Raw genomic sequence first — 72,089 nt, forward strand, 5'->3', positions numbered from 1 at the left:
CCGATTATTTGAGCTTTGCTCACTCTGAACCTTTGTCTGGTTTTGGATGGGGCACAAACACTGCAGAGACAAAGCTTTTCAATGACATAAAAATAACCTCGGCATCTTCTTTGAAACACTGCTAGGTAGAGTCTATCAGAGGCCCACTGTTGTAGGCTCCTGTCCTGTTTCTTGTTTTCTTCTACTTCCAATGTCCTTCCCATTTGTCTTTCTAAGTGAGGATTGATCCTCTTACCCTGGGTCCTCTTTCTTGTTTATCTTCTTTAGGTGTACATATTTTAATATGTTTATCCTATCTTATAGGTCTAGTACCCACATATAACTGAGTATATACCATGTGTGTCTTTCTGCTTCTGGGATACCTCACTCAGGACGATCTTTTCTAGATCCCACCATTTGCCTGCAAATTTCATGATTTCCTTGTTTTTAATTGCTGAGTAGTATTCCATTGTATAAATGTATCACAATTTCTGTATCTATTCCTCTGTTGAGGGACATCTGGGTTGTTTCTAGGTTCTGGTAAAAAGTTTAATTTAGCCTGGGTATAGTTAGCCTGAGTATAAATCCATTTTAAAATAAAGAGCCATCTTGACTGGGAGCTGAATTCAGGTACCAGGAAATATCACAGAATGTACACCTGGCAGAGAACAAGGTTAACTCTCCTAGCAACAGCATCCAGGAAATAATACAGAATAAATGCTTCATAGAAAATAGAGACAAACTCCCTGGCAATAATCAATGGGAATCAGTTGGAAAAATTCTCACCAATGTTTCAGATATAGTTTAGAAAAATAACCATTGTGATTAAATGCCTTAGCCATTGTTATTGTGTGCCTCAGAAAAGGTCACCCCACCCTGCTAAACTTCACCCAATTCTGTACCGCCAAGGCTTGTGCCCCCCTGCTTGCTGCCATGGAAACCCCCCACTCACAGATTTTCCCTTTAAAAATCTCGTACACTCAGAGCTCCGGGTCCCCCTTCTCTACTGCTGTGTCAGTGAGACTTGGGTCCCGAGTTTGATCGCTCTCGTAATAAAGCTCTCTTGCTATTGCATCCAGTCATCTCCTGGTGGTCTCTGAGGGTCCTGTGAACCTGGCATTACACTGGCTACTACGAATAAAGGTGCTACAAACATGGTTGATCAAATGTCCTCTAGTAAGGGGAACAGGAACTGTCTCTGACATGAACTCAATGGCTGGGTCTTTGACACCCCCACCCCCCACCCCAAGGGAGGAGGAGCCTTGCTAGGCCACAGAGGAGGACATTGCAGCCAGTCCTGAAGAAACCTGATAAGCTAGGGTCAAATGGAAGGGGAGAAGACCTCCCCTATCTGTGGACTTGGAAAAGGGCAGAGAGGAGATGAGAGAGGGAGGGTAGGATTGGGAGGGAATGAGGGAGCAGGCTACAGCAGGGATACAAAGTTAATAAACTGTAACTAATATTTAAAAAATAAAATAAAATAACCTCTAAGGAGGTTTCCACCAGAAACTGCTTCACCCAGAAGGCAGATAAACCACAAGAGAGAAGGGCCCACTGCTTCTGAGCACTGCCTTGGAGGACTTCAACCTCAGTCTAAATCCAGGTCCTGCAGCCAGGAGCTGAATGAACTCAGCTTGGCTCCCCGTACAGCTCAGGCGTGCCTCAAACTCCTGATGTGCCTGTCTCTGATGTGCCTCTCCCGGGTGCTTGGGACTACATGAGTGCTTCAGCATGCTCGGATGGACTCACAAGTTTACTACCATAAACAGACATGACTGAGCTAGGCATGGTGACTACCCGTAATTCTAGTGTTCAGGAGGCAGAGATAGGAGGATCAGAGCTCAAGGTTAGCCCCATCTTAGTGAATCAGGCATGCATGCACCTAACAGCCCACAGCCCTTTGTAAGTCCTGTTTCAGGGGACCCCACATCCTCCTGTGGTCTCTCCACAGGCACCATGAACATGTACATACACACATACATGCAGACATACAAAACACACATACATATAGGATTAGAAAGTTTTGTTCTCACAGTCAATACTTTGAAGAATACTTTTGTGCAGAATTGTTGTTTTTAATAAAAGCTCAAACGTTTCATTTTATCAATGAAGCCTCGGGGGACCAGAGGCTGGGGTGAAAGCCTTCTAGCTCAGAGAGGCAGAGAAAGCACCCAGCTGCCCTTCCTCCTCAGCCAACATCCCCTCAAACTGAATGTTACTCCCTTCTACTTCCTATGCACCTCTCTATCTGTCCTCCTGACTTCCTCTTACTCTCTGTAATTTTTGCCTAAGTTCACTCCCTGACCACTGGATTCCTCTTGACCTAGGGTTGGCTTTAATTAATCCTGATTGCAATACTACAGCAGAAGCTGTCGGATTAAAGGGAAGGTGTGACCTAGGGCTGAACCACACCACAATGCAACTAGAAATTGGAAATTGCTTTTTTTTTTTCAGTAAACAACACAATCTTGGGGTTCACTGTGTGGTCCAATATCCTGCAACACAGAATCATCTACCTTGGGAAAGCTTTCTGGCTGTGCATTTGAAGGACTTGAGATTGCCGATTGCCTTTCCAAGTCTCTGCCAACTATCCCCATTTTCCCTTCACTTCACAATTGCCAGTTTAGAGTATTTGAACTATGTGTGGGGGGGGGGGGTGGCACAATTAATTTTCTAGTCTTAATATCTACTTGAGAATATTCACCGTACATTTTTGTTATTTGCACGTGAATTGCATTTTGAGGACAAGTGCTATAGTTTATTCATAAATACTAGGAAACACATGACAGATTCGAGTAAGTTTAACATTTTAAAACAGATTTTCAAGAAAGAACACTATCACTTTCTACTCCCCCTCCTCCTCAGGGTGGCTTTTTATCAGTCTGTAGTATGGAGACATTCTGATCATGCAGTAGCTTTTTACAGATGGCTATTTATTTGTCGCAGGGACTGGATCTGCTACCCAGGCAGGCCCTGATGGCTCATTCTTGCTGCAGGCTGGGATGACAATGCGTATGACCAGGCCCTCCAATGCCTTTTTTCTTTTTTCCTTTTTATGGTTTCTTTTAATGTTTTTGTTTGTTTTGAGACAGGGTTTCTTTGTGTAGTTTTTGGCTGTCCTGGAACTAGCTCTATAAACCAGGCTGGCCTCAAACCTCAGAGATTCGCCGGCCTCTGCCTCCAGAGTGCCAGGAGGAGAGGGTCACGGACCGCTACTGACTAGGCAATGTTATTAGCTTTTTAAGTTAGCGCCCTGTAACGGTCTGGCGTTTCCGTGCACATGTGTTACTCCACTTGGCTTTACTTAACTCACTCCTCTGTCACCACCTTAGGCTGGCTGGTGCCCTTCTATCCCCTGGACAGCCAGTCCCCCCTTCTGCTTTCACATCCCTGCATCCTGTTACCCTGCTTTAATGCTGGTGTTCTAATCCCGGTCGGTAAAGGTGGCAGGTTTTAGTATTCGTCTTGCGTATACCAGTACCATATGCTGAATCATTAAGAGAAAAAAGAGCTATGTACCATCTACAGGTTTTGATATACGCCTCACATCTGTAAGTTTATTTTCCAAAGGATATTTCTGCTTCTATGAGGCATCTTCTCACACTGTTGCTATGTGGTGGCATCAGGGAGCGGCATGGTGCGTATTCGCATGTTTTGTTTTGTTTCAAAAATCAGGTCTTTTTGTTCAGGTGTGCCAGTGCATTCAACCCCAGCACCTGGGCAGCTGAACAGGTGGGGATCTGTGAGTTTGAGGCCAGCCTGGTAGAGTGAGTGCTGAGACAGCCAGGGCTAACCAATCAAATCAATACCTCCAGAAGAACTTTTAATATTTAGGCTTGGCTGCCTCAAAAAACAGTGACGTGGCACTATCAAGAGTAAACAAAGCCTAGTGGTCCAGGCCTATCTATATCCTTGAACTCTGGAGGCTCAGTCAGGAGGCCCCCAAGTTCAAGACCTCGCCGGGGGACAGAGTGAATTTAAAGCTAGACTGGGTAATTTAGCAAGATATCATCTCAAATCAAAAAGCTGGATGCAATTCAGTGGTAGAGCATTTGCCTAGCATCCAGAGGCCAGTACCTCAGCATGGTGCCTGTCTTTTTTTATGCCTTCTTTTTTAACGGGGAGATTTGCTTATTTTATTTTCTGCATAGGAATGTTTTGATATATAGTGCATTCCAGAGCTGGAGTTATAGGTGGTTGTGAACTACCATGTGGGCACTGGGAATCAAACCCTGGTCGTCTGCAAGAAGCTAGGTGCTCCTAACCACTGACCCATCTCTCCGGCAGTGGAGCATGCCTTTAACCTGAGGATTTGGGGTGCTGAGACAGGCCTGATATGGTAGATGTAGTATGAGTCTGAGGCAGGCTAGAGAGTTCCAGGCTAGCCAGACCTACAGAATATCCTGTCTCAAAAGAAAAATAAAATCAAAATCTAGTATATTATTTCTAAAAAACTGTTCCTAACGTTATTGTATTTTTCTCACCAACCCTTAACTGCTACCAATCAGCACTTACAACCCTGGCCTCATCTTATAGCTTGTAACCCTGGCCTCATCTTTCCTGTTTACACTTGTGGAAATCATGGAGAGCCTGTCTCTGCATTGGACTTTCTATCTCCATGTGGGCTTCCAGTCCCATTAAAACTGTGATTGAAAGAATGGCTCTGGTCTGTCTTCCACAGTGAGCTAAGAACTCGGCAGTCCTGTTTTCTCCTACGTGACAGGAGGCTCAGAGCTTACCTTCCCAGCAAGAACAGCACTACCCAAGGGCTGTAGCAGGAGGTGACTCTCCAAGCTGTCTTGAAGACCAACACAGCTTGGAGCACTGTCCAAGGGTCATTGCATTCATCACTATGATTCATTCCATTAGCGCTGGCCAGCCATTTCTAATTTTACAAAAAAAACTGGAAAGAAAATGCATCAGAAATAGCTCTTAGGAAGAAGCTTTTTATTCACACAGAGAACATTTTAGGCCACATTCCATCATTTTTATGAACAAGAACTTAAAGGATTCCATGGCAACGGTCATGTGAGGTAATGCATACAATGGTGAGCGCTGGAGAAGAAAGGACCGCCACCATTCAAGGAAACCTAGAGTTTAACCTGCTTTTAACAACAAAAATGACACAAAATATTTTTAAAAATATTCAAAGTGATAAACTACTTGCTAGTTTAATTAGATTAGATTGGAAAAATTGGGTGGAACTGATGGGCAATTTCATAGCAAGTCCCTAAGTACAGCCTTGGGCCTCTCTGAGTGTCTGGACCAGTAACTACCCTGAGTCATGTAAAGCCTGTCACCTAACAGGAAAAGCCTCAGTTGGACCCAGCTTTCCCAGGAAGAGCGCGCGTAGCCCGGGAACTGCTGCCAAGCACTGTTGATATCAACTGGGGCTTGGGTGTGATCCTTTTCAAAATGTTTGGGCATTTACCCCACCCCATGGCTGTGCCATTCTCTGGCACAGAATCCTGGTTGTAGAAATTATAAAGGTCAGTCTAACCAGTGAGGTCTGGATCACGGCATCTGGCTGGCTCATCAAAGGGAGAGGTCTCTGTCTTTTCCTCCATGCCCTCCCACCTCCCCACCATGTCTGAAATGTTAGGTCTCAGCGTATATATATATCACTTCAAGTCTTTGTTCCACCAGAAACAAACAAGCTTACAAAACAACTATTCTCCTGACACTGTGAGGTATTTTCAGCTATCAGTATACAAATATTTATGTTACAAATATAGAAATACAAAAATAAAACTCCTGCTTGTCAGAATGGTGATACAATTAGGGAGTTTTATTTTATGGACCACAAATAGCACTATCAGGAAAAAAAAAACTACACGGAGGATTTCGGTGTGGCTTTGGCAACACTTTGGAAAACAGGTGACACTTTTTGATGCGGCACACAGGACCACAGGTGTCTCACGGCAGAGTCTGAGACACTGAGCATGCGCTCCCCAGCACCCTGTTCTAGCTCCTCTGCCGTGCCAGACGGGCAGGCAAGCTATGGCGGTTCTGTTCACTGGCCTGGCCTCAGCTGAGGGATGCACCTGGCTCTCCTGGCTTCCCTTGGATTCTGTTTGGCACTCACAAACTCAAATGCCAAACCTCATGTGCAAGCTATTGGTTTTAAGACTAACGTTGGTGATCATTTGCAAAACAGCCGTAGAAGAAATACTTAATCTTACTGAGTCTTTTAAGAATTAAAATTCAGCTGGGCTGTGGTGGCTCAGGCTTTTAATCCCAGCAACATGGGAGGCAGAGGCAGGCGGAGCTGTGTGAGTTTGAGGCCAGCCTGGTTTAAAGTGAGTTCCAGGAATACCTGGGCTACACAGAGAAACCCTATCTCGGGGGGGTGGGGGAGTTCAAAACTATGGAATGTAGAAGCTGGCGCACAAAACCTACAAGGCCACTACAATATTACTCCTATTAACATATTACACACCAGTGCTCTTAGTGACTTTGATTTTTGAGTTATAGAGGTCAGCATGGCCTCGAACTCACAGGTGCCAGGTGCGGAGATTACAGATGCCTAGTTTTAAAGGAAAAAAAAAAAAAAAAGGAAGCACTAAAGTCTGAAAGCATATGGAGATAAAAGCTGAGGCTCGGCTGAAACCCAGGCCCCACACCCAGCTAGGCCAGAGAGATCTTCAAAGAACCATTTCCCTCAGAGCAGCTTGAAAATCTCCGTGGAAGGTTATTTAGAGTAGAAAGAATGCTTGCTCTTCATTTTAGCTTTGCTGTGCATTTGTTAGCCAGTTTCACTTAAATGAGAAGGTCAGGGACAGGGCAAGCCAGCCAAGGGTAAGGCTGAGAAAATGTGCTACAAAGAGGCTCTTTCTGGAAGATCAGCTAATTCATGGCAAACACTAGAATAAAAGGTAAACATCCAGGTAAGTTTGGTCCAGTAAGTTTGAATTAAAGTTCACTTTAGGTTCGCTTGTGAATCTGGGAGATCCTTAACTATGCTTTTAGAGCCAAGCCTGGAGAGATGTACTAAAACGAAATAAAAACTAGGATGGCTGAGAGGCAGAGGCAGGTGGGTCTCTGAGAGTTCCAGGGCATCTTGGTTTACAAAGTCAATGTAAACCAGGGCTACACAGTAAGAAACCGTCTCTCTCAAATAACTAAATAAACAACAAACAAGTAACTACCAAGGATCAATTCCAAGAGTTAGCCCGAGAGCTAAAGTAGGAAAGTGAAAACAGAAAAGGTGTGGAATATAAGTCATGTTTGAATACAAAGATTCAGGTGTGGCGGCACTAGATCCCAGCACTTGGGAGCTAGTAGGAGGATCAAGGTCAGGCTAGTTTGAAGCCTGATATATATATATATGACCCAGTCTTAAAATGTGACCCTATCTTAAAAAAAGGAAGGAAGGAAGGAAAGAAGGAAGAAAGGAGGAAAAAAAGGAAATAAAGAAAAAGAAAAAACAAGAACAAACCAAACCAAAACATTCCCTCCCCAAACTAAAACCTCCAAAGCCCCAGGCTTGATATCTCTTGCTGCAAATGCCTGCACCATGGGGACAAGAGGACTGCCTGTTCCCAGCCAGTCATTGCTACATAGTGAGACCCTGTTCAGACAAGAATCACTATAAATGCCTTCTGTAGAAATACCTTACTTATAGAAACTGGATTGACACCATAAAAAACAATGTACGTACATATAAATTTAGATCAATATTTACTGATGAAAAAGAAGATGTTTCTATTAGGGCTAAAGAAACACAGTTGTTAGCAATAGTATTCCCATTGTCTACCAAATGGTCTGGACAATGAAAACATTCAATTAGCCACCAAATAGACCTGCTCTGCACAAGTAAAGCCAGCTCAGATTTGACTATGGCTTATTTTGAAACCTTGCAGAACACATTCACAAGTCAGAAACTTTGTCTCTGAATCTTCTTTTCATAGTTGCCTCAATAGATTTTCAAATATTCTCTTCCAGTGAATAAGCCACATTCATGAAAATATTACTTCTTAGAAATCTTCTGATAGTCTTCATCCCTGAACTAAAAAGGCTGTAAGCATATGCTACACTCTGATTATTAACCTCAGGATGATACCTTAAAATTACTAATGAGGCTGGCTCAGTTAGTTTTTAATTTCAATTGCTTCAAATTTTTCTTTGAAGAGCAATTAAAGCTTTTGTTCTTTGTGCTGGGTTTCAGACTGAAGTGGACAAGTGGTTGAGGCACCTGTTTAACATGTCAAAGCAGACCTGGCCTCCAGGTTCTCCCAGCATCCCTCAAGGCGTGGCTGGCATGCCCCAACCCTTCTCTGTCTCAGGGTCTGCCTGGTGGCCTCCCTGGCCCTGTTCTTTTGACAGTGAGCCCACCCCAGAGCTGCCTCCAAATAAACCTACCTTTGTACTTTAATTTGGCTTGAACAGGCTCATTTTGTCAGTAGAGAATACTTTTCACTCTGTGCTTGTGGTTTTGTTCAGACATCTAAAATGCCAGATGCTGGGGCTGGAGAGGGCTCAGCAGGCAAGGGCACTGGCTGTTCTAGGGGTCCTGGGTTTGGTTCCCAGCACCCATATGGCATCTCACAACTGTAATTCCAGTTCCAGGGTAACCAACTCACTCCATTGATCTCTGTGAGCAAGCACTGACAGTAAATACAGACATAAACACTGACAAACCCCCATAAAAGAAAAATAGACAAAATCTCAGAAAAAGATTCGTGAATGCTAGATACTGTTATTATGATGTTCCACTATTAATCATCTCCCAAAATGAACATCAATAAAGACAGTAAGAAACATATATATTAAAAAATGGTGATATCAAAAAGAACAGGAGTGGGATGTGGTGGCGCATGCCTTTAATCTCAGAACTTGGGAGGCAGAGGCAGAAAGATCTGAGTTGAAGGCCAGCCTGGTCTACAGAACAAGAATAGCCTGGACTACAGAGAAACACTCAAAAAAACCAATATCAAACCAAACTAAACCAAACGACATCAACAAAAACCAGGGTTTGGGGTATAACTCAGTGGTAAAGTATCCAGTGTAATTGAGGCTCTGGGCTCAATTCTCAGCAAGGGGAGACTCAAGGACATTGCCCAGGGATTCACGACTGATTTCAGAAACCATGACAAACGGGGTGACCCTAGAAAACTCCCCAGCTAAAGCCTTCTATCAACGTGCATGCTTCCAGCATGGATAATGTAACACAGGATCAAGCTGGTCTCAAACCCTTGAGACCGAGACCCTTGCCCCGTGACTTCGCAGCCACGCCCTGTAGCCCACCCTGGTGATGCCAGCATGTATAGGGCACCTCAGAACCGAGATGATTCAAGTCAGTGCATGCCACCTTCTCCATGTCTCCCACCTGTCCCTCTCCTGGAAGCTCTTAGCTCTTACCCTCAAAAGAGATATCTCAGCAGGTAAAGCATCCCCTCCACAAGCTGGTCAACCTGAGCTTTGGTCCCTGAAACCCACATGAAGGTGGAAGGAGAACTGACTCCAAAGCTGGCCAGCTGACCTCCACACAGCTACCGTGGCACATGAGGATCAACCAGACTCCGAAAGCAATGAGTAAGTTTTACAGAGGGTTGGTTAACAAAAAAGTAAACTGTTATTGTTGTAGTAGACAGACGGAGCAGAAGAAATCAGGGCATTGAGAGCTCTCCTAGCCTGCACAAGGCTTTAGGTTTGATCCCCAGAACTGCCCCCCTGCTTCCTGTTGCCCCAAATCAGGACAGCAATTGGGTGCTGGGTCTGAAACTTATTAATCACACACTCAGGAGGCTTTGGTAGGACTTCCCTGAGTCTGAGTACATTCTGGGCTACTACTGACTTCCATGGCAGCTTACAAAGGCTTTCTTAGAAGGCAAGAAGATATCGATGCATGACTACATATATGAATATGATATAATTGAAATAGCAAATCTGATTTTTTTTCAAGTTAATTTCAGTATTATGTAGGCAGCAGCCTTGTTCAGTGATAAATCAGATTAATGCATATTCATTCATTTTCTGCTTACCTACATAATTTGTGGTCATTTTCCACCAATAGCCATTTTGAGGTCTGCTGTCATGATGCTAATAGAAGGCTCTGTCTACACTGCCTGCCCTCATGATGCTAATAAAAGGCTCTGTCTACACTGCCTGCCCAGCAGCTGAAGCCTAGACTGAATCCTTCTCATAGTCATAAAAGCAAAGGGCAACCACATTCTGAAGAAATGGCTCACACAGAACTTAAAACAAGAAGTGCCAGGAACACACACACGCACACACACAGAAATCTTAAACCTAGCTGCTGTCCCAGTGAGAAGCAAGAGATTAATCTGGTTTCTCCTAGTACAGCAAATTAAGATACACAGTTTTACAAGTGATCATTCTAGATGCTCTTCCATCAGTTCTCTTGAGCTCACCAGTTTTTATATTAACTGTTCAATTCTTAGGCTCAAAGTGAAGCTTAAATAATTACAAGGACAGGCAAGCATGGGGGTCTCAAACAGAAAGAGGACGCTTCTTTCCTGAGCAAGGTGAATTGCTAATGCCTGAAGCATGCCTCAAATACACTGCACCCCCCTCCCTCCTTCCCGATTCTGTTAGTGGGAAAACATTACCTCCAATGCAGACTTCTGGGAAAGGATCCCTGGGTGGGCGTTCTAAGGCAGACCAGTACTTGACTTAGTTCAAGGGAGAACTACTGCAGACTCTCGGCTAATACCATGGTGTGAGGCACACACGAATTAACAGAGACTGGCTGTTGGCCCATGGGAGCAGTTTCCAATGTCCTTTCCATCACAGCTGCAGAGACACGGGTGCTGATTCAGCTACGCACATCAGAGTGGCTTCGAATTTGCCACACAGCCCCTGGAACGCTTTGGGCCCTCCTGCCTCCAGGAGTGCTGTACAGCTGTGCACAACCATGCCTGGTTTTGCGGTGTTGGAAATCAAACCCAGCGCTTTGTGCGTGCTAGGCCAAGCACTCAGCAACTGAGATATACCCCTCAGCCAAGAGTGGTTACTTTTTCTAAAACTGACTCTGCCGTGCAATTATCAGTCTGCTGTAATGAAGTATAATTCTAGAGACCTCTGACAACATCCGACAGAAACTATTACCTAAATGAGAGTCACGCCTCATGAGAGAGTCTTGTACCAAATGACTACACACGGAGTCATCTTAAGTATTTGTGAGCACTTAGGAGCTAGATAAGGGAGAAGTCAGAGATTAACCATTGTAGTCAGTGAAACTGAGAAAGACCACAGGAAGGCGCATGTTTTGCATTGGGTCTCACCATGTAGCTCAGGCCTCAAAATCAAGCTAGATCATCCCGAGTCAGCATCTGAAGTGCCTGGGACACAAAGGTGTGTGCCACTGAACCAAGCTGGGACTGCCAATTCTACAAGGTCACATAAAAGAGTGGTAACAGATGTAGTCATCAGTGATGCTTTTTCAAGGATAATTTCACCTAAGCATTGCCACCAGAATCTAGGTTATGACGCTCTGAGCAATGTAATACCCAGACAGCAGCCTCCATCACTCCTCAGTGGTTATGGTCACAGGAGAGCTTTTCTGATTACATTTGACACTCCTGGTAGAAGTCTCATTAGATGGAAGAGCATCAGAACTTTTCTTTAAGGCACATTCGTGTTTCGTCTGCATGTATGTCTGTGTGTATCAGGTCCCCAGGCACAGGAGTTAACAATTCTAACAACTGTAACCAAAGAGAAACCAGAGTGTAGTTCTTAATATTAAGATGAAGGGAAATATGTGGAACAATTCTCACAGTTGTAACCAATGCTGAGCCAAGTGCTTCTGTTTGTTTAGTCTTTAGTGTTTTTCAAACAGGGACTCCTGGAACTCAGGCTGGTCCCGAACTCAGTATGTAGATGACTTGGAACTTCTGATCCTTCTCCCTCTTATGCTGACTTACCGGCACGCATACCCCACAGTTTTAAAATGTATTTTAAATGAAAAATGTGAAGTAATATCCTGTCTCAAAGAATTTGAAAAAATTAGCATGTATTTATTGACACCACCAAATATGAGTGCCCTCAGTGTGGCCTTGCAGTGGGAGGCCAGAACATCTGAAAGCAAAGGTTTCTAAATCAATTTGGTAATTTCTAGTGTTGAGAAATTATTCACTCGGCAGCTCATGCATCTTGACTCACAATCTTACCCTCTCAAGCTGCATTAGGATACCAAGTCTAATTTAGTGCTAACATTTTTAAATGGATAGTAATGAAAGCCCTATATGGAAAGTCAGCAGTGAAGTATTCGATTACAGCTCAGTTGGTAGAGCATTTGCCACACGAGCACAAGTTCAGATCCCTACCTCCCATATAAAACAGCAGGTATACAGGCATCCCCAGCACTGAGGAGGTGAAGAGAAACTTCTGGAGCTTTTGCTGGCCAGCAGCACAGCCAAGGTCAGCAAGACAGCCGGTCTCAAGGCCTGAAGAAACTGCTGAGCTGGCTGTATTTGTGAGTTCTCTCTTGGGAAGCAGGGTGTCAAGACAGGGAAACACAGTGGACCTCAGGCTGAGACCACCGGATTCCTACTGAGGTCAATGCTGTGATAGTAGTAAAGTCTTATACCTGTCAGCTCAGACAGTGACACCCTTCGCCACTGCGGACTTCTAATTTTAGGAAGGAAGGAATTAATCATTCTTAAGAAGGTAGGACATTTTTCAATGTACAAAGACTTACCTGAGGCAAATAACCAAGGGCTGGTCAGTCTTAGAACATATCTAAGCTGCTCACTTGTCATCTAAGGCTGTGTTACACTGCTAGTTGGAGTGCTCTCATGGCCAGATTTACTGTTTCTTTAAAATGAATCTGCTAACTCCTACGATGATCAGAACCTTGACTAAACAGCGATATACCTATTTCTATGCATGCACATACACACTGATGATGGTCACCATGAATTCCAGGCCAGCCTACGCACACCCAAGACCAGCAGCAGCTACAAAAAGACTCTATCTCAAAAACAGTGTTGGGAGTTGACTCAAGGGCAAACGTCTTTTTTAACCCCTGTAACCCACACAAAAGCAGAAAGAGAACTGACTCCACTCTCACACGAACCACAGCTTTCATGCCCATATATACACAATTAAAAACAACACTGGAACAAATTGGCAGGTTAACTTTCACTCTCATATGACCAAACATAGATAAAAGACCCAATAAGCCTCTTCACAAATACAAAATACACTGGCAAACTGAATACTGGTCAAATGGTTTCATAGCAAACGGCTAATCCTTTCATGCTAATCTCTAAATGTTGGAGATTAATATAAATAACAAATGCTGTCCACTAAGGGTTGTTCAGTCCTTCCATCTTGAAGCAGTTATGCAAGACCTATACTTGTTAGGAAAAGGGACCCCTAAGGCTCAAGTGATCACCGTATTTCACAACCGGCAACGCCTCCAAACTAAACATGATTGGCACAAACTGAAATGAAGTTTCAGGAGTCCTGGGCCATAAAGTTATCTGTGATGTCACTGCAATAAGCTCTCTGGTCCCTTTCAACTCGATTTTCCATTCGTCTTGAACCGTTCATATTGACTGCTGCTGTGTCAAGCAATCGGTCTTCTGCCCCTTGCTGAGATAGAACAGACACCTAATTACACTTTGCTAATAAGACCAACCGTACTGTGAAGAAACCGAAAGATGCAGGCTACAGGAAGACACCAGGCTGCTAGCAGGCAGTGTTCTCTCAGATAGGCTTTGCCACGTAGCACAGGCCATGCCTCGTCACCTGAGTTCCAGCATTGGAGATGTATATGCTCTACCACAAACAGTTCTGAGCCTATTTTTTGTGCTTTCGGTTTCCTCCAGCTTATTTTAGCAACTCTAGGATTTATTAACTTTAGAATGGTAAATATTTCAAAGACTAAACTCTAAATAAAAGTAAAGAATTGTCAGGCATGGTGGCCAGTCTGTGATCCCAGCACTCCTGGAGGAAGAGTCAGGCAGACCTCTGAGTGAAGTCAAGAAGTGAGTCCAAGGCTACACAGAGAAACTCTATCTTGAAAAACAGAAAACAAAATAAACAACAACAACAACAAAAAAAAAAAAAAAAACAAAAAAAAAAACCCCAAAAAACTAGATTTCTTTGTTTTTTTTTTTTGAGACAGGCTGTCTGTGGGTCTTGGCTATCTTGAAACCCAGTATTTAGACCAGGCTGGTCTCAACCTCACAGAGATCTTCCTGTTCTCCCAGATAGCTAGATTAAGTGAGACACCATTCCAGGGTGAATTCTAAGATCATTTAGTCATAAGTCCAATACTGCTCTTTGCCAGCTCCCAAACGCTGGTGTATGACAATGATTTGTATTGAAAAGCTTAGACAGCATTTATTTTTCATAAGGCTAAACATGACTTCTAAATTGCCTGTTAATGTCAAAACAATCTTCTCTAAATGTTTGCACATACACAGTACAGAATTTTATCAATTTTACTTCATGAACTAAGCAGGAAGATAAAAAGTTGGCAACTATGATGGTCCCAATTCTTTAAAAAGTAACAAGGCTCACTGAAACAAAAATATTTGGCTACTACTGCTTCAGCCAAGACAACTGTCAACTAATCACACATCTAAAACACGCAGTGGCAGAATCTCCCACTCGCAAGCAGCCCTATCTTATTAAGTGTCCCTAATACTGTCTCTTGAAACCACATAGAACACATCTTTCTCCTGTACCTGCCAGTTCAATGACATGTGCTATGTGACCCCATCACCGCCAATCGCCAATCTCCCCTTCCTCTGCCCAGCACCAATCTAAAAACTCATTTCTCTAAGAAAGTGGACTTATCTGGCTATTGAGCTCCTCTCTTCTATTACTAACACAAAAAGTTGGGTGTAGCAGATGACATCAGTAATCCTGGAGTTCAGAGGTTGGGACACAGAGATCTTGAGGGTTTGAGATTGGCCTCTGCTATACAGCAAGGTCCGTCCAGCAAGAAGGAAAGGAGGGAACTTAAAATTCCAAAAAATTGAAATTTGTAATCTTACCCATTTACTTATAACCTATTTTTCTAATATACAATATACAATGGGACACTGTTTCACCTTTTATTTTCAACCCCATTTCCTCAAGAGAATTCACAAATGTGAATTACAGAGTATTTTTTAATGTCTTCTAAATCCTATAAAACTTCTAAAAAAAAGATAAACACCAATGAATACACATCCCTGCTCTCTATTAAAGAAAGAAGCCCTGTAGGGAGGGGGCAGGCATTCTTATTTATGTACTTCCTTAAAAGAAACAGACAAAAACCTCATCAGATTCTACAATTCAAACCTGTACATTTCAAGTACAAAGGTAGCTGAATGTCCAAGTTTAAAAAGGTGTTTCCCTTACCCGGAGTCTAAACTAGCACACCTGCAAATAAATCAGAATTAAGCAGCAATAAAATTCACAAAGCCAGAAGCAGTTTAGTGCTCACAAGTTTATATTTAAGTTTGATAAAGATTCTTGTGTATTTTCTAAATACACAGACAAACAGGTTTTGGAGGTTTACATACATGTCTCAGGACACTTATATTAGGTAGGTAAATTACATTTAAAAAAAAAATTGGTCTTTGTAAAAGGTCTTCCAGGGAGCTTTTACAAACAGCAGGCAGAAGAAAGTATTCTGTTTACAGTGTTTAAGATGCTGATTCTCCCATACCAGAATGGCCTCAATCATCTCTTTCTTAAACCCCAAATTTTGTTCTCAATACTTGGCGTATTCCAAATTTAGTGCCCAATGTCCTAAAATTCAGGGCTAGAAAACATCTTTCAAAGTGTGCTTATCCCTAACATGTTTTAAACTACTTTGTTCAACTTCACTTGAAGACTGGGACACAGCAGGGAAAGAAGGAACAAAATAAATAACCCTATTTTAAATCCTAAATTAACTAAGAGAACACCTGTTAGTTCTAACTGTGTAGATTAGGTACCATAGTTAAGCTTAAGGATCCGGGTGACTCAACGGCACAAAACTGGGGCTTGTATCTAGTTCTTCATATCAAAAACCCATCCTTTTTAAAAGTGAAAATGTCACAGCCCACTAATAATATCGACTACAATGAGGTGTGTTTAAGTCAGTGACAAAAACAACTCTACCAGAAGAAAAGTGTGGTAAGGATATTTACTGGGGGCAGTAAGGATACAAAATTCCTAACTTAGCTGTTTTATAGGGAGAATATAAATTTACAAAACATGTTGTTTTGTGAGGCACCAATAGAGCCTCCTAAACAGAGTAGGGGCTTCAGAATCAGACCTGATCAAACCCAGCTCTAGAAAGCTGTGGTAGTTAGGCAAGTGTCTGAGTTTCTCTGAGCCGTTCCTTATTTGTAAAATAGAATAGCACCTACCTTATAGAGGTTAGAAAAAAATAAGGCAGACAACACAAGTGTGGGCATACCAAAAAGTGGGAGCTTCTGAGTCATAAACCAGAGGAACGAATCTACATCTCTTATGCTATGTTCAGAGAACGCTCAAGCCACAGAGCTCGTGGTTCTCGGCTCTCAGAGCTTCCTGTCATGACTTTCCCACATTTCACACTACATCATCCTCGGAGCCCTTTGCGGATTTCTCCCTTGTAGCAGCTTTTCCTCCGTTTTCCTCCTGGCTCACATGCACTGTGTACCTGGCATGCTTGAGTACTCTGTACGTAACTCACTCTTCATTAGGACGGCCTTGAGCCAGAGAGTGTTTTTTCGCCCTAAAATTCAAAGCTCCTGGTTATTGTCCAGTTTCCTCTTCCAATACTGCACACCCCTCCCCACCCCCAAGCTCTTGATCATGAGGGTGCGAAAATTTAGCAACTTGTCTAATTAATTTTAAAAAAACTGAGAGTCAAGAATTGTGACAAATGAGGGACCATATGAAAGTAACTGTCTGGGAGAAATAAGACATGATCTGAATTTATGACATAGTATTACCACTGTGGAATATGAAAGTGTATGTTCTTCCCCTTCATTAAAATTAAAAACTCTAAAAATATTTTATTTAAAATATAAATTACAAGAAAAACTTCACCAAATGTACAACATAACTCTGCCAGAATTCCAGACAAAATTATGAGTATTCAATTACCTTTCTGAGACCAATCAAAAGTTCTTAGAGATTTATCAACTTCCTGAAGTTGTATTGTCAAAAAGGAATATACTTAAAAAAATAGAAATGTCCAGTAGTATACCTTAGTACTAAAACTATTTAAAAAAAGGATCTAGAAGGGAAAAGGCAATCCCTCAAGACACAAAATAACTTAGGCAGTCAGCAAGGAGAAAACCTGTCAATTCTGTTTCTGGTAAAGTGTTTACTTCAAAGAAACTTTTATATAGGCTGAGGCAAATATATATTCAAGCGTATAAACATTTTTTCCTTTGGATTACCTAAAAACAAGCTTTTTAAAGTATATTTCAGATGACTAAAAATATAGCCAAATCTGTCACAACACGACATAAAAGGCAATGGACAATTATAAAATGTTTTAAATTAACAGTAACAAGTCACCATCTACATCAAACCTGTTTCCAACTAAACCAAACAAAAGCACAACACTCCCGTAGTGTACCAAATGTGTATTTCAATTTACTGTATGCATCTAACAAAAATTTGGTCATAATTTACCAGATATACATAAATGATTTAAGTAATAAAAGAAATTCTGTTTCAAGATAAGGTCTTATCTTGAGTAAAATAAAGTACTTTAAGAATGTAAAGCCAAGTCCAGTTTCTATGCAATAAGTGAACTACTGTCTAATAAAGCAGATTTAGGTGATTTTCTTTAAATATATATATTTGCTCTTTAATATATATTTATATATAGACAGATCTACCAATTGTAAACTATGGTTTATTTTAAAGGAAGGGGATAAATGGGATGAAAGAAATCTTTATACTATACTTACATATTCACAAAGCAGAACATTTTACGTTTAAAATACTTTTTCATTCATAATATCTCTGCCCAACTATGTCTACTTTGGACTTTACTAGTATTACATTTTACTCATTTGTTTCAAACACAGAATAAGTTGTACTCTTCATTTCAAACAAAAATCAAAGCAAAATTCCTCTTCTGCCAGCCTCCCAGGTACTCAGAGACTATCACACTGTTCAGAGGGCAATGAATGCATCTCACCAGGCAGCACGAATATTTCATCTCTGATTAATCCACGCAGAGAGTCACTGTCCAATATCTAACCATTATTCTACTGAAATCAGAGGCAATGATGAAGTTTGTCTCTTTAAAAAGAAAATCAACTATTCAATTTTGACCAGATGGAGCACCAAAAAGATTGTATCTGTCAAAGCAGCTCTGTGGTTTCTTCCACACAACTGGCATAATTTAGTTACTTGATATAAAATAGGAAAATATACTCAATTTGTATTTAAAAGAAAGCTGAAAATATGATGTCTCTCAATCTTATATAATATAGAATATGCTCCTGATATATGTCAGCATGTTAGCATGTAAAAAGCTGCTGAGAGTTCCACTATCAGCTAATTCATCTGTCACCAGGCTAAGTAAATCTAGTAGTTTCAACTACATGAATCACTCTGACTCCTGAAGAATTTAGATAATGGAACAATAAAGGCTCAACATTTTATTTGTAATATTTTTTGCAGATTGTTGAATCATGGTGACTATAAAGATTTCATCAAGGCGTGGTGACTTTAAGCAATGGAAAAAGTAAATTATCAGCCACAATTTAAAAACATTCAATATCCCGGTAAGTATGAAACAAAAGAGAATGCACATTTTGTGTTAATTTTAATGATAAAAAAGGGCATAGGAGAAAAAAACCTGATATTTCACTTATATTGCATAACATGCTAACCAAACTGGACATGGAGGATAAATTATAAAACAAATCATTTTACGTATTTATCTATGTCTTTTCTTCAATTAGACTTCTATATTTCAAATAAGGCTGAGGTATAGTACACTGGCAAAAATATAAGAGGCAAACAAGAATTGTGCCAAAGTAACAGATACCCAAAACCAAAAACCATGTCAGAAAACATCATATAGTAACCATTTATCAGATTAGAGCAGCAGGAGAAAGTTACTTCTATGTCATAATCATTTTAGTGGTATTTGTCAGCTTCACCATGGTAACTTCGCAACATCATTCTTCATTTGTGAAGTAGTAAAATTCATGTCAAAAAAGGAAGGGAGGACAGGGGAGTCAGTTAGTTCATTCCAATAAATTACCTCTCCAGTTCTTATAAACATGCCTATCAGCACAAAATTAAGAAATAATATCTAAGACTAGAAGAGACTTGGTTTAAGTTATGAAGCAAATAAAATGAAAAAAATACAAGAAAATAGAACCAACGGGGTTGAAAAAGCCCCTCACTGAAAATCTGTATTAAAAAAAATAAAATTAATAAAATAAAAATAGAAACAAAACTCTACTAGTAAAAACTAGCCTGAGTGGTTTGATTGACAGAGTGATTGGGTCAACTGTCACTGCACTTCCATAAATGGACTTTGTTCATTCATGTTAAAGTGGCACATGAATGTGAGCTCTATAAAGGACAAGTAGTATATTTTCATAGAACCCAATAGTTAACTGTATATCCTATAAATAAAAAATAGTTTACTTTGATAACTGACTGAATATGTGGGGACTCCATGTATCCAACCACACGGTTGTTTGCTGTACAGTCCTGTGCAAATATAAAAAAAATTTTTTGCTATAAGGCTTTAACCCTACAGTTTTTCACAGCAACATAACTACCATCCAGCATGTACCATATTTTGCAAGCCTTCAAGTTCAACAATCCAAATTGTCGATTCATAGTATGTCCAAATGCAGCATTCTTGAGGATCATAGTAGGTCAGTTAATCATCCAGAGACATACAGACATCTGCCGGCTCATCCCATCGGGATGCATCATTCTGGTCTTCCCCATTCTCAGCCAGCTCTTCGTCAGGCTCTCCTCCTTCATTCTCCTCGTACTCTTCATCCCGAGGGAACTCTGTGTCCTGTCCCTGGTCTACACTTTCTTGCCCTCCTGGCTGAGATTTATCTGCACAGTCCATACACACTCCGTAGCGCCGAGACCCGTGTCTTATTCCGACACTGGCTGCTAGCATGAAGATCTTCTTACACACCATGCACTTGTATTTCTTATCCTTTTTATGCACCTAAGCGAAGGGGGAATTCAATAAGGAAAGTACAGATAAAGAACGCATTTGACTCATTAAAATTAAGTCGTGCATTTAATAATGAATGAACAGCTAATTAATGTCACTAGATGAAGTATAATACATCAGCTCAAAAATAATTGTTTAAAGCAACTGACCATTGTTCCTTTAATTGCAGGTAAAATGCTTTAAACATCACTGACATAGAAACACTTAGCTCCACAGTCAGCTGGGTTTAAAAGTCACTTACCAGGGAATGTCTTTTAACATGTTCTCTTCTAGTAAACAGCTTTCCACAAATGTCACAGCTAAATGATCTTACTCCAGTATGAATGAGCAAGTGCCTTTTTAGTGTTCGTCTGTATTTGGCTACATAGCTACAATGAGGGCATTTTAGCTTGTTCATGATTAGAGATGAGTCACCTTGAAGAGGAAAAATAGTACTGATTAATATATATTAAACAAAAGCCTTCTATCAATTCTATGTCATAAGAATAGCAATTGTTAACAAAACTACTTATTTTTAAAAACTCAGAATATGGAGGTTTTTAAAACATTAAAATTTTAGAATTTTTTATTTGTATAGTTGACCAATACTTGCCATTTTCCCACGTTTCTTGTTTGGGCCAAGATTCTGGCAATAATCCAAACTTGAAATCATTTGAAGCACCCGGTAGCAATCCGAATTTGAAGTCATTTGAAGTACTTGGTAGCAATCCATACTTGAAATCACTTGAAGTGCCAGGCATCAAACTATACTTGAAATCATGTGACGCTCCTAGTACAATTGAAATGTGATTTTGAGGTAATGGTTGGGCAAAAGTCTGTTATCTCTTAATTAGATCCAAAGAAAATAAAATACAATATAAGAGCAATGATGGATCCAGGCACAGTGGCACACACCTGTAATCCTAGCACTCAGGGAAGCAGAGGCAGGCGGAGTTCAAGGCCAGCCTGGTCTACTAAGTGAGCCCAGGACAGCGTCCAGGACAACCAAGGCTACACAGAGAAACCCTGTCACAGAAAAACAAAAAAGAACAATGATGGTTGCTTAATATAAACTAAGTAAAGTGGCATGTACTGGTCACACCTGCACTCCTAGCACTTGGAAGGGAGACAAGCAGAGGAATTCAGGCCCAACCAAGGACAGATGCATTGTGAATTAGGAGTCAGCTATAGCCACCAAAAAGACCTTGTCTCAAAAATGAAAACAAAACAAAACAAAACAAAACAAAAATACCCAATTCCCTCCTACCTTGTCTTTCCTCCAAAACCTAAACAAAAGACAAGGTCCTGGATTCCCATACAGCAAGGATATAAAACTCTTGAGCCTCCATAGTGTGCGCTTAATAGATAAAAACACAGAAAACAAAAACCTAGTTTATAGTAACATAAAAGGAATTATCTCTTTTTTATTTAATTCCATTCTAAATAAATTTATTGGGTCAAGGAATCTTTAGTTTTCCACTCAATCCATTCAGCCATCAATTCTAGCATGTGGGTTCTTTTTCAGTGGCTGTCAACTTGTTTCCCAGTTCCCACTCAGCTACAGCAATTGTATTTTTCCCTCTTTGAAACTCTTATTCCGTCCAGACCGGCCTTGAGCTTGTTATGTGGCTGAGAATGACCATCAACTTGGGACCCTCCTGCCCTTTCCTCCCAACTGTACCACCACACCTGCCAAAGATTCTTTTTCTCAGACAATAAAATCACAATACTGTGGAGGCAACATGATACAAAGCCAGACTAAGACTCTGCCTCAAAAAAACATGACCAAACCCAAAACAAACTAATTCAGAGCCTGTCAGGCTGCAAGAATCAAGGACTGACTACTCACCTAACATACTCTGAAATGCCTACACTTCCAATAACTGAATGAAAAAATTAAACTGATAAAACCCTTCTTTACAAATGCAGCTTTGGGCTGCTCCATTCAAACAATAATAACCTCTGTGTGGTTTTTCCATGGTAAATAGGCTCCCACTGCAACATTCCATTCCAACAGGAAGAGCTCATTCATGCAGTAATAAAGGTAGACTATCTCTAATCTAAAAATCCATCATCTCAAATGTTCACAAATCTACAATTCTTTTAAGATATTATACTGGTGCTCAAAACTTTCAGATTTTGGGCTCTTAATATTTTAAGTTCTTAGATGACAGATGACAATCTCTACTGTTCCGTATTGCTACTTGTATCAGTAAAGGATATGTACAATATTCCAAAATCTAAAAGACTTCAACCTTTCAAACACATCTGGTCCTAAGAACTTCTGAGAAAGGGTACTATCTGTAATAATTTTTTTTTCCCCATAAACTTCTGGATTTCATAAAAAAAAAAAAAAAGTCCTCACTTGTCAGATTTATATTGTCCCCTTAAAAATAGTTAAGATTTTCTTTGGTAAAAGAATATACAAGGAAGGGGCTGGAGAGAGAGCTCAGAGGTTAAGAGCACTGAATGCTCTTCCAGAGGACCCGGGTTGAACTCCCAGCACCCACATGGCAGCTCACAACTATCTGTAATTCCAAGAGCTGACATTCTCACACAGATACACATGCTGGCTAAACACCAATCAATGAACATAAAATAAAAATAAATAAATTATTAAAAAAAAAAGAATATACAAGGAAGGCAAAAAAGATTCCTGGGATTTTTTTTAAATACACTGCATTATTATTATATAAATTGCCTTAAATTTGGAATATTTAATTTTGTTTTGTTCTTTTTTAATTCAAGAAAACCCTCTCAGGCTATAATTATAGGAACAATGTTGTTAGCAGAAAAGTTTTCAAAATTAGAAAGTGAGAACATTCCCAAACAGGGGACAAGGACAAGAATGGGGGTGGCATCCTGGGACAGTCAACCTATCAATTTCCACTTTCACCTTTCTAAATTGAGTTGGGCTTTATGGTCCATATTCCTTAAGTTACTGTGTACAAAACAAATGTTACTCTCTAGAACATTAAGACCTGTGCTTCTAATGTCCAAAACACACATGCCCTTTACTTATTTATTGAATAAATGTACCTGGTATTTTTTGACTTGTTACAAATACTTCAAAAACTGAACTCAGAAATCATATTAAATCTGTTAATATATTCAAATAAATAGTACTCACTATATACATGTAGACCGAATATAAATGATTAATAAACCACCAGTGCAAGATTCAGAATTACATTTGGGGGGGAAAAAAAGCAGTCTTCAAACTCAATGTCTCTCTGCTGGGTAAGAAACACAAGTAGCCAGTGAGAAGGCTCAGTGGTTAAACGTGCTTCCTTGCCATGCCCGATTATCTGATGGTGATCTCTGGGACTCACAGGGAGAAGGCAACTTCCAGATGCTGTATTCTGATCTCAGTGCCAGAGCATGTACACATCAAATAAATAAAAGGATTTTTTTTTTACACTTAAAACCCTCACCCCAAATTTCATGGAGGACCTCTACTAGCAGTGATACGAGGAGTTGAATTAAGCACTGTAATTCAACATGCTGAAGGGGCTTTAGGATGTACTTCAAAAGTGCTCAATGTTCAATAACATCTGTGCTACATAGTGCCATAAAGTAAGAATAAAGCAGTTTTGAGCTGTAACTCATAAAACAAAGACTGGTCATGGGTAGAAACAACTAAACTGAGCCAGCACTTTGATTAGCGTATGCCAGACCTTGGAGGAAGGAAGGGAAACACTATGGATGAAAATGTCCTCTTAAGGGAAATGTCTCTAAATTCAACGACAGATTCTTAAAAATTAAATAAATAGTAGGCTCCATCCTGTTCCCTCTCTTTACCACTCCTGGTCATCTATCCCGTTTGCCATTCTGAACGAGATTTAAGCATCCCGCCTAGGGTCCTCCTTAGTGTTTAGCTTCTTTAGGTCAGTAGATGGCTATCCTATATTTTACGGCTAATAAATCCACTTATTAGTCAACGTATACTATGCCTGTCTTTATGTTTCTAGGTTAGCTCACTCAGGATGTTCTCTTCCAATTCCATCCATTTGCCTGCAAATTTCATGATTTCCTCATTTTTAATAGCAGGGTAGTATTCCATTGTGTAGATGTACCACAATTTCTCTATCATGGGAATCTACTCTAGAGAGTCCTCTGAAAGGAGTCACCCAACAGGGTATTGAAGCAGATGCTAAGACTCAGGGCCAAACTTTGGGCAAAGTGCAGGGAGTCTTATGGAGGAAGAAAGGGGTGGGATTAGAGGGACATGGAGGGGACAGGAGCCCCACAAGGAGACCAACAAAACTAAAAGATCTGAGCCCAAGGGTCCTACAGAGACTGTTGCACCAACGGACAACCATGCATGGAGAGGACCTAGACCCCCTGCTCAGATGTGGCCAATCAGCAGCTCAGTCTCCATGTGGACCTCTAAGGGAGGGCAGCAGGGGCTTGCCTCTACCAGGAACTCAGTTGACTGCTTTTTGATCACTCTCCCCTGGTGATGCAGCCTTACCAGGCCACAGAGGAAGAGGATCCAAGCAGTCCTGATGAGACTTACTATGGGGAGATGGCAATAGTGGAGAACTCCCCCTTTTCAGTGGACTAGGGAAAGGGGATAGAGGGAAGAGTGGGACTGAGGGGGTTCAACAGGGATATATAATGAGTAAATTGTTAAGAAAATAAAAAATTTTTAAAATTCCAAAAAGTATTTACTACAAAAAATAAATAACATGGCTCATTCTCCACTGAAAAATGTTTATGTATATTATTTTACAGTTTTACATTCTCAGATCAAATAATTGGTTCTATTAAATACTCTTAAAACAGTAGTAATTTGGAGGCTGGGGAGATGGCTCAGAGGTTAAGAGCACTGGCTGCTCCTCCAGAGGACCTGGGTTCAATTCCCAGCACCCACATGGTGGCTCCCAACCATCTATAGTGAGATCTGCTGCCCTCTCCTGCTGTGCAGATGTACATGCAGGAAAAACACTGTATACATAATAAACGAATCTTTAAAAAAAAAAAACAGTAGTAATTCTCTGTACAAGCAAAAAAAAAAAAAAAGGGGAGAGATTTTTTTTTTTTTTTTTTTAAATCTTCAAAATTCTATCTATCTCTCAAGAAAAGAAAATCCATAGGCATGCTGGGCATTGTAGTATGTGCCTTTAGTCCCAGCACCTGGGAGGTAGAGACAGGCAGATCCCTGGGAGTTCCAGGCCAGCCAGGGCTACAGAGTAGGACTCTGGGCTGTACCTGAGAAGCACAGGACACACCCCAGGCCCTACTTTTGATTTCTAGCACCCAAAACGGAGTAGCAAGAAACAGTGACAGCGTTTTACAAGAAGTGCTGCCTGTTCTTCCACCATTAATTTAAAACAGGATATCAAACTTACATAAAGTTGAATTGCACAGCTACATCCTCTCACCTGCAAATGTTAATTTTGCCACAATTTTCCTTCGTATTTATAATTTTATATACCACTGTAACCTGTACTTTTTGCTTTATGCCTGAATTCAACATGCGTGCGCGTACACAATTCTAGAACATTCTCCTACAAAACCATGGCACACACAAGTTTGAAACTGAATATTGCTAACACATAATATATATTCCACATTTCCAACTGTTCACAAAATGCCCCTAAAAGGGCAAAAAGTCCCTGAGCTAAAACCCATAGTGCATAGTACATAGTGTCTTTCCAGACATTAGGGCTTAGATAGCCTGCTGTGTTTTTGAACTTTCTTCTCACAGATAAGATTCAAAAAACAAGGCAAAACACTACCTAGTCTAGTGTTTACAAGTATAGCACAAAAATGTACTCACTTTATTTCATTAAGTTGTTATTAATGACAGTAATTCTAAATAGTTGGTTATATTAATGTTCCTCAGATGTATAGATAATCCTCCTTCTTGGTAAGGCAGGCATGCACACACACAAATGTGGTACTAAAAAAGCTTTATGGAGCATTATTATTTATAAGAGTTAATAAATAGGTTTCTGAGCCCAGTGTGGTGGCACACGCCTGTAATCGTAGCCCTCAGGGAAGGAAGGGAAGGCTGATTTCTGTGAGTTCCAGGCCAGCCTGGTCTACAAAAAGCCCAGGACAGCCAAGGCTACACAGAGAAACCTGTCTCAAAAACAAAACAAAACAAAAAAACCCCAAATAACAAAAAAATAGGTTTCTGTCCAAATCTACCAACCTATTTTGATACTTTAGTAAAGGAATCTTTTTCTTTTATTCTATTTTATATAAAGAGCCAGATAATTTTTGCCTTAACCAGTTTTCCCGAAGTATAACCGATTTAAACATTACTATTTAAAATGTCTTAACAATTCTCCTACATATTTTTGTTAACATTTAATTGTGTATGTATGCGTGTATGTGTGACTTGAATGCGGTGCCTCTAAAGGCCAACTATTATCAACTACTGTGATAATTACCCTTTTTAGTCCATCAATATGCTGGCAGGAATGTGTAAGTGCCAAAATACCCAAGCTTTAAAATAAAAGTGTAAAATGTTGACTTTAAGTCCCCTTAAACAAAACCAAAAATATCAATTTATATGTATTTACCAAGCTCCTAAAGACAGCACTATTTTAACCTCAGAGTGGTCGGTAATTGGAAGCATTTAGACACAACTAGCCAAGAATTTACAACAGACTTAGGTAAACATACATACTAGCACTCCACAATCTTCACAACTTCTCAGATGCATTCTTGAAAAAAAAAAAAAAAAAAAAAAAAAATCCGTGCTGTACCTACCAGCATCTCCTGCATCTTGACCACTGCAGGCCTCAGCCAATAAACTTGCATTCACAGTCCTATCACCATCGGGCCCTGAGAGTAATGGACCATCCAAATCTGAAAATGACATGACAAGTTTATTTGCAAACCACAGCATAACCATCCATCCAAGAACAGCACTTTCTTTCTTCCTAGTTGATCTTTATTTACAATGCATGCCAAATGCAAGCATTAGGTACCCACTACTGTCAAAGTGCAGCAAGGCCCTTTATCTTTTTTGTCTAAAATGGACGCCCCAACTATCTGTTAAATAAAGGCACAGCTTCCTACATCCGACACGTGAAGAGCATGAGCTTGCATAGCCAGTTCCCTCCGTCCAGGAGTTCTAGGACTTAAACAGGGTGCAGATTCATATTTTACAAGTCATCTCACCAGCCCTGGTATTTCCGAGTTGGTGTTGTGAAAATGGTGCTAATGTGAAAATACCTGGGATTAATTGTTTTTAAGTGTTTGGTGTGAAGCTAAAGACTGTGCCCAGGGCTCTCAACATCCTAAATATACCAGGAAAGCACTCTAAAAAAACAGCATCATCTGAGGTAGACAAATACACCTAAAACAATGAAGATTTTACCTTTGTGTATGAATGTTTTGCCAGAATGCATCTGTGTGGACATGTGTATGTCTGTTTGATCTCTAACTGGGGTTGTGAAGAGTTAGTTGTGAGCCACTCACTTTGTGGGTGCTGGGAATCAAACCTGGGAACTCTGTAGGAGCAGCCAGAGCTCTTAAATCACTGAGCCATCTTTTTGGCACAATTTATGAATGTCTAACCCATAATGAAAAATTAGTTTTCAACCAAAAAAACATGTGCAACTGACTAGGAATGGGCTTCAAAGAACCAAGGTGCCAGAGTGGGAGTGGTGGCACCTACCTTTAATGTCACCTGGTGTGTCTCAGGTGCTAACCTGGTGCTGTTAACTGGCTATGTGAACACATGCTTTGAGTCCTCATTCACATACTTCATATCAAAGGTTCGATACAGGACTTTGGCTTAATAACGCAAGCCAAATGTTACAGTCCCATGCCTGCCTGACACCCAACTGCTGCTGTTGGAGCATGAGCTACATGTGCTAACAGCAGCTTGGACCTGTGTTCTTACTGGCAGAAACAGAAACAGTTAAAATACCAGGGGCAGATTTCATAAAGTGGTTATTATTGTTGTTGACTAAGAGCTCATCTGACCTACTGGAAAGACAAGAGGCAATATTTCTATTAAAGCCATGATGGTGAGGTGTACTTTTCACTGTAATCTGTAATTGACTGTAAATCTGTTAATTTGACTTCATTCATTCCTCTCATGCTAGCTAAAGCAATGAAAGCTTCTCTCCTTGCTTGCCAAAATAAAGATCTTTCTGAAACAAATCTTTTTCAGTGGTTTATTATAGCTGTTACAATGATTTAAGCTTTTTCGATCAGCCTTGTCTTTCTGGTTAGGTTCCTGCTTCTAGGATCTAGGATGGTGCCCAGTGTATTAAACCCTCTTCTACTCAACTGAGTTAAGCATATGAAAACATTTAAAATCCTTCCTTTGTGAACTATTTCCTTGCCTTAAGACATCTTTGGTATGATCATCCTTGACTGCTCAGGATCCCTCAAAGCAAACAAAAAATACAAACAAAAACCTCTGTGTAAAGAAGCAGATATTTAACTGAAAAATACTTACAGTGGGTGGGTAAGCCGCTATCTACTCATTCATACACTCGAATGTGACACAGCGTGTGAGTAAGTGTACGATTAGTAAGGCCAGATCACTTCAATGCTAAGAAACTAATATTATCACTCGGCTGTGCTCTAAAGTAATGGCTGGGTATAGGTCAGGATAAGGATTGTGTACTTTATTTTAAAGGGTGGAAACAGTTTAAGGAACAGCTCTCATTTGCATTGTAAGAAGGTACTCATGTTGTCATGAATGAATAAACGGAATGTAAAAAGAGATGCAGAGACCAATTACAAAGCAATCCTAGGCTGCAGGCACTTGTTGCCCAGTGCCTGTGCCCTGTGCAGAGTGTGAGGTGCAGAAAAGAAAAGAAAGAGTGAGAGAGAAGACAGCACAGGCAGAAAGAAAATAGTTGTTAGTAACCCAAGCTGAAGGCTGAGTGTGATAAGAAAAAAAAAAAAAAAAGGAAAGTAAATTTTAACACAAGACTTGGTGACAGAATTCGTATTGTAGGATGAAGTTAGGTTACCTTCTAATGGCAGCAAAGGAATCACAGGAGGTGGGACAGAGGGTACAGACATTTTTTCTTGAGCACTGAGTCTAACACATCTGAGAAGTATAATGTTCTGCATCAGATGGTTGGTTAAAAGGGAAGGCTTGCTTCTACCTGGTATTGAATCCCAGCCCTTCCACTTCCCTTAACAGATCATTTTGCTCTCTTAATGTACTGGTCCTTAAAGACCATATACTAGTACCAACAAGGACCATTGCAAAAAAAAAAAAAAAAATTCTCAGGTTGGCCATTTGGAGAGCAGCAATAACCTGTATTGTAATAAGAATTGTAAATAATTCTAAATAGAAGTTGAGAACAGATTTTCCATGAGAACTTTTTTTTTTAATGAGCTTAACTTTTAACTATAATTATTATTATTCCACTTGTTTCCAAGTATAGAAACTTAGCAATGAATACTATAGATCTGGTGCTTAGGTTGGAAACAAAAATGGTCTGAGTTTAATGGTAAGCAATACCAGGGGAGCAAAGAGTAAGACACCATGAGAAAAGGCCAGGTACATGAAAGGACCCCAGACTTATTTCATCCTATTTACAAAGTATCTAGAGGCTCTTAGGGTAATACTTGGAAGGTTGACAGGGTAAGTGGAAAGAAGAATGGCCTGTGTTGGGGATAAAAGAATGACTAAAAGATTAAAGAGTGAGAAACAGAAGAATTATTTTAAGGGGGTAAAAGTAAACATTTTAAACTGCTGCCAAAAGTCAGTAAAATATACAGTTAAGGATCCTGAACATGTGAACAGAGAGAAAGATCCTAACATTTGAGAAATGGGAGACAGGAGGACTGATCTGAGTCTGTGAAAATTGAAGACATAAGTTTGAAATCCCAGCACCTACATGAAATGTAGAAGTGTGTCCATGATCCTGTAACCCAGGTACTGCTTGGGCACAGAGAGATCACCTGGGATTTCTCGCTAGCTAAGTTCAGTGTATTTAAGGGAATAAAGTGGCACACAATATCCTATTCAGGCATGTGTACATGTTGCATGCACGCACAATCACAGGCAGACAATATACCGAGATCTGAAGCCAGAGCCTAGACATAGTTCAACAATGTTAGCATCTGTTCTCATTAGGATGCAACAGTGGAACATGAGATTATTAGCTAAAGTAACTGAGAAATGCAAGTAGCACTTGTAATGCTCATGACAAACTTCTTGAGAGCAGGTCTGTAATGTTTTCCCAGAATCATACAATGCATGACAAATAAAAATGCTCTTAAAATATTATTGAACATCAGACAGAATAGTCTGACCTTTGCAACCTATTGGTAGCATTTCTAATAATTACATTAAAACTTCCACAAACTGAAAATACCCAGAATTTAGTGGTTTTGTTTTCCTAATAAGTATATTTAAACATTAAAAATATTTTTAAATGTTTTCCAAACTATATTATTCTCAATGTCTAGGGAACTACTATTTTTCTCAATGTCTTGTGTTATGTTTTTGAGACATAGTCTCACTATATAGCCTGGCTGGCCTCAAACCCATAGAGCTTCTGCATCTCAATTGCTAGGATTAAAGGCTATGCCACCATGCCCTACTGAAGTCAATAAATTATTCTTAAAGGTTCAGACAACCTCTTACAGTTCTGTCAACGTGGTTTGTAATACAAGGTTGCTCTGTTCCTGAATTATGCTGCTATAGTGATTTGCTACTGGAATTCCTCAACCAGCTGGCTTTTGGGTCTTTTTGGAAGTCACTGACCAGGGCAGGCACATCCCTGATCTCAGGTTATCAACTAGTTCTTTAAATAAGATACTTTCTATCTCCTAAAGTATTAAATTTTGTGATGTTGGGGGTCAATGGAGAACACCTGCCTAGCATGCATGAGCCCCTGGGCAAAATGCCCAGAATTGAAAAAAAAAAAAAAAATTAAGCAGTGATCTTAATCCTACATAGATATAGGTACAGAATTCCTCATCCAAAAACAAATATACTGTTTTCCTTTAAAATCAAAAGCACAGTGTGCTATAGTTATTAAATCTCTTGAAGGAACCAACTACCTGGTTCTTGATATCAAAGCAAATCTCACTAGATGAGTTTTCTAGCTGATAATAAGCTTTCACAATAGGGTGCTTTGCTTAGGAAGCAGTCTTCTACTGCCTTCCTTCTTCACTATTATTAGTGGCAAAATAGTAACTCTTGGGCTAGAGGTGGCTAAACAGTTAAATACTGATTGTTCTTCCAAAGGACCTGTGTTTGATTCCCAACACACATGGTGGCTCAAAACTGTCTGTTAACTACAATTCCAGGGGATCTGACACCCAAGCTTCCATTCGCACCAGGCAAAACAAGTGGTACCCAGACACACATGCAGACAAAAATATCCATGCACATTAAAACAACAACAACAACAACAACCACACCACAAAAAGTAACTCTAGGTCATAATATTTTTCTCTAAAATTGAGATTAGAAAAGAAATTCAGAACATACTTGATTTTCAGGATAGGCAACATAACTCCTACAAATCCTCTATCCCTGGTAATTAAAATTTTCATGTTATTTCAAGTTAGGCCCCTCACTCACCAAGGGGTGAGTTATCAAAAGATAAATAGATATATATCAAAAGATAAATAACTCACCAAGACTTTTTTTGAAGACCTATTAATATTCTTTTCAACAGGAATGGTGGCACACACCTGCAATTCAAGTGATTTCAGGGCTGGGGCATAAGAACCAAATTGTGGGCAACTAAGCTACGTAAGCAAGTGACTATCTCTTCCTCACCAGGCCCCAAAAAAGGTGGGAAAGGGGGTTATCCTGTGAGATGGCTTAGCAGGTAAGGGAACCAGTCCCCAAGCCTGAGGACCCCAAATCTACCTCTCAGGAGTTAACTCCAATACGTTATCCTCTTATCCCTAAATGACCCTGACATACACACACACACACACACAAAACATGCCACAACTTCACAAGCCCAGCTAACCAATTAAATTAGGTGAGGATGGCCAAGCCCAAGGCCAGACTGGACAATTTAGATAGTCACCACAGAACTGCAGTGTAAACCATATTAAGTGACTGTATCAGGTGACCCTTAGCACACAGTCCCAGCAGGCATGCCCTGGACAGAGAATCAGCTTGCAATCTCACTGAAGCTGAAGGGCAAGCAGAGCTCTTGCTCACGCACACGACACTACATCTGGGTAGAGGGTCTCCCTGACATTTGCTTGTGCTTCCCAGCACTCAGTATTCTGAGTGCAGTACAGGTTAATCCAGTTTCTCCGTGTAGCCTTTGTAGACCAGGCTGGCCTCGAACTCCCTGCCTCTGCCTCCCTGAGTGCTGGGATTAAAGGCCTGGGACACTATAACCAGCTTAATCCAGGTTTTTATGATCCTGATACTCTTGAAAAGAAAGAGGTATGAGCTGACAGCAGAGAAATTTTAAAAATTCTACTTAGAGACTAATGATCTACAGAAGTTTCATTTTCCTACAAATACATCATTCATAATTTATTAGCACGGCAATAAAAATTTCTACAGATAGTTGCGAAACTAAAAGCAAGCTCCCTTTTATAAACAGGCACTGGTATTTTTTCTCTTTACTCTTTCCTATTCATTAATTTCATTTAGAACACAAATGTCAATGCTTGCTCCTACTGAGCCCTAGAAATTTGTTTTCCTTCACTCAATTTTCCTTGTTCAGGTGACTGGACTCCACAGTTTCTTCTCCTGGTTATTCCAAGACATATTTCTGCCAACAAATAGTCCTTATCCAGTTCCCTGGGTACACTCAATTCTAATTAAACAGATCAAATCTCTACCTGAAAATCCTCTGTCGCCCAAGTCATAAAACAACATCTACAATTTATACTATGGCATAAAGACAATCATAAATGACCCCCGCCACACACACACTAACCCTAAGCACTCGTCAGTTTTCTCTCCTTCTCTTATTTCTCTCATCTTTTGTCCATTCATTGCAGTTTCTTGCTACCTTGCCATGAACGTCTTTCTTCCTCTTCTGACAACTCCTACACAACAGCACATCAACTCTCACTGCCTTCTCTCCCAAGCTCTCTCTACCTCTTCTGAGCAGTTAGCCCATCTCCCACACTGTAACCTTTCCCATAATTCCTATGTACTTAATTTATCAGGAAGCACTACTTATGAATTAATTTCAGACAATAGATCCTTAATCTTAACATTTACCATGTGCTTGCTATCTTGAGATTTAAATTTTTGTTTCCAAATTTCTTATGATGTGGAAAGGAATTTCCCAGGAAAAATATCATGTTTTTTTATTTGTTTGTTTTTTATATGTACAATTCATTTTAATTATATATTTTAATTTATTTTTTAAGTAATTACAATTTATTCACTTTATATCCCAGCTGTAGCCCCCTTCTCATCTCCTCCCAGTCCCACCCTCCCTACCTCTTCTCCCCTATGCCCCTCCCCAGGCTATTGACAGGGGAGGTCCTCCTCCCATTCCATCTGACCGTAGCCTATCAGGTCTCATCAGGACTGGCTGCACTGTCTTCCTCTGTGGCCTAGTAAGGCTGCACCGCTCCCCCCACCTCCCCGGGAAGGTGATCAAAGAACAGGCCACTGAGTTCATGTCAGAGACAGTCCCTGCTCCCCTTACTAGGGTACCCACTTGGAGAGTGAGCTGTCATGGGCTACTTCTATGCAGAGGTTCTAGGTTATCTCCATGAATGGTCCTTGGTTGGAGTATCAGTCTCAGAAAGGACCCGTGTCCAGATTTTTTGGATCTGTTGCTCTCCTTGTGGAACTTTTGTCCCCTCCAGGTCTTTTTATCTCCCCTTTCTTTTATAAGATTCCCTGTACTCTACCCAAAGTTTGGCTATGAGTCTCAGCCTCTGCTTTAATACCCTGTTTAGTAAAGTCTTTCAGAGGCACTCTGTGGTAGGCTCCTGTTCTGTTCCCTGTTTTCTCCCTCTTCTGATGTCTATCCGTTTGCCTTTCAGAATGAGGATTGAGCATCTACCCATGGTCCTCCTTGTTGTTTAGCTTCTTTAGGTATACAGATTTTAGTATGTTTATCCTATATTATATGTCTAATACACACTTCTAAGTGCGTATATACCATGTGTGTCTTTCTGCTTCTGGGATACCTCACTCAGGATGATCTTTTCTAGTTCCCACCATTTGCCTGTAAATTTCATATATTGCAACTTTTTTCAAAGAGCACAGTTTTGAGAATAAAAAACTTCAAACTACTGTGCTAGAGAGTATTAACTCAGTATAGTAAGCAACAAGGATATGGTTTTGATCCCCAGAACCCAGGATTAAAAACAATACCGAAACACTAAAAAACCAGTGCCGAGAAGGTAGAGACAGACCCAAACAAGTGAGATCCATTGTAGAAAGAGAAAGAAAAAGTAGATATGCACACGTCTTCATATACATGCATAGATGTTCAAAACAGGACATGGCTCAGTGGTTAAGAACATTAGCTGCTCTTCCAGAGGACCTGAATTCAATTCCTGGCACCCACATGGTGGCTCATAACCATCTTTAATTTCTGTTCTCTTACAGTTTCCATGCACCTAATGGACAGGCATACATGTAGGCAAAACACTCAAAGCAAAAATTTAAAGAGATAAATTTAAAACAATCTGGTCTTCTGCCTATATTGCTGTCAGAAAACAAATATTTGTATTATATCAACTTTTGAGCGGTGGGGTGATAGCTCGGCAACGCAAAGGCCTCCAGTTCAACCTTGCACTATCCAAACAGAACAAACCACACCTCTTCTCCAAACTCAGAGGTCCACACTAACAGTGTTCAGACAGCTTAATGCAGGCCATAAACAAACACAAAATGCCCTCTCATGGAGCTGATCCATGGAAGGATTCTTCAGCAACCATGCTCGTCTGGCCTCACTTCTGTTCCCTGCCATTTCTTTACAGACAATAAGCACCACTACAACCAAATAAAGCAGAAAAGGAAGGAAACCAGTGTTAAGAGCAATAAAATGTTAATATGTGGCAAAGGCCTGTAGCCCAAGCTTGCACTTGGGAGGCAGATGCCAGTTCAAAGCCAGCCTCAACTGCTGAGGTTTCCAAAAATAAAAACAAACAAAACCTTAAAAGCAAAGTCATGAAGGGGGAAAAAAGGTGGCAACAATTTTTATAGTTTTCTCTTAAAAATATTTAAAAATGTGTGTTTAATAAGATTCCCTGGTCCCTAGGAAGATGCTTAATCGTCATTCAGAAGGTCAGACAGGATAAACATTGAAAGTAGGAGAAGACAAGAAAGAAGCCTTCCACAGAGGACCTCTGAAAGACTCTACCTACCAGGGTATCAAAAGAGATACTGAGACTCATAGCCAAACTTTAGGCAGAGTGCTGGAATCCTTATGGAAGAAGGAGACAGAAAGACCTGGAAGGGACAGGAACTCCACAAGGAGACCAACAGAGCCAAAACAACACAAAATAAAACACCCTGGGCCCAGGGAGGCCTGAAGAGACCAATACTCCAACCAAGAACTATGCATGGAGAGGACCTAGACCCCCTGTTCAAAGGAAACTGACAGGCTGCTCAGTTTCCAATGTAAGGGTAGTAGGGGCTGTTTCTGACAGGTTCCCTAGTAAGGGGTACAGGAAAGGTCTCTGACATGAACCCAGTGGCCAGCTCTTTGATCACCAACCCCTGGGGGGTGCATCTTGCCAGGCCACACAGAAAGACAATGCAGCCAGTGCTGATGAGACCTGATAGGCTATGGTCAGATAGAAGGGGAGGAGGTCCTCTCCTATCAGGGGACTAGGGAAAGGGCATAGTGGGAGAAGAGGAGGGTGGGTAGGACTGGGAGAAGATGAGGGAGAGGGATGCAGAGGGGATACAAAGTTGAATAAATTATGATAAGTAAATATATAGATAAATAAATAAAGATTCCCAGATCCATTTTTTTTTAAATGAGCATAAGCCTTGCTTCTAATGAAATCGACTTTTTTTTTTTTTAACCTGGCTCATTTTTCACAACATAGTCGTCAATAAATTAGTCCAAAAGGTTGACCTAAACATCTGGGAATCAAGCCTAAGTCCCATAAGTGAAAAACGCACGTAAGTCTGAAAGCCCACTGGGGTATATGGGCAGTACCCTGCAATCCCAACACAGATCTGACCTGGTGGCTCAGGCCTGCAGCCCCAGCACTTCAGGAGCTGCTGCATGAGGCTAAACTGAGCTGCGCAACCAGACCCTGCCTCAGAAAAAGAGATATTTCTATGACAAAAGAGAACATTCACATTTAAGAAAAAAAAAAAACATTGAAAATATAGAAAGTAACTTTTTATTCACAAAATTAATTTTCTTAAGAAATCTGAATTTTGCCAGGCACGATGGTGCACAGCTGTAATCTCAGCACTGCTGGAGTGAGAAGCAGGTGTATCTGTGTGCGTACTAGGCCAGCGTGGTCTACAAAGTGAGTCCAGGACATCCTAGGCTACAGAGAAACCCTGTCTTGAAAAACCGAAAGTTTGCGTTTTTAAGGTTTTTGTTTGTTTGTTTGTTTGTTTGTTTTTAATGATTTCCAAGTTCTAAGCTAGGTGTGTTCCTCCTTTTCCAATGGGGAGATTGTGTAAGGTATATGGTAGAGATGCTTCAGTAACAGAACAATACCTAAATTCCACATCTCAATCCAAGTAAATTCTATGGTTTAGATTCTGTTTTCAACAGTTTATACACAAAATTATATATAAAGAGATCAAAATAGTGGGAGATCTCAAACATGTCTAATAATCACAAAAACATGTTAATGGCAGGTAAGCTATCTCAGTGGGTAAAAGCATGACCAGTGTTCAGTCCCTGTGACCGACACGGTAAGAGAACACAGACTCTTTGTAAGTTGTAAGGCACACAAGTGCATGCGTGCACACACATACACACATGCACGTTAATTTTAATAGTATGTATAATTTAGAAAGCATTTCAGAATTTTGCAATGCTCAAAGTAATAATGAACAGCAATTATCACCACAAATACAGGACAATAATGCTGGCTGGCATATCATTCAAATAATGTTTTCTATAATTACTAATTGTTTCAGATATGTGCTTTTTTAGGATTCCCTAAAGGTATATAAGTTTAAACAGCTTCCTCAAATCTGTTTTCTAAAAACCAAGTATATGCAGTTTCACTAAAAGGCAAATATACAAATGTAAAATGTGCGGTTAAGGCCAGTAAGATGGCTCAGTAGGTAAAGGCACTTCCTGCCGAGTCTGTTGCACTGAGTTGGTTTCCTTGTGAGCTCGAAGGTTGAGAACAAGCTCTTACAAGTTGACCTCTGATTTCCAAATATACACTGTAGTGACCTTGCATATGTGGATATGCACAATAAAAAAATGTAATAATAAAGGAGGTTGTTTGTGATGGTGCATGCCAGTGCAAACCAAAATGTTTCAGAAACTGAAGCAGGAGTAGATATCATAAGTTCAAAGTCTTCCTGGACATTATCTTACTAAGAGCCTGTGTCAGAATTTCAAGAAATAAGGGTCAAGGGTTAAGCCCTGGCGGTGGTGGTGAATACCTTTAATCTCAGCACTCGGGTAGAAGAGGCAGGTGGATCTCTATGAGTTTGAGGCCAGCTTGGTCTTTAGAGCCAGGAAAGCCAAGGCTACATAAAGAAATCCTGTCTCAAACAAACAAATAAATAAGGCTACACAGAGAAACCCTGTCTCAAATAAATAAATGAAATAAAGTTGTTGACTAGCATTCACAGGGCCCTACGTTTCAACCCCAATATTGAAAAAAAAATTAGTAAATTGGTAACTAAATTTCAAATTTTAGATTTCACTTAATATGGTTAAAATTGAATTGTTGGGCGGCAAATCAAGACAAGGATTTTATTTTTTTCACATCACTAGAACTTGGACATAATTTTTTTTCCTTATTTGATGGCCAAGTTTTCAGTTTTTAATTCTATAAACTCAATATGAAAAGACAAAAATTTTAAATCTTCCAGGTTCCCCCTTTATGTGTTCCTGTATATAGACAGAAATAATCAAGCCAAGCCAATGTACTAAGCCAAACAGGACATGCTAGCTTAAAGATTCAAAATGTACCATCTTGAGAAAACATCCAGAAAATGTCATAAAGGCAGAATCCCAGCTTCAGCATTATAACAGGACAAAAGGACACATTTTTAGAGCTGTAGTCAAAAACTATAGAAGCCACATTTCCTTTTAAGGCATTCACAAATACAAATATGCCAAGCTTTGGTTTTTAGATTTCAAAATAATCTCTTTTCTGATGTTTGTAATAGTGCTGTAAATTCATGCAAAAGCATTGATTTCATATTTTTCATTTTTCTTAAGTGAAAATTTAAACACAAGTTCATTAACATGTTTTGCAGTTCAGAACTAAATCTTTTAAAGGTTTTAACATGAGACATGATTTTTCAAGTAGGGGAATATTGGGGAAGGCCTTCACCACATCTGTTATATTGGTCAGAGCTTCCTGCAGAGTTAAAAGTCAGTTCTCTATGTCAACAAAATAGAAGGAATGATACTTAAATTAGAAAACATGAATTCAGAGGTATTATTCCTAATCCAATTAGACAGATTAAAGCTATTTTTAATTCTACTACAAATGGCAGAATAAGGAGGGCATTACAGGAGTTAACTTTGGCTCAAAATAAAGGTAACTTGTAACAGCAGTCATCGTAAACACAGGCTTAATAAGATCATCTTTGTCAGTGTTAAAACAAGCCACACTATGTATGACAATCTATCTAGCATTTGGCAGAAAGTACATAGCACTGGAAAACTGTTATAAATAACTTCAATAGTTTTTCCTAACTTTAAGGGCACTAGACAAGACCACAGTGGATCTTGTGCTTTTATGCTCGTCATTTAATTCCAGATAACACTGTAAACAGCACTGTATTTTAAAGAACAGAGGTAACTTACAAACCTAACCAATCCACACTTGGGAGTCACAAAGTGGGGAGCTGGTTTTCAATGTCTAACTGAATCTGGGCTATTATTCCATCAGTTGATCCAATGCCAAGTAGAATCACCTGTAGAACTTCAAATGGACTTCCTAAGAGGTCCCAACTATCCTGATCTGTAGCTAAGTTTAAGAGCCACTTTTGACAAGGACTAGACAAAGCTTCACTGGAAACAGTTCCTTCTGTGCACATATGGCCTATGACCCTTTCAAATACAAACCAGAGTATAGCTTTAGTCAGTGCTTCCATATTTATAGGTTAGCTCTTTACATTAAAAACCCAGCTGGGCATGGTGGTGCATATCTTTAATCCCAGCACTGGGAAGGCAAAAGACCTTTGTGAGTTTGAGACCAGCCTGCAGGAAGCTCTGACCAATATAACAGATGTGGTGAAGGCCTTCCCCAATATTCCCCTACTTGAAAAATCATGTCTCATGTTAAAACCTTTAAAAGATTTAGTTCTGAACTGCAAAACATGTTAATGAACTTGTGTTTAAATTTTCACTTAAGAAAAATGAAAAATATGAAATCAATGCTTTTGCATGAATTTACAGCACATGAGGAGCTAGTCAAGACCAGCCAAAGCTACATAGTGAAGCCTGGTTTGAAACAACAACAACAACAACAAAACCAAACAACAGCAACAACAACAACAACAAAAAAAACGAGTCAAGCTCATGCTCTATCTTATATTCTGACCATAAAGTAGTTCTTACTAAGGTCTATTTTTCCTTCCAGTTTAAAAACGCATTTATTATTTGCACCTGCATGTTTGTGCACTCCTGACTTTTGTGCCTGTGCCCTCTGATGGTATCAGATTACCAGTTCCAGCTGGCTATGTGCCACCATCTGGAAGAACAGTCAGTGTCTAACTAGCCCTCCTTTGAAAATTTATTCTTATTATATAAGAGGCATGGGAAACTAAGCAGATTAGTATGACTGTATTCTTAAAAGTTACAAGAAAGATGGGTGCACGTCTTTAATTCCAACACTTGGGAGGCAGAGACAGGAAGATCTCTGAGTTTGAGGCCACCTTGGCCCACAGAGCAAGTTTCAGGATGGCCAGGGCTACAAACTTGTTTTGAAAAACGAAACAAAACAAAACAAACAAAAAAATAACCAAAAACAAAGAAAAAAGCCACCAGAAATATATTTCTATCTTCTTAATATATGTATGTACTGGAAGTAACAGTTTGGATTATTCTGGGGCAAGTAAAAGAAAATACATTGGAAGGCACTGCATAAATAATTATGAAGCCTTTCTAGAAACTAGTATAATTTGCTTATTGACAAAAACAAGACTACATACAGTTCAAGTGCTATCAGCTACACATTTTAAGTTTTTTTTTTTTCTCTTTAAGAGTTAGCTTCATATTTTGAACATTTTTTTACTAGATGAAGACCACAGAAAACAATGAGTGGCCCCTACAGTCTTCCATTCTAGGAGCTTTGATAAAAGCACTTAGGTTGCTGGAACTGCCTTGTAAGCAACCATGAAATGTAGACAGTGCAGTCACCTCTAACTCACAGTACTGCCCACTGGCAAGGCCAGAAAATGAGGCATAAATAAATTCTATATACACTGCCCTGACTGGTTACTTCCCTGGACCTTCCATACTATCTAATTAGGTGAGAGAAGAGCCATTGGGGGTCATTGAATGATGCTGGAATTCTTTCGAGGCACTATCAAATTATCAAGTTTCACCAGGTGATATGCAGCTTATGATGATGAAATCAAATTTGTGAGTGTAAGCAAGGTCAGATACTATCAATGATGTAAGATGGTGTTAAGACTTTTGGAAGTCTTCACATTGGGTCAATATTACTGTCTAAGTCACTCCACTATCATGCGGCAATTCTAAGAACGAGGTTGGCTCTTATTAGCTCTGCCACCACCCAAAATACCAAAGGATTTTTACTGTATGTGTGTTTCCAGGTGCTCAAATTTGTTTGTATGTGTGCATGCACATGCGAATATATGTTTAAACATTCTATAGAGTTTTGTTAGGCCTTCTATATTAGTGAGTCAAAACACAAAATGCCAGCTAAGGCATCTATCATTAGATTTAAACAAAAACAACTCCTCAGAAACAGGAGTGTTGGCACACCATATAATCTCAGCATCTGGGAGGTAGATCCCAGAATATAAGGATAGACATAAAGGTGACCCTTAGCTACATAGTGAACTAGAGGCCAGCCTAACCTACATATAACTTAAAACAAAAGCTGACAAAAACTGATATACAAGGAAAAAGCAGCAGTCGGGCACTTGGAAGGCAGAAGCAGTTGGTTCTCTGTGAGTTGAAAGCCACTCTGGTCTACACAGTGAGTTGCAGGAGAGTCGGAGCCACATAATAAGACCCTGTCTCAAAAAGCCAACTCTCACCCCAAGACAATAAGTCACTGTACATGCATGCTGATTTCCAAGTATTATTTCTACTGGTGAAAACTAACTTGAGCCAAAAAAGTAAAAAACCATTCCACAGGCTTGCCTTCCTAGACAGCTCAGTGGGAAAAGTGCCCGACTCCGCAAGCCGCCGGACTTCACAAGCCTAGGAACCCAACCTTGATTCCTTTGGTTTTCACATGTGTGTGCTATGGCTTGTATATACACACAGATGCACGAACCACACAAAAAGAAACAGTGAATAAATAAAATAATAATTCAACATAATAAAATGCTCTATCCTCATTATCATATAAATCAGACACTGAAGCCAGGCGTGGCACATGTCTTTAATCCCAGCACTTGGGAGGCAGAGGCAGGCAGAGCTCTGAGTTCAAGGCCAGCCTGGTCTGCAAAGCAAGTACAGGACAGCCAAGGCTACACAGAGAAACCCTATCTTGAAAACTCGGGGAAAAAAAAATCAAATCAATCAGTCAATCAATCAGAGACTGATTGTTTTTGAGACAGGCCTGACTGTAATGAAACAAGCTATGTAGACTAGGCTAACCTCTCTGAGATCTGCCTGCCTCTGCCTTAAAAATGCTAGAGTGCAACCCTGCCAGCCCGGACATGTTTTCAGGTAAACAGTCATTCAACCACATAATTAACAGTGCACAAACCTATTTCCACTGAGATAGGAACTCTCAAATGCCATGAGAGGCCTCAAAGCTAGGAACAGCCGGTTTAAGCCGAGGCGAAGAAAAGCGCCCACTCTATTTCTGTTTCCATGAGTCCGCCACTAGGTTTCTAAAAGTTCTTTACCACAAATAGGGCATCCTAAGACTCTTGCATACGCTGTCTGAGGAACACACTAAAACCAAAAATCTCTTTCTGGCCTATGTTTGGAGAGGAAAACTGCAGCTTCCCCAAAACAAATAACCCCATTCCAGAAACCAAACCTTACAGTCCTTCTAAGCTAAACAAATAACTCAGGTGACAATAAAAAAACTCCTGCTTCTGGAGCCCTATGCTAAGCAGAGTAGTTCCAAACAAATTAGAGTAATCTTGGAATTAGCAAAATTCTGTAGCAAAAAATATGTATAAATAAAAAAAATGTTAACTAGACCCTAAAAATATTTCAAAAAGGATAAAGTGATTTGCTGTACACTGTAACTAAACTCTTGGTCATACAACAGTGCAGAGGCTGCCAGTAGGTGTCATACTCCCTGATAACACTGAAGGGTCCCTAACATAAGAGCTCAATTTTAAAAAGTTTCAAATTGTTGTGAAACAAAAGCAAACCCTTTACTGTATTTTAACTTCAGCTAGTGTCTAATAAATTTATAAGACATTTATCACTTATAAGATAGAGCTCTTGTTGGATGATTTGCCAAACTGTGATGTTCAACTGGCTGAGTATCTTCTGACTTACTACATTTAGGATGTATTTACAGACATAACCTTATCCTAAGTCAAAAGGCATCTGTTAGATGGTTATTAATAAGGCTTTTGGAAGACAGTACTTTAATTACCTAATCTAAAACTGAAACTCACATATACACACAAAAAAATGAAATTCAAGCACCCCTATTTTATTACTTTCAAATTAAAATTTTCCAATTAAAAATAAAATTTAAAATTATAAGCAACTGAACTCTTACCTTTTCCATCTGCCCCAGGTTTTAGTTGTGAACCATGTACAGTCAGAGTGGAAAAAAAAACAACAACCAGAAGACAAAATCTTGAACTGCCAAGTGCCTACTTAGGAGTTGTTAAGATGCCCTCATTAAGCTTTCTAGAGGGGGTGACTGGGTCTTCTGGGACCCTTTATTGAGGCGTAGGTAATATCAGCCATTTTCAGATTGGTTCTGTTTCTACCTTCCCACTGGTCTCAGGCAAGCAGAAAAACTTAACATTGCCCAGTCTTCCCCCAACTCTGCAGGTGGAGGTTGTTAGCCTACCTTCCTTTTTGAGATTATTTTCATTTTGTGAGAATCGTGGTAATAAAACAGCACATTTCTTTTTAAAAAAATATACACATGTAAGCAACTATAGTCAAAGTGAAAACCTTCGCATACACGATATTTACCTGGTTCTTCCTTGATGAGCAGGGCCTTATTTTCTTCTGGATAGGCAACCGGTAGCTGCATCACTGAGCAATCTTCTAGATTTGTTTCATTAGTAGGTGGTATATTATAAACAAATCTCTTTGTAGTTTGGTTTTTCCTCCTTGCTTTGCCGGTCTCTTGAGAGCTCATATTATTCCAAATAAATACTTTTGTTTTACCTTGAGATTCATTTTCAGCCAATTCAGGAGAACCATCTTGGACCCAGTTACTGTCATTCATCTGGTAGTTTTCTATTTGGCCCTCGTCGACATTACAACCATCATTTTCAATTTTTATATTACTTGCCAAATTGGTAAGATTCCGTGTTGCCCAGAAGCTGGCGATTTTTTGATCCCGTGATGAAGTCAGGCCATCTCTACTAACTGGTTTCCTATTATTATAGTCCACAACTACAGACTCTGGAGCTTCTGATTTAATGCTTATATTTAAGGCATCTTTAATGAAATTTCTGCAAGTTTGAACAACTTCACTCATTTGAAGGTAGCTGGCCACTGTCATCACTTCAATGGCATTTTGGCTTGTGAGCACCAGGTTCCCAGAATACAGGAAGTCCAAGATGACTGAAAAACCTTGAACTGCAGCAATATCTAAGTGGGTAGTATTGTTTTGGTTAGGGCTTTCTTTGTTTGAGACACAATATAAAGTCTTAAAGAAACGGCTGCCTGCAACCAGGATGTTCTTATGAGCTTTAAAGATTTTCCCGCTCACCACAATGCTGACATCACAAAGAATGTCTTTCTTTCTCTGTTCATCTAGTTGTCGAAGAAGTTGATAGCAATAAGAGTTCTCATTTGGCCTACTATTAAAGTCACAGTACCCCTCCTCTGATGGTATTTCTGACTCCTGTAATTGGAGGAAAACATTAACATTACATTTTATTTATATTTTAAAGACCCCCAGTCCAAGGAAAACAAATGTAACTGTCAAAATCATTTAAAAAATACTCAAGTATACCAATTCATGAATAATTAGACATTTTGAAACATTCACTATATTAAACACTGAACGGAATGAACAGTCTGATGCAACTCATTGTTATAAAAAAAAGACACATCTCACTGAGGATCGGGCAGGGTCTTTTCAAATATAAGGTAAGGATATGAATTTTAAAAATTTAAATGAAAATAATAATTATTTTCTTAAGAAACTTTCCTTTATGTAAATCATATTAATCTGCTTTATCTGTTAGGAAAGCAGAAGCCTCTTCTCACTGCACTTAAAATCCCCACGTCAAGGCATGCCACCTTATCTAACATTGTCAGAAAGGTAAATGTTCAGCCATGTGCCACTGCACACCTGTAAGCCCAGCACACAGAGAGGCAGAAGCAGATGGATCTCTGAGGCCAGTGGTCTACAAAGTGAGTCTAGGACAGGCCAGGCTACACAGGGATACCCTGTCTCAAAAAAAAAAGAAGTTAGGTTTTCAGTCTAGGCAAACGCTGAAATAAAAGTTAGTTTAGGTCAATGATGTTAATTAAATCTAGGAGCATACCCAGTTATAATTTTCTAGGCAACTTTCTAAATGCCTTCTTTTTAGGGTCACAAATACTATCTCATCTATAAGTTAATTAAAAAGTCCTGAATTCAAGAGGCTTTATTGTATATAAATTTTGCTTTTCATCAGGCATATAAATATTCATTATAGTTCCACTTAGTACCACTTTAGTAAGGTTCCCATATAGCAATTAAGCTAGACACTGCAGCTCACAACTGTAAATCTACCACTGATAAAGCAGAGGCAGGAGGATCAACAGTTCAAGTCCATCTTCAATGGGGGGAAAGGCTGGGGCCTCCTGGGCTCAAATCCCCAGCACTGCAAGGAAAACAAAACATTACACAGAGAGCTGGAGAGATAGCTTAGTGGTTAATAGCCATTAGCTGCTCTCCAGAGGACTGGGGTTCAATTCCCAGCATGGACATGCTGGCTTACAACTGTCTGTTAACTCCATTTCCAGGGAATCTAGCACCATCTTCTGGGTACAGAACAACTGCACCACTGCCCCCAACAAATACACATAAATAATAAAATCCACCTTTTAAAAAAATTACATGATATAAATAAAAGTGTAGTCTACTTTCAGAATGTGTGTCCTCTGGCAACTCACTGTCTGCGATGCTTTCGATAATAGTAATATTATTAACGTTAATTCTAACTAATAACTTTGTGGCTTCCTTCAGTGACCAGGTAGGCAAACCCTCCAGGCAGAGGTTGGCACTCCAACCCACCTTCAGTATTGCTTTGCATTATCTCTGCACTCCTCCCAGCTATTAACAGTCCAGTGAAGAAAAACAAGTGCTAGCATTCTAGTACTATCAGTGCTTCACAGGACTATGGAACAGTAAGGCGCACCTGTAAACCTGTGGTATAGAGAACTGCTATAGAATCAACAATATGAAGGAAAGACAGAAAGTGAACTGCAACAGACCTTTGACAGTCTCATCTTCCCCGGATCTTAGTGCCTAAATCTCAGGAAGCCGTTCTACTGTAGCAAACCTCCCAAGACAATCCTATCACAGCACACTGTTCCTAGCTTCCCAGCAGCCCTCTCTCCTCTCCTACAACACAACTCTAGCAGTCAAGAATAAAATAGGTGAAACAAACCTATGCATTAGTATGAATCCAACTTTTTGCTTTGAAAGAGAGACTTCAAAAATTAGGGGAATGGCTGGAGTGTGCACAGCAGGAGTGCATGGTAATCCCAGCACTCCTAAGGCAGAGGTAGCCCAGTGATGCGTAGTGGGGGAGGGGCAAACACTTTGCTTTACTGTGTGTCTCTGTTCCACTAGGTCTGTCTTTCCCTGAAAATATGTATGAGGTCTAACTTCCCAGAGGCTATTTCTTAAAACATAGATCTTGTATAAAAACCATATTACAAAATTTCAAAATAAATGTATTACCAACAGTAAAAATAGTTGACTTACATAAACACAGAAATAAGACAATTCTAAAAATACCTATAAACAGTTACAATGTAACTTTTCACAAAAAAAAAAAAAAAACCAATCACTCTGACCTAATAAAACCTGAGTCCTTTTTAAAAACAGACTACATGAATTTATTAACTTGCCAGAGCTCTACAGAGACAGTAGGAAATATGAAAGGGAACTCTTCTTTCGTATAGACCTAGCTTTAAACTTTTTTATGCATACTATATACCTGGTTTGGGTGCAAGTTCTTCCTAATAGATATTGCAGTAAATGAATGAGTCCTTGGAAGAAGCAAAAACTTGCCAAAACTTGGCAGCACTTCTGTAAGGGTCTGTGGAAGCAGTGAATTAGCATTTAAAAGTAAACAACTACCTAAAGTTTAAATAAAAAGTAGTATGTGTGATGCGGAGAGCTGTAATCACAGACTCTGGGAAGCCATGGCAGGAAGCTCAGTTTGGAGGCCAGCCTGAAATACATAGTTGTGTGGATGTGTAGCTGCTGGGAAGGCAAACCTAGGTCCCCTGCAAGAGCAGCAAGTGCTCCTAAGTACTGAACCATCTCTCCACCTCCGTGAAGGGCTTTCTTACCAGCTGTTACACAGAGCATGGTCCTTCAGTAAGTAGTGATAAAGGAATTACTGGTGGTATTTGTAAAAGCAGACACTGGTGTTGTTCTACAGTTATAATGGAAAAAATGGTCGTTACACAGTGTTTGATTTGATTGTATGAGTGTGTTGTGGGTAGGCTTTTCACTGAGTAATACTTAAAATAAGGACATTTTGTGTAACAAATGCAACAAACCTTATATAAACTGGTGGGACAGGTCCAGAAAATAAAGTAGGACCCAGTGACATAGTTTTAAGATGTCTGCAATAATTAGAAGTAACTACCTCCAATTGTGGTTTCTTTTTTCTTTTCGGATGGGGGTTACCCTAGGGATTCGTATAATTCCAGTTCCAGGGTATTCAACACCCTCTTCTCAGGTACCAGGCAGGTGAAACACATATACACATAAGATAAATATTTTTTAAAAGAAAGCCCTTCAAAATAAAGTCATGAATATATGTATTCATTTTCCAAAGATATTTGAGGACTTTTGCAAAACAACTAAATAAATTGAACAGACATAGTAAATAAAATGGCATTAATTTCTGAATAAATCAGTAAGTCCCTATTAAACAAATCTTTGTATTAGAGACAAAAAGTCTAAAATGATTCAGGTCTAAGGTTCCAGCTACTGCTAGTAGGAAAGACCCTCAATATGCTTAGTTGTGTAAACAAGGGAGCTACCTAACAGCAGGGGTCTATTCTAGTTTTTCTGTGGGCCCAGAGATGCTTTGAAAGTGTGAGGACAGCTTTAAGAGATTAGGAATAGGGTAGGAGAATGAACAACCTAAACAAATGAGAGAGCATTTAAAAGAGATAACCAAGGTGGCCTATAGCATCCTTTAAAGTCTAGATTTATGTAAAGAACTACGAGGTACTCCCCAATGTCCATAAAACACAAATAAGCAGGTAACATATTTTCCACAAGTAAAGGCCCCTCACTTCCACAAGATTTATAAACAAGCAGCTCTTCCAGGCAGTGGCACATGCCTGTAATCCTAACACTTAGAATATGAAAAGAGAATCACAAGGTCAAGGCCATTCTCAGCTATATATAGAAGGACTGTAATAAATTAAATAAATAGAGCTGAGCCTGTTAACAAAGGCCTATAATGCTGGCGGTGACTGGGGGATGCTAAGGCAGGGTGATCTCAAGTTCAAGGCCTGTGGGCTTTGGTTTCTCTGTATAGCCCTGGCTGTCCTGGAACTTACAAAAATGATCCTACCTCTGCTGGGAGTAAAGGCGTAAGCCATCATGCCCATCAAGAGCCTGTCTTAAACTAACAAGTAATCAGGAGAGCTGGAATACTTGCCTACAATAACCCCTAGGACCACCTAAGTCAATAAATGCATACCTTTCAAAAGGGCAAGTGCCACTGACTGTTATGGTTGGATGCCCTACAGAACTTTTAAGAAAAAGTAAGTGTGTGTGAGTGTGTGCGTGCGTGTTCTGCGATGGAACTAGGATCCAGGCTTAAAGAAGTAGGTATAGTATTGGATTGGCTGACAGACTGAAGAGATAACTATGGTAGCAATGTGAAGATGGATCAATACCAGAGAATTAAGACAAGAAATACTGTGACCAGTTAGGGACTGTTAACGGTATTAACATAGTAGTATAACTGGTAGAGCACTTGTCTGGCATGTGCAATGTCCTGTGCTTGAGCCACAACACACATAAAACCAGGCACAGTGGCATGCATCTGCCTTAGCACTGGGGTGGTGGAGACAGGAAGATTACCTCAAAATCATCCTCAATGACAAAGAATTTTGAGTTTGAGGGCTGAAGAGACAGCTCAGCAGTGAAGAGCATTTGCTGCTCTTGCAGAAGATCTGGGTTCAGTTCCCAGTACCCACCCCATGTCTCACACTGGTCCTAACACCCTCTTCTTCATACTGGGTATGCATGTGAGGCACATACACATATGCAGTCAAATAGTCATGCACATAAAATAAAAACTATTAATCTTAAAAAAAGAGAGAGAATATGAGGCCAGCCAGCCTTTACTATACTACAAGAGTGGTTATCTACAAAGCAGAAAAAAAGAGCACAGTATTTAGAAGAAGCAAAGACCTTGAAATTACGGAAGATGGATGTTATTGAAAGATGAAACAGTTTCTGAAATATATCTAAAAAGTTGTATCAGCATAATTTAAGTAATGAAACATGGGGGAAAGAACAAAGAATTATTACTGTCTTTTACCATCCCCACTTCAGACCACTACCTAAGTCCCCCTTTACCGTCCCCACTTCAGACCACTAAGTCCCCCTTCTGAAGTGAAAAAGAAAAGCTAACCTTAGTTAGAAGTAACACAAACTTGACCATAGCTTATTAACCCATTAACAATAGGAAAATACTGGCTAGTTTATAAAAAAAAAGGCAAATATTTCCTTTCTTACTCAGAATTTAGTCCTTCTAAAGGATAATCAACAGAAGACATTTTCAACAAATATCAATGTAAACCCAAAGTACTAAAACCACAAAAATCAGCAGTGATTTTTGTTTCAAGAACTCACTAGGAACATTATATTGAGGAAAAATAATTTCTTCTTCCAAATTTAACTATCAAATTGAATTTCTACAATGTAAAGACAAACAAAGCTATAGCAAATATAACCACAATCTAAGAAATTTTAACTGTTGATGAAAAAAGACAAAGCTCTCCCTTGCAGTCTGCGGCCTTTACCGCAGTGCCCTTGTGTGATGATGACATTCTTTTGTAGCTTAAACACCATCCCCAGATTCTACCTCTGGTTTTTTTTTGTTTTTCATTTTCTTTAAGGCAGAGTCTCACGAATTCACTATGTAGATCAACCCAAAGCCCTGGCTACTTCTCTGTGTGTGATAGAGTGATGGGATTCAAGCTGTGCAACGCCACATCCAACATAGGTTCTAATTCTGTGTTTGGGGAATAGAATGAAAAGGAGGTGAACTTCCGGTGATAATATCCTGGAATCTTTAGGAAGCAAATACCTATCTTTTATTACCAGCTTCCTCCTCAAACTCTAAATCCACATCTACATGTTGCTGGTGCCTCTAAATAGGAATACAGACAATCTGAGCCTCCCCTACTCAAAGTGCTGGTGCTGACTATGTGCTAACAGAACACAATGCAATCTTTTTGTTTTCATTTGCTCTGGTGGAGACAGGGTCTCATTCTCAATTTCCGGCAATCTTCCTCCTTGAAGCAATGGCTAGTATTGTATGCATGTCCCACTTCACCTTACAATGCAACCTTCTCTGAAGCTTTTTAAAAAATGATTTTCTGTGCAATAGTACTCTGCCTGCATGTATGGCACGTCTGCATGAGGGTATCGGATCCACTAGAACTGGAGTTAGGGAGCTGGGAGCTGCTGTGTGGGTGCTGTGCTGGGATTTGCAGAAGCAGCCAGTGCTCTTAAGCACTTTCCTGCCGCACAATGCAATCAAGATCCCGTGATCCGCCTATTAAAACCCAATTTTTCACTATGCTCAAGAATTAAACTCCTCTCAAGGCTTATCAGCAGTACCATTTTCACTCTCCAGCTGCTGTAGCCACATGCAGTGGCACAACATCCTTCCCTCTGTGTTTAAAACCTAAGTTAGCATCAATTATCACTCAGAAGCCAGTTCTACAAGTCTCTCAACCTCTGCAGACAGGACCCATCAGCCTCAACTGCAGTGTCTCGTTTTCAACACTCACACCTAACACAGTCTCTATACCATTTTATTCTGACTTCTCCTTGAGGGCAGGGATGGCTTCCAGGTTTATCTTGTGTCTTGTACCTAACCTAACACAGGTAAGCAGATGGAGAAAGATGTCCTTTTTAGATATACAATAACATATGCTTCCAAAAATTTGAAAACCACAAAGGAAATAAACCAGCTTTTATGAATGAATTTCAACATTATACAAAAGTTGATGGATCATAGCCTCATCTTTCATACTACTTTTCCCTCTCAAAAGACTTTCAAGGGCTAAGAATGTATACAGGTCATTTGCTTAGCATACACCAGGCCCCGGGATTCAATTCCCAGTACAGAATACATAGGTTGTGGTGTTTTTGTTTTAAGTCTATAATCCCAGTATTCGGAGGTAGAGACAGGAGTCATCCTGGGCTATAATCATGTCAGCTTGGGGTACATGAGACCCTGTCTTACGACGTTCAAGACCTGTGACGTGTCTCAGCAGCCAGGCACACAAGCCTGACACTAGGTCCCACTGGAGGAGAGACAGCTCCTGAAAGCTGTCCTTTGACTTCCGTGCACAGACTGTATAGCACGTTGGCACCCACACTCCCACCACACATGTACACACAATAAAAGACTTCAGGAATTCTTCCGAAGGTTGTTAAAAACTAGCCAACCAAGTAAGAGTAAACACCAACCAACCTTTGGGACTTCCTGTTTCCAAAGCGAAGGCTGGTGGCCCTGCCGCCTCACCTTTCTCTTCTCCACCTGACATCAACATATTCCAACCAGTAATTTCAAGCACATCACTGGGCTGAATTCACTGTTTAATTTCTGGAAAGGCTAACTAAACTTACAATAATAATAATTTGGGGGTATGTTGTAGGCTTAGCAGACTGCAGAGAGTTGACAGAATGAGTGATTTGGGCTCTGAGAATTTCACAATTGGGTAGAAAGTGGTCTGAACCAAACTACAGCTGTAATCACTGTAATTAAAGCAATTTAAAAATCTTTCTGGGCCAAATGGCCAAATTCTGAATGAGATAATTCTTGAAATTTACTCCAAAGATACTCAAAACTATACAGATCTCCAGCAAACTAATGAAGGTTGTCTTGCGAATACTTTCAAATGGAGGGTCCCCTTTACAAGCTTCAACACAGATTCACAGGCTCTCAGATCCTTCCCAGGGGCTGTGGGTGTAGGTCAGCTAGAATGCATGGTGCCCTAGGGCCAAAAAAGCCTCCTGTAAACAAGAAAATTCTCCCCAAACCGAGCATGGTGATACACATCTGCAGGTCAAGCAGAGTGAGAGTCTGAAGCCAGGGCCCCATCACCAAGCTGGTAAGAGTGCTTATCACACAAACCTAACAAACCTAACAACTAGTAGTGCAGTCCTTGGAAGCCCAGCACTGAGAGACTAACACCCACCAAAACACCCTCCAGCCTCCACACACATATTCACAGATGTTCTAAAATAATAAAAAGTAAGAAAATAACCATAAGACAAAAAAAAAAAAATAATAACAAGAGTTTCAGGCCAGCTGAGAAGCCATGCTTCAAAAACAATAAAACCCCAAACCACCACCATCACCACCAAAGCACCACCTCTCCTTAGGAGCAGCCCTTAACAACCTAAGGTCCAATTAAATCCATTTCAGACCAATACTGAATCCAAGTGCAGTGACACACTCCTAGAGTCCCAACTGAGGGGCGGGGACAACCTTGCAAAAACCTATCTCGAAAATAGGAAATCGAAGTTTAAAAAACGTCCGATTTGTTGTTGTTGTTACCACCAAAACAAAACAATCAGAAAAAAAGAAAGAAAGAAAGAAAGAAAGAAAGAAAGAAAGAAAGAAAGAAAGAAAGAAAGGACTTTTCTTATTTATATAAAGCATGAAAAACAGGTCCTGGTAAGGAACATGGCTGTAATTCCAGCATCTCAAGAGGCTAAAAGGCTGAAGCAGGATGTTCACATGTGTAAGGCCTACCTGAGCTTGCAAGATAGGAGTTCCAAGACCAGCCTAGGCAATACCTGTCTTAGAAGTAAAAAAAAAAAAGTAGGGCCGTCGGTGGTGGCACACACCTTTAATAACCCCAGCACCAGGAGGCAGAGCAAGACCAGCCTGGTCTATACAGTATGTTCTAGGACAGCCAGGGCTACAGAGAGAAACCCTGTTTTGATAGAAAAATAAAGGGGGTGGGGCACACACTAAAGCTATATATAGCTCAATAGTAAAGGTCTCGCCACGCCTAGCTTGTGGGATGCCCTCACTTCATTCAATTCAGAACCTGGCCTCCAATGAAAACCAGAAATGAAAGTAAACTTTAGAAATGGACTAATACCTGCTTGAACTTTCAAAACTCCAGGAGACTGATGGTACATCCCAGCAACTCCTGAGGGAACAAAAGCAGTTGGATCTCTGTGTGTTCAAGGCCAGCCTAATCTACAAAGCTGAGTTTCGGGCCAGCCAAGACTACAAGATGAGACCCTGCCCCAAAACACTAACAAGCAACAAAAACTACCAGCATGCTACAAGCTGGAAATCTAGCACTTAGAAGATTGGTTTATGCGATCTTCTGCTGGACACTAACCTGGCTACAAAGCTCAATAGAACCCTGCCTTTAAAACAAGGTGGACTGGAGAGATGGCTCAGCACCTGCTGCTCTTTTCGAAAGGGCTGGAGTTTCACTCTGGCTACCCTCATCAAGTGATTTACTGAAATTCCAGGCAGACCCATGCCTCTGGTTTCCTCAGGCACCTGCACTCATGTGTACCTATACATACAACACACACCTAAACATAATAAAAAGGAAAATTAAAAATTTATGACATAACAAAGGGTCTTTTAATAGAAAAAAGAAGCTTTCAGGTTCAGCTCAATGGCAAAGTATTTGCATAGCACTGATGAGACCTTGGATTTGATCCTTAGCTCTGTGAAAGAAATAAAACGAATGAGAGATGCGTATGTTGACATACACCTTAATCCCAGCACTCAGGAGGCAGATCTGAGGTGGATCTGAGTTCCAGGACAGCCAGGGATACATAGAGAAACCCTATCTGGGGAAAAAAATAATAATAAGCGAGGAAGCAGGGCGGTATTCGGTGGTTCTTCACATCTATAATTCTAGAACTCCAGAGGTAAAGGCTGTGTGATCAGCCTGAGCTATAAAGTAAGACTCTTTCTCAAAAAAAAAAAAAAAAAAAAAAAAAAACAAAGGTATAAAAAGCATGAGAGGGAGAGAGGATTTCCTTTCTAGCCTACAGGGAGGGTCTCACTATGTAGCCCTAGCAGGCCTGTAAATGGTGTGTGCTAAAACTAGGCTCCTGCTGCCTCTAGCTCTAGACTGCACCGGAATTCAGAGAGAATGGCAGCATGCCTAGGTCACGAACTCAATTCTCGCCTGAATTTTAGAACTCACATACAATGCTGGAAGACTGTGTCTCAGGTATACACCCGAGGATGACCTTGAACTACTGATCCTCATGTTTCCACTTCCCAAGATCTGAGACTACAGGCATAAGCTAAATTTTGTTTTAAATTGTCTATGAACATTTCTGCATGCATCTGTATCATATTCACGCCTGTCCATAACTCTAGTCCATATGATCCCATGGACTAGAGTTATGGATGGCTGTTAGCTACCCACATGGGTGATGACAACCGAACCCCATTTGAGAGCAACAGGCAAGTAACTCTTAACCACTAAGCCATCTCTTCAGCCTCTATCCCCTTTTTTAAAACGAGAAAACTAATACAGGACTCTGTGAAGTTGAAATTACATTTATAATGAGAAAAACTCAGAATGCCCACAGAGATGGGCCTTATAGTCTTAGAAATTCTGAGAAGGGAAAACAGCCAGGCGGTGGTGGTACACACCTCTCAGGGGGCAGAGGCAGTAGGATCTCTGTATGTGGATCTCTCTGAGAGGATCTCCTTAAATTTGAGCCAGCGGGTCTACACAGTGAGTTCCAGGACAGCCAAGGCTACAGAAAATCAGTCTTAACAGGACCTCCCCCCACAAAAAGGAGGGGGGAAATGTAGGGCAAAGCGGCAGCACTCAGGAGGCAGAGGCAGGCAGATGCTGTGAGGCCAGCCTGATCTACAAAAGATGGGGGAGGGAATGAGAAGGGATAGCAGGCTCTCACTCAAGTGCAATGGCATGGCAAAGTGCCTTCAAAATTGATGACACAGAGAGACTTTAAGGTCTACCTGTGCTACACAACACCCTGCTGCAAAAAGATTAAAAAAAAAAAAAGGAAGTAAAGGATGACACTGAGGGACCAGGAAACAAACAAACCTTAGGCCTGGGGAGTGAAGCTTAGCAATAAGAGCAATGGCCTAGCAAGTGTAAGACGCCAGTTTACATACCCAGCACTGCTGAAATAAATGTAAACCTTCAGTTGGTGGGGGAGGGTGGCATGCCTGTCGTTCTAACATTTAACAGGTGAGAGGACCAAAGAATGTCTGAGGCCAACCAGGCCAGCCAGGACCATAAGGCACTACTTCATTTTTTTCTAAGAGTAACTATAATAAAATAAGCATGACAATAAATAATCGTTAGAGGATTAGAACTCAAGACCTAGAACCTGGGCCCGAGAATGTTCTTACTACACTGCCTCCTAAAGGTAATTAAAGGCTACCGGGCAACAACCACCACCACAGCAAACACACCCGATCAATTCCTACTCACATTAGTAGGAACTGGTCACTAGTTTTAACAAGGGAAAGCTTTTTCAGGTGTTTCTTGGAAGAGCAAGCTATCCCTCAAACTAAAAGGTTAGTTCACAGTGAGGAGAAATGGTGAGGACCAATTCAATCAAGGAAACCAACACAGAACACCCCTCTAAGGTTAAGGGTTTAACAGAACAATGTCCTAAAACAAAGTGACGGCACATTAAAAGGTGGCAACATCATCAGGGCTTGGGAAGGGGTAGCTCAGGGGTCAAGTTTTAAAAAAGTTTTCTCAGGAGGCATGAATTCTGAGATCCAGGTACATGCCTGCAGGATACACCCATACTGGATCTACCATAAGGTTATCCAACTAGTCCCCTCTTCCTCTGAATTACGGATCACTGAGCAGCTAATCATAATTTCCAGTTTGCCTACAGAACAGAATATTCTGTTAATAGCACTTGGTCCAGTGCAGATTTTTTTTTCAACTTTCAAAACAGGGTTTTCTCTGTGTGTAGACCATGCTGGCCTTGAACGTCTGCCTCTGCCTCCCAAGTGCTGGGATTAAAGGGGTGCAGCACCCAGGACAGGCTACTGTACACTTCTTAAGAAAAACGAATTCCAATTATTAAAAAAAAAATCATTTCTAAATACTAACCAACCAATACTTGGAAAATTCAGCTTTCCATTTTTCACAAGTCACAGCTTCTATCATCTTACTAAATACTAAATACCTTCAGGTATCTACTATTTAACCCTTTAATACCTAAAATGCCTCTTCTGTAAAAAAGAAACAAAATTACTTTCCAGAATAATGTAAATGAGTCTGTCACACCTAAAACAAGAAAAATGTTAGGCCTACCAAATTTTCAGGATAATCTCCAAAGGTAGTAAAACAGAAAGCTGAGATCTGAACCCAATTTGCTCAAAACTCAATTCTTTATTCCATCACAACATTCTTTATAGGCACTAGCCTCAGGCTGGCGTCCAGGATTTAAGGCAACTCACTAAATGTTCTTGGCTTTATATCTTAAAAATAAGTGACCTTCAGCCAGGTGTGGTGGCACACACCTTTAATCCCAGCACTCTGGAGGCAGAGGCAGGCAGATTTATGAGTGAAACGCCTTTTTCATCCCCGCAGAGGCAGGCGGATCTGTGAGTTCTGTGAGGCCAGCCTGGTCTACACAGTGAATTCTAAGACAGCCAGAGACTCTGCCTCAAAAAAAAAAAAAAGGAGGGTGCCCGTCCTTGGTAAGATTTAGGCAAAGATATTTTTGTGCAAATAACAAAATCAATCCAAACAAGCTCTATTTTCCATGCCTTCTGGGAATAAACAAAATAAACCCATGCTTTTACAGCTAAAGCCTCTGCTAAGCTGGGTTACTTGTGTGCCTAATAAACTCTAGTGTGAGTGTGCTGAGCAGCAGGATCGAGCCCATAAACACCACCGTGAGGTACTAATACCTGAGCGTTGACTTTCTAAAATCAATGACTGGCCAGCAACACAAAAGAATGAATTCCACCCACCACCACAGGTTGTCTGAGTCATAAAAAGGAGGACTGACTAACATCTGTTTGACTTGAAAGGAGCTATCAAAATGGTTAGAGTAGGACTGTTTAAAAAAAAAGAAAAAAAGGGAATTAAAACCACCAAAAGTGAGCCTGGGTAAGAAGGTCCAACAAGTTTAACAGAGATGGACATCGTAAAATTATCCACCTTATTCAACTAACTTCCTCCTAACATTTACATATGCCTCTCACATTTCACAGTATCTAGACCTGACATAAGAATTTCTGAACAGCAGACTGCCAGTAGCAACCGAAGCTTAAGGAAGCTGTTTAATCCATTCTTCAGACTACTTCTAGCACTTTAATGTCGAACACAAGGCAGTGGGCTGTTCTAAAATCTCTGCTGATTTTAGGGGGAAAAAAAAATCTTTTTTGAGCGAAAGTCAGCCTCTAAGGTTAAAACCCCCAACCTGTCTTTCGGATTCAATCTCACAGACAAACCCTAATTCGTAAGAAATAAAATAAATCCAGCGCTATCATTCGAAAACCGTCGCCCCACCCCCTCCCCCAATACATCCACAACTTCGGAAAACTTTGTTCCCAGGCTTTCTAAACCCCTACGCATAAGCTCCCCCGAACCTCTCTCTCTCTGGATTGGAACGACGCCTTCAACCCGGAGAATCTTTTTCAGTTTTCTTTCTTTTGCTTTAGTTTCAGCCTTTCCCACGGAAAGCCTTTCCCAAACGATCTCAAAAAAAAAAAGCGAAAAGAAAAAAGGAAAATCAAGAGCCGGATCTACCGTACCTGGGCGTTGGCTTCGTGGAGTTTGTGCTCGGTGGAGACGTGGTGCCTCAGGAGCAGGGTTTTCTTGTAGTTGCGGGTTCCTCGCGAAAGCTCATCGTGCCCGACCGGGGGAAGGTCCACGCCGCCCCCATCCTCGGGGGTCCTTTGGCACCAGCCGCAGAACATAAGGCCAGTATCCCTGGAGTAGCGCAGCCAGGGGAAGTCCTTGAGCCAGGAGGTCTGGAAGGAGCAATGGAGCTTCTGCATGAGGGACTTGGGCCTCGCGAGCGGGAAGTGCTGCTGGACAGTCTCTCCTTCTCCAGCTCCCACTCCGCTGCCCTCCGCTTCGTCCCCGCCATCGCCTCCCGACCGCCTGCTGCTGCCGCAGCTGCCGCCTTCCGCCCCGCTGCCGTCGCCCGGGCTCGCCCCCTCCTCCTCGTCCTCCGTGCTGTCGCTCAGGGACGCGCCGTCCGGCATCAGCTCCTTCCCCTCCAGCGGGTCCAGCTCCAGATCCACGGGCGCCGGCCCTCGCCCGTTGAAATGCCGGAGGGGCCACGCCGAGGTCTCGGGGCGGCCGCGGCTGCTGCCATTGTTGCCGAGACCCCCGCCGCCTCCCCCGCGGAAGGCCAGAGTCCGACGGTTCCTTTCCGCTAGCAGGGGGCCCCCCGCGCCGCCGCCCAGCGAGGCGGGGCCGCCCGCGTCCGGAGGGAGCAGCAACTCCTTGGCGTCCTCGGCGGCGGTGGCCGCCCCGCCGGAGGCCTCCGAGTCTTGGGGCTCCAGGCCCTCCGATTCCATTTCCTCGTCGGCCCCGCGCCCATTGGGCTGCTGCGGCGCGGGCGGCGCGGGCGGTCGCGGCAGCGGCTGCGGAGGCCAAGCGGAGGCCTCCCCGCCGCCGGCGTTATTGTTCGTGGGGCCGCTGCCGCCGCCGCCGCCGCCGCCGCCGGTGACCAACCCGCCTCCTCGGAACGCCAGCGTCCTGCGGTTCATTTCACTGAACGACATGGCGCGCGCCGCCGCCGCCGCCGCCGCCGCCCGGTGCCTCGGCTCGCGCCCGGCCTCGGGCCGCGTCCCGCGCGCTCGCCCGCCCACCGCGGCTCCCCCAACGTCTCGCCCCCGCCCCCGCCCCCGGCGCTGCGCGGCTCTGCGCGACTCTGCGCGGCGCTGCGCTCCCGCCGGCCCGGCCTCACCCTCCCGCCGGCCGGCCGCCGCCGCTGTCGCTGTCCCGGCCGGCGTCCTCTCCACCCCCGCCCCGCCGCGCTCCGGGCAACGCGTCCCGCGCGGGGAGGCTGGGCGGGCGGGCAGCGGAGCGGCGAGCCGGGGCGCGCGTGCGGCCTTCGAAGTTGAGGAGGAGGAGTGCGGGCGCCCCGCCGCTGCCCCGCTTCGGCGCCGCGCGCGCGCTCCGCAGCCGCCGCCGCCGCCGCCGGCCCGCCAACTGCTCCCCGTCCTCCGCCGCCGGCTGCCGAGGCGCGGACGCGAGAGGCGCTCTAAGCCGCCGGCCTCCGCCACATAGCGAGCCGACAATAAAGCCGGCGGAGCGCTTCCGTCCGACCAGGCCCTGGCGGAGGTCGAATGGCAAATGAACAACGGACCGTGCGCCCACAATGCACCGGGGTAGCAGTAACCGCTGGAGGGGGAGAGGGTGGGGGCCGGCCGGGGGAGGGGGCGGGCTGGGCCGGCCTGGGTTGGGCCGGGGGCGCCCGGGGACCGGGAAAGGGGCCGGCCGCCCGGGCCTGCGGGCGGGGGTGCGGCCGCGGGAAGGAAGCGGGCGGCGGGCGGGCGAGCGGGCGGGGCGCGGGGCCGGGGTCTCGGGGCGGGGCCGGCTCGGCCAGGACAAACAGCTGGCGGGTGTCAGGGGCGGCCAGGCCTGGGCTGGGCTAGGCCGGCCGCCGCGCGCCCCGGCGCCCCGTGCCCGGCCCTCGCCGCGGCTCCACCTGGGACGCCCGGAGTCCCCGCGCTGGCAGCGCGCAGCAACCTTGTCATCTGCTTTTGGGGGGTCGGGGGGCCCGCGCCCGAGGAAGTGAACTTATTTTTTTGGTTCCTTCACAAAAGACTGGACCAGGCGGTGCCTTCCTCCTGGGGACACCTCCTTGGGCGCATTGTGTGCGCCCGGGCAGCACCTCTGGCCCCGGGCTGCGATCGTTTCGCAGAAAATGCACCGCCCCGAGTGTCTTATTGCTGTGATGAAATGGAAATTTAAATAAAAGGTCGAACACGTGCGTTCACTGGGAAGTATTGACATGGGTGTTACATCACCAGCAGCCAATCAGAGGGCTCCGGTCGTGTTTATACTTCTACTACCACCTTGTGAGTATTACAGTATGTCATAGCGTTATAAATATTAGGCAGGGTTTTCCCCACGAGCGGGGAGGAGCCGGCTGCCGAGTGTGGCTGCGAAGGGAGTGCCGCTCCGAACACAGCGTGTGCAGGGGAGAATTAATTTTTAGGACTTTGAGGAAAGCTCTTGGCCTCGTGTGTGGAATTTAGAGTGATCAGAGCGGTGTAAGCTGGAAATGAACCTCCCGTAGTCATATTAGTCTAGTTTTACTGTTTTGTTTTGTTTTGTTTTTCAGAAAGAGGCTTGCCAATTAAGAGCCCTTAAACTCACCCTCCCCCACCCTTAATTGTGCTCTGTTTGGAAAACATTAACGCATTTAAACAAAGTGAGGTTGCTTTGTTGGTTTGTTTGAAGGGCTGAAACGGGATCAAGCGGATTTCTGACTTCGAGGCCAGCCTGGTCTAAGTTGTTAATTCCAGGACCCCCAGAATACACACTGAGACTGTCTCAAAATAAACAGCATCCTGCTGTCTAGCCCAAGCTGATTCCGAATTTACAGCAATCCTCCTGCCTCAGTAGCTCTAGTGCTGGAATTACAGGTGTGCGCCACCGTGCCCCACAAGATAAATCTTAAAATTCTTTTATTCGAGCCTATTTCAGGCTTTCCCTTTTCCCTTTCTTCCTTCCTTTCTTAATTTTTCTTTTTTAAAGACAGGTTCTCTCTGTCCCGAAACTCAGTAGACCAAGGCGGCCTCAAACCCAGAGATTCACCTGCCTCAAGCTTCCAGAAGGCATATATCACCGTGCCTAGCTGCTTTCCCCCTCCTGAGTGGGGTGGGAAGAGGGGCTGATAAAAGGGCTCTCCTCTTTCAAGTATTAAAATCAAGATGCTGGAGGCTGGATAGATGGCTGCTCTTCAGCAGGACCCAGAGTTGAGTTCCCGGAACCTGTGGATGGTGGCTCAGACCTGTAACTCCAGCAACAGGGGGTGTGTCGGCTGCTTCTGTGCCAGGCTCTGGGACACATGGGTACACACCTCCGTGCAGGGATAACACCCTGCCATGCACCTCGTCCTCCTCGTCCTCCTTTTGGTTTTTCAAGACAGGCTTTCTCTGTGTTGCCTTGGCTGTCCTGGAACTTACTCTGTGGACCAGGCTGGCCTTGAACTCACAAAGATCCAACTGCCTCCACTTCCTGAGTACTGGGATTAAAGGCCTGTACCACCACCAACTGGCTCACGGGTTTATTTGTTTGTTTTGTTTTGTTTTGTTTTTTAAGGAAAATTTCTCCAATGTGTTTTAAATTACTATTTACTAATACTTTTTTTTTTTTTTTTTGAGATGGCTTTATTGCTCAGCCTGGCTGGCTTCGAGTTCGTTCTTCCATCTGGTGTTCTGTCACCATGCACAGCTGCTTGAGTGGACTTTTTGGCTTGTTTATTTTGTTTAGACTGTCCTCACTTTCTACCCCTACTTCTGTGTCCTAGAACCCACTGTATAGATAAGGCTGTCTGCTAACACAACAGTTTTGCCCCCTCCCCCAAGTGCTGGGATTAAAGGTGAGAGCCACTGGTTGCCTTAACGTTTTTAATTGAGCTAACCACAAGCACAAATGTTGAGATGCACGTGTTGATTTAGAGCTTTCAAAAGCACTTTGGCTTAACACACCTCAGTCTTAGTGCCGGGTGCATATGAAATAAGATTCATTAATCCTAATGTGAGCTTGTGCTTACTTGTGTCAGTTTGTCTGTCACCTATCATGGACAACATAATTTCAGTATGCAGACTGACAGGGCTGCCGTGCCGCTAAAAACTGTGGACTTTGAGTTTTCTTCCCAGCAGTACACACCATCACCCACCCATCCTGTCACCTGGCCATCAGATGCTGTAGGCTGGTCCTGGTAAAGGTCCTCGGGTCAATACCGCTGATAAGTAGTGGTTGTTGATTTTAAGACAGTACTGCGGGAAGCACCTGCCTTTGGAGTAAGAAGAGAACCCTGTCTGCTGTGGCTGCCGCAGCTTAGAAAAATGTAGCAACAATGACATGCTTCACTTTCCTCTTTTTTTTTTTAATTCTAGGCATTTTGCAATAAACACATTATGTTTTAACCATTACAGCCCTTCTTCCCTTAAAAAAAAAAGTGGTTACTGACATCAATCAGTTATAAAGATTAAGATATTGAGAAATGTCATGTGTATGTTATTTTACTCAAAAACTAATAAATATTACTTTATCTCAGAATCTTGTATCCTTAATTAATGTATAATAGCAACTACATTCTTAGGTGTTATGCTACCATTTGCTTTCTAGAAGCAATAGATTCAGTCAAAAAAGTTGGAATCCTTAATGGCATTAACAGAGCACCTGCCTTCCCTCATGCATACATTCTTCTGTATGTTTTATAAAGTCTATGCTGTTGTCAGGTATGGATGGTGGCACATTCCTGCAATCCCAGAACCGAGGAAGTTGAGGCAGGAGGATCAGTTCAGGCTAGACTCTGTTACATAGCAAGCTTTAGGCCAGGCTCAACGACACAAAATCCTGTCTCCAAAAGTGAATTAAAGAACACATATTTAAATAAAACAATTTCCACATGGTCTTCTTTCTGGAATTATCTTTAAACAGGAGCTAATTAAGAATGAGTGATTTGGGGGAAGGGAGATACTGGGCAGCTCACAGTTGATTGCCTATAATTCTGTCTTCAGGGAATCCAGTTCCCTCTTCTGTACACCACGGGCAGCCTGCCCCCCGACACACATAAAAGAACTCCTTAAAAGAGTGACTGATCTGAGGGTCCCAGTATATTGTATTTGATGGAGTACTTTTCTAGCATGACCCATGCACTGGATTAGACCCAGCATCTCATGAACCAGGCATGCTAGCACAAATCCATGATTCCATCACTTGGAAAGTAGAGGAAGAGAATCGAAAGCCATTCTTAGCTACATGAAGTTGGAAGCCAGCCTGGCATTCTGGGAGCTGCTACATCTAGAGAAAGACAAAATATGAAGATACTAGATCCATGCAAATGCTTTAACGTCTGCGACCATAGAACTAATTAGTAGCCAGACAGTAGTGGGCAGAGGAGTAGCTGGGCGTGTGCCATATCTATTTCAGTTGTCTTGTCTCTAAAACCTTAAAGAGATCAGAAAGCTTGAAGGAATCAGACACAGTCCTCTGCCTCCAAATACCCTGTGCCAAGGGAACTTTGACTAACAAGGGGATCTCCTTCTCTGTAAGTGGAGTTTTTAGGAATTCCCCCACCCCTTCCAGTCTCCCACTAACAAGCAGGGACCTGTTCTCCCCTGTAGCCCCCATACTTACTGTTAGGGTTCTGCCATATGTAAGGGAATCCCCCCTGAAGCTTACCAGGGGAACCCCTGAAGAATGGGGCAACCCCAAGCAATCTGTCCCCTGATTTCACTCTAAGCTCTATAAAGCTATGGAGGCGATGCTTCATGATGCCCCAGTGGGACTGATGGGGGCTAACTCCTGGACCTGGCTCAGCTGATCTGTGGTCAGGCTTGGACTGTCCTCTGGTGCCCTGGTAGAGGGCTTTTGCCCCTAGGGACTTTGCCTATTTAGGCTTCAAAATCAGTGGTCCTTGTTCTTCTGTGAAATTGGCCCCTCTTGTCTCCCAGAAAGATGGGGATCATTTTACTCCACAAGGAGCTAAGCCCAGCCTGGCAAAAGCAAGCAAAGAGTGACACTTTGAGGAAGAGTCTACTACATCTCTCCTCACAACCTACCTTGATAAACTTTTCTGTGTTTACTCTTTTCTCTTCTTATCTAAGGAAAAGTTATTCTTTCTAAAATACTGAATTAGAGGCAGATATGGTAGCCCACTTGAATAACCCAGCCCGTTGGCAGCAGAGGCATAAGGAGGCATCCAGGTGCCTGACTGTAGTGACTATTTTCAGCCTGTCAAAATATACCTTCCTGTCAAAACTAAACTTTATGCACAAACAATGTTTTATTTATAGAATTATAAGCTACATGGTTTTTATTTTTCTTTGCTACATTAAAATTTTGACTTTATTGTTCAAATATAGTTGTAGGGGGAAAAAAGTCACACTATTTCCAGTACCAAGAATTAAGCAATATTATGAAAAAAGTATATCTGTGCCTAGCATTTTTGTTTTGATATTTGTGAGTTGGATCCTATCTTGTTTGTGTTTTTTAAGAATCCATGCATATTTTAATATCATTAAGTATCTGAATTGTCACTTCTATATATAAATATACCATGGTTGGCTTAACCAGGATATTGGGGGTTTTTTTTTATGGTTTTTGTTTTTATGTTGTTTTGGTTGGTTGGTTTTGGTTTTTTCAAGACAGGATTTCTCTTTGTAGCCTTGGCTGTCCTTTCCTGGATTTGTAGACTAGGCTAACCTCTATCTCACAGAAATCCACCTGCCTCTGCCTCCCTGAGTCCTGGAATTACAGGCTTGGGTTGTTTTTGTTTTTGTTTTTGTTTGTTTGTTTGTTGAGACCCGGTTTCACTATGTAGCTTTGGCTATGCTGGAACTAGCTCTGTAGACCATTCTGACCTCAAACTCACAGAGATCCTCCTGCCTCTGCCTCCCAGAGTGCTGGGATTTAAGGCTTTGTTTTGTTGTTTATTTTTTCCATTATAAGCCACTTTTATATGAATTTTTTCCTGTTAAAGCAGCTCTCAGGGACGGTCTCTGACGTGAACTGATTGGCCTGCTCTTTGATCACCTCCCCCTGAGCGGGGAGCAGCCTTACCAGGCCACAGAGGAAGACAATGCAGCCACTCCTGATGAGACCTAATAGACTAGGATCAGAGGGAAGGGGAGGAAGACCTCCCCTATCAGTGGACTTGGGGAGGGGCATGGTGGAGAAGGGTAGGGAGGGTGGTATTGGGAGGGGAGGAGGGAGGGAGCTACAGGGGGGATACAAAGTGAATAAAGTGTAATTAATAAAAATTAAAATTAAAATAAAGCAACTCTCAGCAGGGCTAGTGCATACCTGTTGTCCCAGCACTCTGGGAGGCAGAGGTAGGCAGATCTCTGAGTTCAAGTCCAGTCTGTTCTACAGAGAGTCTAGGACAGCCAAGGATGCAGAGAGAAACCCTGTCTTTCTTGGGGTGGGGATGGGGTGGGGAAACAAATCTCTCTTCTTTTTTTTTTAGGTAGGGCCTCAAGTAGCCCAGCCTGGCCATGGATGACCTTGAACTCCTGATCCTCCAGCCTCTACCTTCCAAGTGCTAGCCCAAGACTTTCCCCAGCTTGCCTAGTCAGCCTCTAAACCACAACCAGTGTTCTAATGGACACCCTCGAAAGAACATCACTTCGTGTAATGCTTTATTTATTTTCTTACTTATTTTCATGGTGCCGGGACTAGATTCCAGGGCTTCCCAGCATGCCAGCACTCCCCAAATGAACTACATCCCCAAGCCCCTGTTCTGTTTCCTTAAGGTAAATGTTATACAACACTACCCTATACTACACTGCATTACACAACACACACACACACACACACACACTGCGTTACCTCCCCACCTCCAATGACCAGAGCTTGTGTGTGTATGTTCCTGTGCGCTTCCTGTTTTTATTTACTATGCATGTGTGTGTTACAGGGGTGTGTGGCAGTCAAAGCCCAGCTTGTTGGGAGTGGGTTCTTTTCACCAAGTGATTGAGCTCGGGCGGCCCTGCTTTTACTCGGGGTTTTGTCTTCATTTGTTCTTTTTTTCAGGATCTCTCACTGCCCCCCCCCACATAAGCCCCAGGGTTTCGCCTGCGGCAGCGCAGAAATTACAAGCACGCTCCACCACACCTGGCTTTTTTGACGTGAGCTCTGCTGATCCACCACACCTGGGAGGCTGAGGCAAGAGAACTCGCTGAAAGTTCTCAGGGCCGGCGGGGGCTACAGAGTCTGTCTCCAAACAACAACAAACACAGTCGGCCCCTTAAAAACCAACAAAACATCACATACTGTGCTAACTTTACAGGCCTCCAGAAATAAAATTTGTTTTTACAGTAAGCTGGGAAAGAGAAAATCTCGTATATATACATAACAAAAGCTGGTTTGCTGATTTACAAAGGACCATTGTTAAGTCAGTTTCAAGAACACAAATATTAAGCCAGGCATGGTGGCCCAGGCAGATCTTCTACTAGCACTTGGGAGCTAGAGGTAGAAGGAAATTCAAGGCCAAAGGTTCAAAGTCAGCCTGGCCTGTGAGACCCTGACTCAGACTAAACACACAAAACTCAAAAACAAATAAATGAACAACCACAGATATAATAGAATAAAAATGTGCAAAGGATTGTATCAGAAAGTTAAAAAGAGAGAGAGAGAGAGAGAGAGAGAGAGAGAGAAAAGAAAGAAAAATAAGTACCAACTATGGTCTGAACATTTATGTCAGTTCAAAATTCATATATTCCAAGGTCAGGAGTAGGGTCTTAAACCAGGTGTGATGGTGCAGGCCTTTAATCCCAGCAGTGGGAGGCAGAGGCAGGCAGATCTGTGAGTACAAGGCCAGTCCGGTCTACAGAGAGTTCTGGGACAGCCAACAAAGAGAGATGATTCAGTATTGCTACTGAACCAGAAGACAAGACTTCAATCCCCAGCTGGGTGGTTCACAGCTGCCTATAATCCCAGCTCCAGGAAATCTACTGGGCCACCTGCACTCAGGTGAGACACATTAATACAGAAATAAAATTAAAACACTTATCAAACAAAAAATACATATGTATTTAAAGTGCAGTCTTTGTGGTTACATCACAACGAAAGAGCTCTTAAAGAATAGTGCCAGGTAGTGGTGGCACAAGCCTTTAATCCCAGCAGCACTCAGGAGGCGGAGACAGGTGGATCTCCGAGTTGAGTTCAAGGCCAGCCTAGTCTATAGAGTGAGTTCCAGGTCAGCCAGGGATACCCAGAGAAACTCTGTCTCAGAAAAAAGAAAGAAAGAAAGAAAGAAAATAGAGAATAGTGTCAAATTTGGAGGTTTAAACCTGTAACCCTACTGTTGGGTTTTAGACCCAGGACAAGCTGCCGAGGTGTATATTTAACATACCAAAGTGGACCTGGCCTCCAGGTTCTCCCAGCATCCCTCAGTCCCTACCTGTTAGAGGGCGTGGCTGGCACACCCTGCCGAACACCCAGTACTTGGGAAGTGGAGGATCCTGGATCGATCAGGAATTCAAGGTCAATTTCAACTATGCCAACCTGGGCTACAGGAAATTCTATAAAAATAAAATAGTCTGGTGTGGTTGATACACACCTTTAATCCAAGCACTAGAGAGGCAGAGCGCTTAGAATCTCTGTGAGTTTAAGCCCAACTCACCCAAAGAATGCCAGGCAAACCAGGGCTATGTAGTGACATGTTAATTTAGGAAGAAAAAAAAGTTAGGCCAGGTGTGGTTTTTGGGATCTTTAATCGCCTCGTTGAGAGCTAGATACGGGTCATTCTTTCAGTTTTAGGTCAGCTTGGTCAACCCAGTGAGTTCCAGTGAGGGCAGAATGGCATAGACCCAGTCTCAAAAACAAAAATAACAAAAGAAGATTAGGAGCCTTGACTCTTGAGCAGTATGTAATAACCAAACTGCCCTCATCAGAAGAACATGTACATGAATCTATCTATGGATCCAAGCATGAAGGGAGTTTGTTTTTCCAAGACAGGGTTTCACTATGTAGCCTTGGATGTCCTGGACTCCATTTGTAGACCAGGCTGGCCTCAAACTCGCATCAATCTGCCTGCCTTCCATGTGCTGGGATTAAAGGCATGTGCCACCATGCAAGGATGGAGTTGTTTTTGTTTTTTTGTTTTTTTTTTTTTATAATATTATTCTGAAATTCTGAAGCCTTGATTGGCTTTTTGAACTCCTGCCTCAGTTTCTCAAGTAGTGATGGGATTACAGGCATGAGTCACCATGTCCATCTTAGAAGTTGGCTTTTCTTTTCTTTTTTTTCAGCTTTTAGGAACTTTATTTTCCTTCCACCTTTGCTCAGGTGCCCACAGAGGAGCTCAGCACCCCTCAGTGCTGGCTCTAATCCACTCGCTGGCCTACTCTATGGGAGCTGCTGACCAGTCCTCAGTGGCTGGCTGGGCACTCCAGTCTTCAGTTGGGAACAGCTGCATGGGCACAGAGGGCACCCGCACACCCTCAGACCAGTCTGCCTCTTCAGGCTGAGCAGCGGTGAACTCAGGAGCTGGCGCAGCCCATTTGCCCTGGAATTCCTCTTTGGTCATGGCCTTCTCAGCGGCAGCCTGCTCCTCTTTCTCAGTCTCCTCCGGGTCTCTGTAGAAGTAAAGGTCAGGCATAACCTCCCACGGGTGCTCACAGGAGATAGTGCCACTCACGCAGAGTACTTCCTGGGTCAGCATCCACCACATCAGACCCACTGAGTGAGCTCCCTTGTTGTTGCATGGGATGGCAAGGCCCACATAGCGCAGAGGGGAATCTGTGTTACACAGAGCAATGGTGGGCAGGTTGATGTAAGAGGCCTCCATGAGGGGCTGGTGGGCAGCCCTGGGTTCAGCCACCACTAGAAGCCGTGGCTCCCTGAAGGCTGCTTGGATCTGGTTAGTGAAGGTCCCAGGTGTGAAGCAGCCAGCAATTGGAGTGGCCCCAGCAGCAGCGGGGAAACCAGCACAGCCTGCTGGCCAGTGCTCCTGGAGGAGATGCTGCTGACAGCAGCAGGGTTCTCAAAGGGAACAATAGTCGGAGCTGCAAGCAACAGCTTTTCCCAGGTCCTCTTCAGATTTATGATGTAGATTCCATTACTCTTCCTTTGTAAATGTATTGCTCCATCTGAAAGTCAAGGTTGGTGCTACCTAAGTGGCCAGGAATTTCCAGGGACAGGTCCATACGGCCTTGCTCTTGATTCCCAGTGTAATTTAAAGGGAAACTTACACAACATCCAGAACCCTTGATGTCCTACAGATGAAGATGTTGGCTTTTCAAAGAAACTTATTTTGTCTAGTCTAACATGTTGGAGGATGGATAGACAAGACAGATATTTGGGTCTGGGATAGGCTGAACAGAGTACCCCTTATGATAGCCAAATGTTAGCATGGGGCTACTTTACCTCCAAACCACTGAAACACACACTAAGTGTACAGTAAAGACAAGACTGCTTTCATTTTGGGAAGAAAAAGTTAACAGTTAACCCCAGTGATCAATGATTTCCCCAAGGGCTTTTTCGAAAAAAAAAAAAAAAATTGTTCCTTCCTTTTCTCTACTAGTTAGGAACCCATTTTACCCTGTGCTCCTCCACAAGAACACATACAAAGAGGCAAAGCTAAAAACAATAGTGTCTCTCTTCTGAGGGATCACTTCATTCCCTTAGAGCGTTGCTTATCTTGCAGAAGCTTAAGTTCACTGCGCATCTGCAGACACATCACTGTGTTCTCTCCTAGCCCTGTAATCCATTCTCCTCCGAAGCTAATGGGATCCTGTACCCCTGCCCACACAGATCCTCATCACTCCAAGCCTTAAACCTACAAGATTTCCACTATTTTCAAAATGTTTTAAAGAGCCAGCCGTGGTAGCGCGTGTCTGTAATTCCAGACTTTGGGAAGCTGAGGCAGGAAGACGGCCAACTGTGGGACCCTGTTTCAAGACAACAGAAGACCCCTGGCCACATAATTTTTAATTAAAAAATTTTTAATTCTAAATTTAAAGAATGTTTCAAATTTAATGCTGGGGCTCGATCAATAGCTCAGTGGTTAAGAGCACTGATGACCTGGGTTCAATTCCTAGCGCCCACATGGTGGCTCACAGCTGTGTATGACTCAGGTTCTGGGGGATCCAGCACCCTCTTCTGACCTCCACGGACAATAGACATGCACATGGTGTGCATACATGTATCCAGGCAAAGAATACACATAAAATAAACCTAAAAAAGTTGATGCTAAGCTAAAACATCCTATGATTTCAGTATCTCTGTGTTTAATCCCAAGGGTCCACTGTGTATATGAACTATATAAAAGTAGATTATGTCACAATGTGGATTTTTATCCAAACCAGATAAAATGAGAACAGTGGAAGGCTGGCAGTGGTTTGACTGAGAATGTCCCCATAAGTTCATCTATGTGAATGTTTAGTCAGAAGGCAGCACTATTGAGAAGAATAGGAGGTGTGGCCTTGTCGGAGTAGGTGTGGCCTTGTTGGAAAAAGTGTGTCACTGGGGGTGGGCTTTGAGGTTTCAAAAGCCCAAGCCAGGCCCAGTGTTGCTTTCACTTCCTCATGTCTTTGGATCCAGATGTAGAACTCTCAGCTCCGTCTTCAGCACCGTGTCTGCCTGCCTGTATGTTGCCATGCTTCCTGCCATGACAATAATGGACTAAACCTCTGAAACTGTAAGCCAATCCCAGTAAAATGGTTTCTTTTATGAGTTGCCGTGATCATGGTGTCTCTTCACAACAGTTAGAACACTGATTAAGACAGAGCTAATACTTATTTTTTTAGTGAAAACAGTGATCACCATTACTGTTTTATATTCATTGTGTGTATATATATTTACATATATATATATAATATTATATATATTTGGCTTTGGTTTTTGTTTTTTTGGAGATAGGATTTCTCTGTGTAGCCCTGGCTGTCCTGGACTTGCTCTGTAGACCAGGCTGGCCTTGAACTCACAGAGATCCGCCTGCCTGAGCCTCCAGAGTGCTATAGGCATGTGCCACCACCACCCAGCCTCATTGTATATCTTAAGCTACCTCAAACTCATGATCTGCTCGCTGCAACCACCCAAATTCTGGGATTTCAGGAATAAACCATGATGTTTGGCCACATGATTGATTTCTATTAATTGGGAGGCTGAATCCTAAGATTTCTTCACAAATACTGTGCGGCACACAGATTGGTTGCCTAGGTGGATGTCCTGGCTCTCTTCAATAGCCACAGATGTCACACCACTTTTTTCTCAGAAATCCTTAAATGCAAACCAGTCACCTTCATAAAGCTGAGGTGAGAACATGTGGGGGAGGGAGGATGGCCCACAGGTGCACAGGCTTCCTGCACAAGTTCAGGCAGCAATCCGCTATAGGGCTTTCACACTAAATAGAGTAGCTCCTGTCTCCCCAAATTTGGTGATATTGTTAAGATCAAAAAATACTAAACACACACACATTATGCTTCATAAACATACCAATGAAGGTTGGTTGGTACTCGTCTACAATCCCATTACTCCAGAGGCTGAGGTGCAAAGCCAGCCTGAACTGTGTAGCAGGCCCCTGCCTACCAAAGCAATTCTCAGCAGAGAGCGTCAGAGAGCCTGCTCGCCAACCATCTCACAGGTCCACAGTAAGATAAAGAAGAGAAAAAAACCCAGCCCAGCATCCACACAAAAACAGACATGTAGACAAATAGAATAGAATGAAAGGGCGAGGGAGGACCACACAACTATAACATCTAATTTTATTTCTCAGTTTATTATTTTAGACAAAGTCTCATGTCGCCTAGGCTGGCCTTGAACTCACTATGCAGCCAAGGGTGACTTTCAGTTCTTGATTTCCCTGCCTCCATCTCTCAAGTGCTAAGATACAGGCATGAACACACCACTGTCCTTTGCTTCATTTTTGTTGTTGTTAGCTCAGAAATTCCAAGCCCTGAGAGACCACTGGCCTTAGGAGCAAGGTTTATTATTCTTGTTTGGTTGGTTTCTCTTCCTGTGTAGACCAAGCTGGTTTCAGGCTCACCGAGATCTACCTGCCTGTGCCACCTAAGTGCTGGGATTAAAGCCGTGTATGACTGTGTCCAGCTAAGGAAGCTGTTTTACATAGCAAAATGTTCCGGACTTAATGAGGAGTATAAACAGCCAGGTTACCATAATGTTTGGTGCACACTGTCATCCCTTAAAGGCTTTCCCCTGAGCTCTAGTATGTATCCAAAATTCGGATTTAGCGCTGGGAAGATGACTCAGCCCACAAAGGCACCTGCTGCAAAGCCTGATGACCTGAGTTTCCATCCCCAGGACCCACGTTGCGGAAGGAGAGAACCAACTCCTCCAGGCTGCCCTTTCTCTACGTGTGTGTGTGCTCCTCCCCACAATAACTGTTGTTGTTTTTTAAGGATTTAAATAAGCTTGTCCCAACTCTCTGGAGACTTGAACTTCACTGAGGGAGAAGAACACACAAATTATGATGACAGGGAGCCAGCTCA

General features: G+C 42.1%; 1 protein-coding gene and 1 pseudogene across 1 annotated transcript; both read right to left on the reverse strand.

The window, feature by feature from the left end:
• Window positions 1-15,373: 15,373 nt before the first annotated feature.
• Zbtb10 (zinc finger and BTB domain containing 10) lies at window positions 15,374-58,695 on the reverse strand. The gene is made up of 6 exons (XM_021641348.2): window positions 57,699-58,695; window positions 43,468-44,350; window positions 26,804-26,902; window positions 20,691-20,867; window positions 20,340-20,512; window positions 15,374-20,089 (listed from the first exon to the last, which is right to left on the reverse strand). The coding sequence occupies exons 1-6, from the start codon at window positions 58,677-58,679 to the stop codon at window positions 19,784-19,786; spliced, it is 2,619 nt and encodes an 872-aa protein (XP_021497023.1). The 5' UTR covers window positions 58,680-58,695; the 3' UTR covers window positions 15,374-19,783.
• A 9,247-nt stretch (window positions 58,696-67,942) lies between these two features.
• Window positions 67,943-68,786, reverse strand: LOC110551018 (small ribosomal subunit protein uS2-like; annotated as a pseudogene).
• Window positions 68,787-72,089: the final 3,303 nt, after the last annotated feature.

This window comes from Meriones unguiculatus, chromosome 6 (assembly GCF_030254825.1).
Source record: "Meriones unguiculatus strain TT.TT164.6M chromosome 6, Bangor_MerUng_6.1, whole genome shotgun sequence".
In the NCBI taxonomy this organism is placed as follows: Eukaryota; Metazoa; Chordata; class Mammalia; order Rodentia; family Muridae; genus Meriones; species Meriones unguiculatus.

Coding starts and splice junctions, on each gene's coding strand:
- Zbtb10 (XM_021641348.2), bottom strand. CDS start 58,679: ATGTCGTTCAGTGAAATGAACCGCAGGACGCTGGCGTTCCGAGGAGGC. Junction 44,351..57,698: donor TCCACGAAGCCAACGCCCAG/GTACGGTAGATC, acceptor CTCCAATTACAG/GAGTCAGAAATACCATCAGA. Junction 26,903..43,467: donor GCTCATCAAGGAAGAACCAG/GTAAATATCGTG, acceptor TGTCATTTTCAG/ATTTGGATGGTCCATTACTC.